The 72,089-nt window shown below is 38.9% G+C and overlaps 3 protein-coding genes across 3 annotated transcripts in view; 2 read left to right on the top strand and 1 right to left on the bottom strand.

The window, feature by feature from the left end:
* LOC139728776 (uncharacterized) overlaps positions 1–1,757 on the top strand; it is a 196,030-nt gene extending 194,273 nt beyond the window's left edge. The window contains exons 28-29 of the mRNA XM_071639716.1: positions 60–150; positions 1,014–1,757. Of these exons, the coding sequence (XP_071495817.1) occupies positions 60–150; positions 1,014–1,061 (139 nt within the window). The 3' untranslated portion in view covers positions 1,062–1,757. The remainder of the gene's footprint in view (positions 1–59; positions 151–1,013) is intronic.
* Positions 1,758–15,324: 13,567 nt separating this feature from the next.
* On the bottom strand, positions 15,325–32,958 carry LOC139728753 (microtubule nucleation factor SSNA1-like). The gene is made up of 3 exons (XM_071639695.1): positions 32,907–32,958; positions 16,694–16,893; positions 15,325–15,717 (listed from the first exon to the last, which is right to left on the bottom strand). Exons 1-3 carry the CDS (start codon positions 32,956–32,958, stop codon positions 15,613–15,615), a joined length of 357 nt encoding a protein of 118 aa, XP_071495796.1. The 3' UTR covers positions 15,325–15,612.
* A 1,503-nt stretch (positions 32,959–34,461) lies between these two features.
* Positions 34,462–65,841, top strand: LOC139728752 (pre-mRNA-splicing factor ATP-dependent RNA helicase DHX16-like). The gene is made up of 22 exons (XM_071639693.1): positions 34,462–34,547; positions 36,172–36,412; positions 36,851–36,979; positions 37,680–37,765; positions 39,332–39,494; positions 41,033–41,205; positions 42,957–43,080; positions 44,324–44,458; positions 45,260–45,343; positions 46,590–46,799; positions 48,195–48,305; positions 49,553–49,668; positions 50,364–50,505; positions 51,095–51,163; positions 57,701–57,832; positions 58,815–59,075; positions 59,808–59,921; positions 60,515–60,750; positions 61,630–61,792; positions 62,458–62,619; positions 63,308–63,484; positions 65,426–65,841. Exons 2-22 carry the CDS (start codon positions 36,215–36,217, stop codon positions 65,546–65,548), a joined length of 3,108 nt encoding a protein of 1,035 aa, XP_071495794.1. The 5' UTR covers positions 34,462–34,547; positions 36,172–36,214; the 3' UTR covers positions 65,549–65,841.
* The last annotated feature ends 6,248 nt before the right edge of the window (positions 65,842–72,089 follow it).

Here is a 72,089-nt window from a genome sequence, read left to right as displayed (position 1 = left end):
TGCCAGTTGGTTCTAATTTTAGCGTTTGTCATGGTATGTGTTCTACTTTCCCCCCACAGTCTGGAGGACAAGCAGCCATCTGTCGTCAGCTGTGCTGGTTACTATGGCGACGACGAGTCAATATTGAGATGGACGTGCCACACTAGAGAGGTAATGTCATTTGCCTGGGCTGTTTTCTACTTTATTGTCTGATGATCTGTCAGGAAAAACAGTGGCCTTCAGTGGGATTCATTACCCTTTATTTTTCTCCTCCTCTCCAGCATCTGCCACCATTTCTTCAATAATTGTGACTTGTCGTTAGTTGATGGGTGTGATTCATTGTCGAGGGATACTCATTGGCCTGACATACAATTGTAGCTGGCAGGGCTTCATTTAGCATCTTTGGAAGTAGTAATTGGAGAATGCATGTGATGTCAATCGTCGTTCCTTTTTGGGACAAGTAATCATCACAGATCAGGAGTTGAATGAAATATAACTGGATCTAATCCAAGTCATATCAAAATCAGTAAGATTGGAGCTAAGCAGCCAAAGTGTGAAATGAATCTCTTTATTCCTCAGTTTTTTACTGATAGTGAAGTGGCATCTATAGATATTGTGTTGATTAGATAACAACCTAGTGGTTACTTTAATATTCAGTGCACTCCATTGTAACTACAATGAAATTCTTGTTACTATGAAGTAAAATATCCAGGTCCCCAAATTATTGTCTACATATATCTTTATATACTTCATTGTTCAGCTATAACCAAATTTTGATATAACAAAAGAAAACTGCTGGTCCCAGGAAATTCGTTATAACATGAGCTGCCTGTAGTTGTATTCACAGAGAACCTCTGATTAATACAAAGGATTTTCTGCAAGTAAAGGTATTCATTATCATGTCCTAGCTGTGTCAAATTTACTGTGAATGACAAGTACAAAATGAGACACGACCAGTCTTGTACAATTTTTATGCCTGTAGATTTGCCGTTACATGCTAGTAATTGGTATACATATGTTGTTTGTTCTTGTAGAATGTGTGGATGCAGGTTCCCATAGAGGACATCACAGAAGGGGCGTGACTACCTGGGCATCATGTGTGAAGAGGCGTGGCCACATCCATGAGGTGGGAGTGGCAAAAAGTAGGTGTGGCCAATCACCAAAGGTACTATAAACAGCTCAGGACACGTGGACGAGGTCAAATGCCAGCTGTGTGGATAGATAATGACATGATAATTTATGCGACAATTATAAGTGATAAAAAATAATGACTGATTACATTCTACGAATGAAATTGAAATCTAAAACAACTCCCTACTGTTCATGGGGGAAAATGTTGCAAGACATTGAGGAGAAATGTATGATTACTGTCATTACAAATACACTCTGTATGTTAACATGAGAAGGGCACATAGTTGCTAAAACATGTTATGATCAGTTTAGAAACTTGCAGTGGGCTGACACAGAAAGTATATGAAGAGTTTTATCACAAAATGACTTAACTCCGTTCTTGTCAGTTCATTTGCGATAAAACCTGCTAAAAACAAAGAAAACAATATGGAAGTGTGAGATATTTTTTATCATAACTTAAAGCGTATTCCTTGTTATGCAACAAGTGCGATATCTTTGGAAAGGTGTTATTTGACTCTGTCCGATGATGGACTAAATTTCGAATGTCTTAAAATGGTGCTTGATTCATGTTGCGATAAAACTCTTCACGTATAATGAGTATCTAAGTCTGTGACAAGGAGCCCAATTCATTCCTTTCTCTTCAAGATCAAAAGAGTAATGAAAGCAGCAACAACATTTTGCAGAGGAGTTAGCAGATGTTAAAAGAAGAAAAACTATTAAAATAAGCAGAAATAATGAAGTTGACAATAATCTTGTTGCTTTAAAGTTATACAAAGTACATTGGAAATTTGCTTTTTAAGAGAGAAATATAGGCTGATTTTTTTTACTTGTGCAGTTGTGTAAACTTTGAACAAGCATCTTAACCACGCATGATGTTCAAACATATTTCAATTTTTTTTACAAATTTCAAATATTACCAAACTTTTAAAGATTTCACGTATACATAACTAATAAAGAATTCAAATATTCCTAACTATTAAAAGGAAGGACATGACTCCAGAGTCGTTAGTATTTATGGAAAGCGTTTGCGGTGCCCCTTACATTGTAGCTTGTAAGGACATTATTGATCAGCTTGCCAAATGGGTAATTTTCCCAAATTGGTATATTCCTTTTCTCTTATTTTCCACTTTTAGGATGATTGTTTGTCGATGAAATGACAGGATGCGTGGAAGCAAGACTAAAGTACAAGCCATATTGGCAGTCACGCTATTAATTGATTGCTCCGTGTTTTTGAGGTCATTGAAAAAAAGAGCCAAATATGTGAATTTAAATCTCGCATCTGTATTTTGCTGCTCCTTGTGTATTGTAAAGATGTTGTGTAAGACAAATGATGTGATATTTTTGTAAACTCTCAGCAGTACTTCGTGAAATGTAAGTACAAACTCTCTCCGCGATGTTCCATTTCTGATGCACTGTAAGGATATGAAAGTTGTTGCTGTTAAAAGGGTAACCAACAAAAGCCAAGAACAATTAAATTGCATATCTATACTTGTAAATATGTCATGTCCGCGGAAGATACAAGTTTCTTGTTGTGAATATATTCTTTGCAGGTCCATGGTGATTATGGTAATTGGTCATAAGTTGGAGTAGAGCATGATATACGACAGAAATAGCTTAGCCAGTCTTAAGATATCAACTCTAAGTTAGGATAATTCCAGCTGCACCACTCGTAGGGTGCAATTTTGCACCTTGCTCAAGTAGTAAAACAGTATAGTGTGTAAAGATCAATTTATTTCAATGTGTCTCGCATGTTTTACAAATATAAATTGTAAATACCTTCAATTCACCAGACAGAGAATGATCTATTTATTTTTCTGTACATTCATTGCTGGTCAGAACAGCCCCATCGCTGTCAAGTAAGATTTCTTGCCATGAGGGTAGCGTCGTATCTTGTTGTGACATTTGTTTGAATGAGTTGTTACGAAACCAGCCGAAGTTTTTGTTTCCATTTCTGTAATGTGATATTAATGATTCTGTGTAGACAGCGTCAAATGCTTGTCTTCTTCAGTCTAAAAAAAACAAAACCTCTCTGTCTCACTGACATTGTTCTGGTACCAGTGATGATTACGTCACAATAGCCCTTGTAAAATCAAAATGCAATTAGCGTGGAATGTGTGTGAGTGTGTGGGTGAGTGTATGTGTGTGTGTGTCTTGAAGAGAACAAGAGAGAACCGAAGATTTCGGGAATTGTTAGCCAGAGAAGATCAAGTTTACATGTACGTGTTTCATACACCCAAACTACACATAACCCCTGAGCAACTCAGATTTGTCCACATTGCAGTAGTTCTTGTATCATCATGTATGCCTGTCTGCATGCAATAGAAGGCCAAATACATGCAGCAATAGGTTTAATACTCCTTTAGTGCGATTAGCATTGACTATTCAGTTTTTATAGTTTAATACCCTTGTGTGTTCTCCTTTGGCTGATGTCTGTGCATGCCTTTGCTGTTGGTTCCCGTTTCAGTCACAAAACAGACCCGAACCTACATGTAGCAAAACAAGACATATATGATATGAACAGAAATGGTGATTAAAAAAGAACTCTTCATTCATCCTTTCAAAACACTGGCATAGTTTTGTTACCAAGAAAGTTGTTTTGGAAGAAACGGTCCAATTTTGTATTCCTGGAAATCCTCACAAGGTATAGTAGTACACCTTTATGGCATACAATTTTGTGTATCAACCATACAGGAGTTTGACTTTTTGGAAGATCACAATCTGTTTCAGACTGTTTACAAGGAGTTGGGTATATGTATGTGTGGCTATGGTATGGGTGATTGCAGTCACATTTGTTTTTGCTGAATATGCACTCATGATATTTATCTCCCTTCACACTGCAGTGAAACAGAGAGAAACTTATAATCCCCTTTTGCGATGGTTTCACTCTAAACGACTTGGCCGTTTGTCTACAATAACTTTGCAGTGTATCTGACCTTAGATCTTTCTTCCAGATTGTGATAAAAGAAGAGAGGCCACATAATGCTTTAACAAGCAGGCATGCATAGAAAATATTAGTATGTTAGTCCCATTGTAGTTGATAAAGTGTTGCTATTTTGTAGTGGACAATATTACAGTGTGGATGGATGTCTCTGTGGCGCCAGTATGAATATCTGTGTATATCTTCGTATAACATTTGCCGTTGCATACATGTATGCAAACAGAAATTCGATGTGATTACCAATTGTCATCTTCTTGCTGTTGCCATGGAAACTTGTTGAAAAAAACACTAATAACAAGCTTTGCAATAATCCTGATATTTTGTGCAAGTGGAGTTTCCATCGTGTCACCTTTTTTCCCCAAGAAAATGTTGCATTCCATAAGGCATGAATAAATTACATATTTTCAATACGGTGATAAAATCAAAACTGATTTGTATGAAATGTAAGTTGGTGTACATAATTCTTGACATTTTTTGTAGAAAAAAAGAAAGAAAATGAAAAGAAATGACTAAATCCTTGAAAATCATGTAGCAGATAGATTATTGACACAAATATGTAGACTTGACAGCTGTTATTTCAATATTTATGATTCAATCGCGTAGTGTGTAAATAGATTGAGCACATAATCAAGGTACGATTACTGGTAACAAGTTAGTTGAGCTGGTGGTGATTGTACAATAAGTGTATTTAATTAAGGACTGTGCTCAGTGATTGGTGTGTATCTAGACTATATACGACAAACCTTGATTCCGAGATGTCACTGCAAATACATGTAGCAAGAACAGACTGTGATGTGCAAGTACACCTGACCTACGACAACTTTTACTCAGACTTGTCTTATTTTTCTCATTTTTTACAACGGTGAAAGATGCATTATGAAAGAAAACCCCTTTCTACTGCACTCTGCTCATTTACCAGTAGTTCAACACTAGGATTTGTCCATCAGACCATGTTTATAATCATTTGTAGATATTGGAACTCTTCATTAAATACAAGCAAAAGGTGAAAAAACAAATTCTAGGAGGGCATTTTTATTTGTTGACCATTACAGGGCCCCGTTTTATCAAAAGATAAAATCGATTTTAAATGTCCTTACCATACAGGTTGCCATAGACTTAGAGTTGAAATCAACTTTATAATCAATCTTAACTCTTCATAAAACAGGGCCCTGGTCTGATAATGGGTGCATCGCTATTTTATATCGTAATTTCGTGAGAGATTACGTCATATATGAGATCCCGCTAGTGCGCGCGCCACTCAATTCGTTAGTCGCCGCCATCTTGCTAACACGCGAATTTCTGTGCTCGGAAAATTCGCCGGAATTGCACTTGAATATTCAAGTTTTCGTTCGAGTTGGATCGACGTATTAGCGAAAGTTACCTCAACGGGAGGTTTTGCCAGGTTTTTTTCTGGTTTTAACGATCATTCTTCAGCTGAACAGCAACGGAATTTATGTCTTCGACCAACGTTCCAAACGTGGGCGGCGCAGCCGCACCACCGCTGCTGACAGCAGTCGCGTCCCCGGCAGCCACCGGCGGGGGTCGCGGAGACCAGCACGCACAAGAGTGCAAGCAGAAAACTGCGACAGCCAAAGGTAAAACGCCTACTAGAGCCGGCAAGGCAGGTACTAGTAATAGTACTACTACAACAAGCAGTGCTAACCCTAGCGGTAGTACCGGTGCAAACAAAACAGTGAAACCACCTGCCAAACTGGCCTCTAAAGTTTCAACTTTGGAAGATAGACTCGGCAAGCTTGAAGGCCAATTAGCTGTGGTTGTTCAATTTGTGGAGGCACAGTCGGCAAAGCAGACACCAGCCCGTGAAGGCGGTGGCAATGGAAAGAGTATCAGGACTCGTTCTGAATACTCCCCTTCAGACTCGGCAGATACTGACTGCCATTATGATGATGAATATGCGGCACCATTTCTGGGCCGAGATATGGATGAAAACTCTGTGATTATCCAACCAGGTCAAGGGGATAGTCGTGATGACAAATTTGATATTGAAGAAGGCGAAGTTCCCCCTTCTGTAGTGGAGAAAGTGCCAAACATTGCAGCCAAATTTGCTGTGGCTGAGGAAGTTGGTCCCCCCATTGACCCAGAAATTGCTAAGTCTACAGCCTACCTTCTGACCCACCAGCTCGAGCCCAAAGTGGTAGATGAAACGATCACTAAATACCCCATTCCCAGCAACTGTGAGCTGGTGGATGTGCCGAAAGTCAACCAAAGAATCTGGAATGGGCTACCTGCCTTTTCAAAGACACGAGACCTCAAATTTCAGAGACTCCAAAAGAATCTCACGAGAGGCATCAATGCCTACATACATACAGTGTCGGCACAGGATATCACTGAACAGCAACAAGATGCACTAGCACTTCTGTGCAGTGCGAATTTCGAGCTAAATTCCTTGCGTAAGGAATTCATGAAACCAGACATTGGTTATCAATTCCAGCATCTCTGCAAGCCCTCTACCCCGGTCTCCAAATTCCTTTTTGGTGACGACCTGGGAAGGCAAATGAAAGACATAAGAGATGAACAAAAAGCAACTGAGGGTGTCCTCAGGAGTGAGCATAGCAGACAATACAAAAAGCAGCGTTTCAGCCCATATGACTATGGCAGGAGTGCATATGGCAAGGGCAGGAGCAAGATTACATCAGGAAGCTCAAATTTGCCCCAACAGTACCGCGACGCGGGCTGGACTACTTCTCGTGCAAGTACAAGTGATGTCACTAGGCCTACAGGTGCAAAAGGACCGTGGACTGGAGCTACCAGCCATGCTTTTTTAGGCCAGCGCCCCAAGGGGAGGGGGAAGCCGTAGGCTCCCCACACCTTCACACATCCCAGCCAGCACCAACCGCACTGCGGCAGCAAGCAGGGCTCAGGGATGAAGAGAGCACGATAACCTCCAGTTCAACTGACGAGGTAAACATGACATCTGATTCTAGTGATTATGCAAAGCTATGTCATAATAATGTAGAACCTATGGTAGGAGGTCGACTGAAGCAATTCCTCCCAAAGTGGTGCAAAATTACTTCAGACCCACATGTGCTAAATGCTGTAAGTGGTTACAGGCTTGAATTCAGTAAAGAGATGGGTGCACCATCTAGAACTAAACCCCCTTACCTTTTTCGGTGTGATAAAGCCGAAGAGGCTGATATTGATCTTGAAATTTCTAAACTCCATGACAAGGGAGTAATCGAACCGTGCCAGATGGAAACTGGAGAATTCGTGTCTAATATTTTTACACGGCCTAAAAAAGACGGGGGTACACGCGTTATCCTAGACCTGTCTGATCTCAACAAATATCTCCAGTACCAGCATTTTAAGATGGAAAATATCCATACTGCTATTGAACTCATTTCAGAAAATAGCTTCTTAGCTTCAGTCGACCTTCGGGACGCGTACTATACAGTACCTGTGCACCCAACACACAGGAAGTTCTTAAAGTTCTCCTGGAAAAATCAACTTTGGCAATTCAAAGTACTGCCTAATGGCCTGAGCACGGCGCCAAGGTTATTCACTAAACTACTGAAACCTGTATTCACATTACTGAGAGAGCAAGGGCATGTAGTAATTGGATACCTTGACGATGTACTCATTATTGGAGAAAGTGAGAATCAAACATTGCAAACGGTTTTTGAAACCACTAGCATCCTTGCACAACTTGGGTTCTTGGTACACCCAGAAAAATCAGTACTATGCCCCACTCAAGAAATACAATTTCTTGGTTTCATTCTCAATACTCAGGCCATGACAATTCGACTGCCTGATAACAAATCAGAGGAAATACAGTCCTTGTGCACTGAACTTATGCAAATGGCAAACCCCAGTATCAGGCAGGTGGCTAGAATTATCGGGAAAATGGTAGCATCATTTCCCGCAGTCCAGTATGGACAGCTCTATTACAGGGCTTTAGAAAGGGACAAAATCAAAGCACTCAAAATGAATAAGGGGCATTTTGACAGAAAAATGAGCCTATCTTTGGAAGCAAAACAAGAGCTGCAATGGTGGACAGACAATGTGCAGTCTACTTTCTCACCCTTACGACACCCTAAACCTATGCTCGAATTGTGCACGGATGCCAGTGGCAAAGGCTGGGGGGCATCTGATCATACCACCCATACAGGGGGTAGATGGAATGAAGACGAGCTGCAAAAAGCCAGGGAGAATAAGATTAATTATCTGGAGACCCTGGCTGCTGGCATGGGACTCAAGTCCTTCTGTTCTAATTCACAAAACATTCATGTTTTGTTACGGCTAGATAACAGTACTGCTGTTGCGTACATTAACAACATGGGAGGCATTAAATCCTTTGACTGTGATCGGGCAGCCCGAGAGATTTGGCAGTGGTGCGAAACTCGTAAAATTTGGGTCACTGCAGCACACTTGCCAGGAAAGCTGAATGTGGAGGCAGACCGCATGTCTAGAATTTTCAATGACCGCACAGAATGGATGCTTGACCGCACAGTTTTCCAAGAAATAACTATACGTTTTGGGACACCAGAAATAGACCTATTTGCCTCCAGACTTAACAAGCAGGTAGAGAACTATGTCACATGGTTGCCCGACCCACATGCCAAGGCTGTTGATGCCTTTACTCTCGATTGGGGAAAGTGGTACTTTTACGCATTTCCTCCTTTCTGCTTAGTTGCTAAGTGCATTCAAAAAATCAAATCTGATAATGCAACTGGGATACTAGTAGTCCCAAAATGGCCAAGCCAGCCATGGTTTCCTCTCCTAAACAGGATGATGAATGAGGAACCACTTGTTATTCATAGGAGTGAATCCTTACTAACATTGCCAGTTTCTAACACTCCTCACCCACTAAACACTCAGATTGATCTTCTTGCTTGCAGGTTCTGTGCAAGCCCTTCAGAGATGCGGGATTGAATGCACGGATAACTGCTGTAATGGCCTCCTCTTGGAGAAAAGGGACTAAAAAACAGTATGCAGTGTACATAAACAAATGGAAAGCATTTTGTGACAAAAAATGCAGCAACTACTTGTACTCGGATGTTCAAGCTATCCTGGAATTCCTGAGTGACATTTTCTTCGATAAAGGGGCAGGTTACAGTGTCATAAACTTAGCACGGAGTGCTCTATCTTCATTTGTGATTCTTCGAGATACTATGTTTACAGTTGGAAACCATCCCTTTATCCAGAGGTTTATGAAGGGAGTCTTTCAGCTACGCCCACCCAAGCCTAGATACATGGAAATGTGGGACGTTAACCTTGTTTTCAATTTTCTTCGTTCTTGGTCCCCAGCGCACATTTTGGACCTGAAAAAATTGACGCTTAAATTGTGTGTGATTATTGCATTAATCTCAGCACAAAGGATTCAATCATTACACTATCTAAGCTTGGATGGTATGGTGTTAAGAGATAATGCAGTCACCTTTCACCTTCATGATCTCCTAAAACAGAGCAAGCCTGGAAATTACTCACACAGTGTCAAGCTCCAGGCATACCCGCCAGACAGGAGACTTTGTGTAGTCAGGTACTTGCAGGAATACATCAGCAGGACCCGCAGAATCAGAGCTAGTGAACGGTACCTTTTTGTTAGCTACAAGAAACCGTATCACAGGGTATCATCTCAAACAATCGCTCGCTGGATTAAGGAGGTTTTGGAGGCTGCGGGTATTGATACAGAGATCTACAAGGCGCACTCTACTCGGGCAGCGTCTACCTCCGCAGCCAATAAGGGAAATTTCCCAGTATCTAAAATACTTGCGCAAGCCGGTTGGGCCAACGAAAGAACCTTTCGCAAGTACTACAACAAGCCCTGTCCTGCTGAGAAAACCTTTGTAGAAACAATTATCAAAAAATAGACTGTGAAGCCCTAAGATTTGGGCAGACATGTCTTGAACTGCCTGAACTTGTGAACTCTTGGAGACACAATATCTCTGTAGCATTCAACCTGAATGAGATTTGCAATGGAACCTCTTGTAAGGTATGCTTCCTACCCCTTTTCGGGGGGGTTGCCTCGAGAATGTAACCACTGGCTTTGAAATCTCATATATGACGTAATCTCTCACGAAATTACGATATAAAATGGAAGATTAAATGAGAACTTACCGTTTGAAGTTTAATATTAATTTTATGAGTAATTGGAGGGTGAGATTACGTCCCACCTCACCCTCCCCCAAATTTCAAACGGTAACTTAATCTCTCGTTATCTTCCTACATCAGTGGTCACATTCTTGCTTCTAATATTGAGTGGCGCGCGCACTAGCGGGATCTCATATATGACGTAATCTCACCCTCCAATTACTCATAAAATTAATATTAAACTTCAAACGGTAAGTTCTCGTTTAATCTTCCATTATGTCATAAAAATACATCACATTGATGCAGCAACAACAGCAGCAAGAAATGAGCCACCACCCCCCACACCCAAGTTCATCTCTGGGGGATTAGGGGGGAGGTGGTGGTGATAGTGATAACAGTACATCATTCCCTGAAAAAATTTTTAAAGGCCCTTTTTCTTGGACAGAAGAAAGACACCCTGGATCTTTTTGGAGGAAGATAATGTTTGGATTTTTCTCATCATGTTTTGGCACAGGTTTGTTGCAAAGATAAACCACCCAATTTCAGACCAAAAAAAAAAAATTTTTGTGGATACTTATGGAAGAATTTCTAAAGAGGAGTTCTACCTTTAAAAAAAAAGAAAAGAAAAGCACATTACTGTCCAGGTTTGTCTGCGTGTGTCAAGTGATTGGCGTTATAATTCTTCAAGGGGTAATTGTGAGTCAGAATTGGACATTCATAGTTCAGGGCATTATATATTTTATCCACTTCCACACAGCTTTTATCACAAATGTATCCCTTTGTCTCTACAATGTCATGTGGTCAAACTTGCTGCAGAAAAGAATGAAATATATTTAGTCACTACGCAAAGCACCATGAAGTCTTGTAAACTGTTCTCATGCACTGCACTTTAATAATTAAAAAGATAATCAATATTTCAGTATGGATGATGTATCAAAATGGGGCAACTTCTATGTGGAAAAAGAAAGAAAAAATGCATCATATATGTATTGCAAAATATAGCTTTTAAGATGCATGATTAGGAGTCTAGGTCAAGATACTCATAACCATTTTTATGTGCTTTGAGTGCCAAAAGGTACCAAAACCCCACATTGTTGTACACACTGTCCAAAGTCCCTGGCACGTGAAGGGTTAACGGGCTAGCTTCATGTTCAGATTTATCCCTCTGCCTTAGGGATTTTACAGTGGCATTAACCGCATTATGGTCTTATAATAGCAAATGTGCACTGGTTGCTGTGGAAGTTTTGTAGTAGTCTTCATTCTTACACTGATAAATGTTTATGCAAAGAAGTTCCTATTTCAGAGGCACGTGTTACAGTTCCAGACTGTTTACAAGTTATGGTTTTGAGAAGTCGTACTTAATAGGCATAACACTAGAAATTAATGTATTTTCGTCTTTATGAGAAAAAAAAAGGTGTTGATTATATGTTTTATTTGTATCATAGGATATTTGAGTTTGTGTATTGTGTTTAATTTTATATCTGCAATCATCATTGAATTGGTGCTTATTAGATTTTTGTGAATATTACTGTGTGAAGGAGACAAAAAGAGAGAGTGACAGAGACCGTAGACTTTGTGTACAAATATGTACCATGTGCTTGGAAGTTAGTGGGAAGGGATAGATACTGAAATTTCACTTGTATGGTGCTGACTATGTGTGGATTGATGTTGGCCAAGACTTTGGATCCTTTCTTTCACTTATTCTTTTTCCCCCACATCTCTGTTTTCCAGATCTTTGGTATGCAATTAGTTTATGGATTGCTGACAAGACTGATACAGTCTAGATACGGTGGACTCCTATTATAACGAAGTCCTCGGCACCGGAATTTTGCTCTCGTCATATCAAAATTTCGTTATAACCGAACAAATAAACAATAAAAATACAGTGTGGATAATGTTGCGGCCTGAATTTTTACTTTGTTGTAACCGTAATTTCAGTATAACTGTGTTCAATATAACGGGAGTGCGCAGTACAGTATATACTCTAGTCGAGTTTCTGAAACCGTTCTGACAAGATTTGACTCCTAATACAAGGTTGTTATTTTTTTTTCCGTCTTCCTATTAGCAAGTATCTTCTGTCTTATCTATGTAATGCTCACTCAATCTTCTTTTCTGTGTTTCCATTACCTTGAGAGTACTGTGTATTCTGTTTTTATTCACACTTTCCACCTTTGTTCTTGTTGAGTAAATTATTTTTTTCCCTACATTTTTTTCTTTCATTTTAAAATTTTGAAAGCCAAATTATATATATGTGAGATTTCAATCCCTCAAAGATGTCCACTGTGCAAAAGATAAAGAACTGGTTAAGACTAGGTCAGCTCGACTATTAAAGACAGGACTGAGGATTTGCGTTACCATAGAGATAAGACATGTGGGCCACCGTGTCGACTGCATTCATGGCAGAGTGAAGAAAAGTGTACATGCTTGAACTCTTACAGTTCATCGCTTGACCTCGGTGTTCATTAGATTATATTATTCATTTCATGATTGTACATCTTTATGTAAAGGCATGCTTACGTGTGTGCAGAAATAAAACAACTACAAAATAAAGTGAAATAAAGATACTATATCTCGAGAGCTTTAACTGTAGTCTTTGTGATGTCATTATGTATGTCTCTTCCTGTTCTCCTTCAATAACTGGAGTGATAGTTCACAATTTTCTTTTGTGATGGTGCTTCAGAAATGTTTTGTATTCTCATTTCACTTTCATGTCATCTTATTTTACAATAGAATAATTATATATATATATATATATATATATAAAGAAACAAACTGGGAATGCATTTTTGGCCAATAAAGCACGAGTTTATTCGTCTCGACAAGACTCCTGAAGAAGGCGTAGGATGCCGAAAATTTGAGTAGAATAAACTCATGCTTTGTTGGCCAAAAATGCATTACCAGTTTGTTTCTTCATTTCTTTGTGGAGCCAATACATGAAATCTCAACATGTTTGGATATATATATTTATATACTAATTTATTTATTTATTTATTTATTTATTTATCTATATATATAGATGTATGTACATATACATGTATATATATATATATATATATATATATATATATGTATATATATATATATATATATATACACATGTATATATATATATATATATATATATATATATATATATATCCCTAGTTGGCACCTTAGGGAGACATATTGGGGGGAAGTGTCTTCATTAGGGAGACAACTGGTCATTAAGGAGACAATTTTCGTGTCTCCATTGCGTAAATTGCCTTTGAACATGTATTTTAAAATTTGCATATAAAACAAATGGAAATGTCTTCCAAATGACCCATCTAGGAGTATATATATATATATATGACACACAATCTGGTTATACAGTGAAAGTGGACATTTTCGTGGTGTGGAAATTTTAATGCATTTCGTGTAACCAGAACTAGCATGAAAATAAAAGCATTCAAATATTTTTGTGTGTGTTATACACACTATTTAGTATTTTGGTTACACAGAATTTAAAAGGTGCAAAATTCATTATACCTGGCCGAGTGTGAGAAATTACTCACACAAAGATATCCACTTCTACAGTTACAACGTAAATGTTAGTCTTTATCCATGTGGTACATGTATCACACATGTAGTTTTGTTGCATACAGCAAACATGGATAAACAGTGTACAGTATATCATCAAAATTTCATGCATTTATTTCACCAGAGATCAATACTTTTCATATGAGCATCTTTGTACAACAACAATAACAAGACAAACTTGATTTAAATATCAATTTTCAATACAAGTGCACACAGTGTTTGTTGGATTGAATTCACACCATTTAAAAATTTATCCAGTATTCTGCATTCCTGAATATGATTAAAAATTCTGACAGATGTCATGTACAGCTGTACTCTGGCGTGCAAACAGAGAAGCATTCAAGGTGCAAATGGATGAGAAATGTCACTTTGACAGCAATGCACAAGCATACCCCACAAGGACGACAAGATTGTAATGCAATACTGTGGTCCACAAGACAGTAGAACCTCAATAAAAGGAGGTCAGATATTGCAAGATGATTGACAAAACGAGGTACTTTTGCAGGTCCTATTTCTCCGACTCGTTGACGACGAGTCCCAGGAATACTCGGGCAGGTGTCTCTGGGAAATGCGTCTAATATAGCAAAATCAGCCCGTCCTCAATGGGTTAATATTGTTTTTGTTTTTATCCCTAATATAACGAATTACAAGACATAGCCAGGAAATTTCCATGGTTCCAAGCAGCTCCCTATAACAAGGTTCCCTGTAATTAATGCACAACTACTGGACAATCAAACGATATATATCACGCAAACACACTTGCAAGAAAACAACTGTGGTTGCATAAAGGCCTCGGACAATGGAAAGTAAGAATAAGGAGGGGGGGGGGGGAAGGTCACAAATGCCATACTCTAATCACCTGATTATTGGATAACCATATTAGAAATCTTGTGAATTAAGCCCTCAAATCACAACTACTGGCAACAAATTGAGAGAAATCAGCTCAGTATTACAAATTACAATTTGAAGGCCAGTAATGATCACAAAGAATGTCACATAGGAATGCAAAATAGTTGTAGCTGTCTTGTCACTGTAACATAGATTCACTTGCTTAGACACTTTCAGTAGCTGTATGAACAAAAGAAAATAAAAAGAAAAAAGAAAACAAAACTAAGAATATGGAGTTTATCTGTACTTCTTTGAAGAAGATTTGCACCCAAGAATGTTTTCTATAGAAAACAATTGTGGAGGATTATGCATGCAATATCAATCAGGTAATCATGACAAACACTGTACAGTGCTCTGGGGCTACTTTTCAGGTTGGATCCATTAATGAAGCATTTTCAATCATCGATTATCATTGATGATTGATCATACTGATAATACTGTATCATTGGTTGGATATCTATTGCCAATGTTTTGATACTCTTAACACCATGTAACATCCACCCAAGAGGTACATTATCCTTTTAAAATAATATTTGTGACCTGCTGTCAAAATCATCTCATCACTTTTTTTACAAACTGAAAAAAAAAAGTATTCATACTCTACAAAATTACTGGAGGAACCTTGTTGACATTGAAGTTTGATAATCTTTCAAGAGTTTTACCATTTTGTGAAAAAATGGTGGCTACTTTATTATTACAGGATATAAATTCCTTAACTGATGTTCTTTTTTTTTTTTTTTTTTTTTGGGGGGGGGGGTTCCCACTTTCCATAATTCTAATTTCCATACTCAAAAAAGTATCTCAACACTGGGCTTTAATGACAGAACACACTGTACGTCTTGCTGCTCATGATGAATTTTTCAATGCACTTTATCATAATATGGGACCAATGAAATCAAGGCACACATGAAGCTGCTTAGACAGACGATATCCCCACATTAATCGATAAAATTCTGTATAAAATGTACACTTTATTCAGTATCTACAACAAAGTATGAACAGCCTATATTCATATATACACAAGCACATACAGTAGAAAGATAGATGAGGTTTTGATGCAAAGGATCCAATCATGTTGTGGACGACACGTTGGTGAATCCGGGCACTCCTTTGTCCTTCAGGACTGCCGCCTCTTTCTGAAGGACGTTGAGGAGGGAATGGGAGCTCTCGATAATCTGAAACATGAACAATGATATATTACAGTTGATCATAAGTTTGATAACAATATCGGCAATCCTGATAACGATGATGACTGCAACAAAGATAATAATTCTCAAATGATATTCAAAATGATATAAATACTGATAACAAAAATATAATATGAACAGTAACAGAAATCAAAATCACAATTAGAGAACTGCCATATCATTTGTATGTACACCTTGTTAAATCCTGAATTTATGTTACTACCATGAACGTTACCACCATTTTCCTTGTTAAAGTTAGGCCTATATTGTTTGACTTCATACAGATGTTGTACATAGTCATTGCTTCATGACCTATCAGCATTAATTAGCAAAGAGTTGTACTCATAAATTTATGACCACAGAATTTATTTTATATCCAAACACAGTGATTTGGGTACTGTTGAGTGGCATACGGAGTTGGCAATACATGAATAGTAACATGAACACAGAGTTTGACAAGAAACATACAGTCAACCTTGACACAATCTTGATGATGACTACAACACTAGTGATGATATTTATTGTGATGTCAAAAATAATAACATGAACAACAATTACAGTAATCAAAATAACAACATCAGCAAAAGCATAAACAATGGTTCAAAGGGGTCTCTCTAGGATAGACACTGTGAAATTTAACAGCAAACCCTTTAAGTTGGTAACAATCATCACAAAGGTTAGAGCGAATATACAAAAACAAAACAGACAGTGGCTTATGTTGTAAAGGGGGCAGAAGAAGAAGTACAGTGTAGAAAAAGGAAGAAGAGGAGGAAACAAAGAAAATGAATAGAGTGAAGAAAAAGTTCAAGATAAAAGAGTGAAAAATTGGTAATGTTCAGCTCATAGATATGGCATATATACATGTATATTCTGTGCCACCCCTGCCTCGACAGTGTAAACTAAGACTGGATGAATCCAATGTCATGGTAACATTCAATAGAGAACCATGACAGCCATTACACACCTTCATGTAGGCAGCCTCGGTTTCGCTGATGGTCTTGTCGTACTCATTCCTCGTGGCGATCTTCTTGGCAAGGCTCTCGTTGACCTTGGCCAGCTTCTCGGTCAGGATGCGGACGTCATTCTGGATCTTGTTCTTCTCCTCCTCCTCTTGTTTGATCTGCTTGTGGAGGTCGTCCCTCTTCACACACAGCTCCTCAATACCTGAAGCATGGTGAGAGGGGAACGAATTGGTGTGGAACTGCATTTGGTGTCTAATGCCCAGAGGGATTTCTCAGGAAACCTGTCAAATCCAAGTCTCTGACTTTTCTTGGAAAGTAAACAATCTACTATGTAGTACTACTGGACCCATCAATAAAAAAAATCTTTTGAAAATTAGTGGCAGATTTCACAAGCTGCAATAACCAACTGCAGCGCCACAAGAAAAGTGCACTAGTAAGACTGAGAGAAAAGCAAAGGCAAGAGTTCCATGTGTACCCCCCCCCCCTCCACTAGTGATATGATTAAATTTAGGGGGCTTTAGGATAAGGAGAGTTTAGATTTAGGGTTAGGATGACATTGATCTCAGTGTCCTAGGTTACTGTGAACTTCACAGTAGGCCTACTCCGACAATGTAGGTTAACATAGCTGGGGTATGGAACTCTTTCCAAAGCAAATTTTTCCTACATTGTAAGAAATAGACCTAGAGTAAATACCCTGTTTGCGGCAGACTTTGTACAGGGTGCCTATTTTGCAGCAGGGGCTGCTTCATTCATTGATGACAAGGCCCAATAAGGTGCCACTTCCCATAACACTTGCGAGTATTAAACTCCTGCTTGTGTTCTGAAGTGGGACTAATAAGCACACATGATGTTTATTCGCTGTTTTGTTGATGAATGAAGGTGCCCAGCCAGAAATACAGTCGGCACCCTGCCGCAAACAGAGTTGTTTACTCTAACTGTTGGTCTGTCCCAAGACTTGGTGGGCATTTTCACATCTTAACTTTGTCATTTGCATAATCAGGACTCCATATGCTCTGTAATTTTCTAGTCCTGAATTTCAGATTACAGAAGCAAACAAGGGAAAAGTAGGATCTAATTAGAGTAAGACCCCCAGTTTTCGGCCGGCCTCCAGAATCCAGACACTTATCACTTATCACAAGCCAGCAAATTCTACTGTCACAACATACACATATCACACTGTTTCACATACTGGCACACTCACTCACCACAGGAAAGTGCCCCGAGTCACCTCCAAAAATCCATCTTAAAATCCCATATTTCGCCGTCAAAAACACAGAATCGGCGCAACTTTTCCAAAGCGCGCGAATCAGGTCCCATGTTAAGAATTAAGGTTGCTGAAAAAGCGCTAAAAATTGAAAAATTATGCCATTCTGTTGCAAGATTCTTAGCTTTATATCGCATCTCAGAGTGTGATGGTATCCTCAAAAGCACAAAAGAAAAACAAAATCTCTGTACATGCCAATGCAGTGAATGAATGCAGACCATCTACAGGGGCTGAATGCAAGCGCCGAGTCACCAGAATTCGGACACGAACGGGCGCCACAATGTCCCCGCTGCAACCTTGCGCCAGCAAGGTATGGTATGCGCTCATTTTTTAGCGGCCTTGTATGCGAATTGACATTGAACGCGCATAGCGCGTGTCCGAATTCTGGGGAATTATCAATGTGATAATATTTGGGGATTTTGTGAAATTTTATGACGTATTTAACAAAATCAATATTGAGAAAAAGTAGTTTGACATACATACATGTACCGGTACACTGTTACAGATATAATTTTGTATGTATGTATTATTTGAGTTGAACAAATATTGCAGAAAAGCTTAATAAGTGTCCGAAAACTGGTGGTTTTACTCTTCTATAGGTCTAACAGTTAGTTCTAAATCAAAATGTAAATTTAAATTTGACAACTCTCCTACTGCTTACTTTGAAAAATATCACCACCTATCAGCAATGTATTTTTGTATATCAGTGTGTCAACAAACTTATGCCTGACCATTTTGTTCAATTGTTTGATATCAATCAGAATGTGCATAATTACAATACACGCTCCTCGTCATAAATGCATTTGCCCAGACCCAGAACCATGTCTTACCAACATAATATTCGTTTTATGGCCCCCAAGAAATGGAACAATTTATCTAAAGACATAAGAAATGCACCATCTCAAAATTGTTTTAAGATAAGACTCAAGAAAAAGTTGTATTCATCCATATAAGGTAGTTTATAGTGAGGGCTGCTAAATTTCTCTTGATTATACTAAAATGAAATACATGTACATGTATGTACAATGTTGCCTTGTTTGTTTTAGTATTGGGCAAGTCCAAGATAATGTCCCCTCAGATGCTCAAAGTTCATCTTGATTTAATCAAAAAGTTATTGATATCATGTTGTAGCCAAAGAGTTAAATTATATATTTCCAGCAAAGAAAATATTTAATTATGCAAATTTATGCAAGAAATATGGCCTTAATTTGCATAAATTAAAAACAAACCTTACGTATGGGACAAATTAAAAATATTCATCTAAAATCAGTTGAATTTGTCCTTAACTTAGTTCCTTTATGGACATGACCCCTGTATGAGCTAGTATAATTTCCAATAGGTAAGACAAGGTCAGCACATTAATTATGCAAATTATGCTCTTTCCCAGAACGAAGTGTCCCATACGTAAGGATTTGAGTATGTTTTTTTTAGTTTTTTCTGAAAATTTCCAACATTGACCAATCATACTTTAGGAAGTTCTAATTTATTCATTTTAACTCCAGATTAGCAAAACTAAATGTGAAAATTTAATTAGTCCTTCATCTTATAACTAATTAAAGTTTGCTTACGTATGGGACAAATGCCTTACGTATGGGACATTACATGCAAAGTGAATGGGAAAACCGCCTTTTGACATGGATGCTATATATCCTTACATTTGTTTGGTTAATGGTTATCTTTGCACCTACTCTGAAGGATATGTCTATATATCTACCTCTCCTACTTAGTTGACCTCAGGGAGAGTGTAAGAATAGCATTATTGAGTCACTAGCAGCACCCGTGGAAATCCACGGGTCTGAGGGGTTTTATTTTTTTTCTCATAATACGATTTTGCACATTTTTATTGAAGAAATAAAAAGAAAAGTCTTCTCATTCTTTCGTTAATTGTGCTGTTTTCTAAATGACCACCCTTCCCAGAAATTTTATAATACATTTTTGTAGTATATGCCAGGCGATCCGGTCCATTGGTAGGGATCATTCCCGCCACTACTTGCTTTTATTATAGAACTTGAGTTTCGAGGGGTTATTTGCACCCGTTGAAGTCCAACAGTTGTCTTGTTGCCCCTCATCCCTCCCCCCCCCCTCACGCACACACACATTTCCACCTCCGCAGGGCAAAAAACAAAAACATTCAGGGAAAAATTACCAAAAACGCAAATGAGATTCACCGAAAGTTCTGCCCACAGGTTGTTCCCGTCGAAACGGGAAGATATTAACACTATGACTTTGATTACCCCCTGCTCTTGCATCCACGCGGGCACCCGCGGGAATCCACGGCTGGTCTCAAGGCCTCGGTTTGTTTTGTGTTTTTTTTTCATGTTTCTTTTCCCCACGTTATGAGAGAAAAATAAGATATTTTCGTCTTCATAATTTTGCTCCCTCCTTTTTGTTTTTAATCACCAAAACTTGGCTTGATATATCATATCAATATAGAACTACATCTGCTTCAGATTGTACATTATCATAATCAATATTTGGCCTACAATTATTGCTCCTATTATTGTTATTATTATATCATTATTATCATTATCCTTATCATTATTATTATTATTATTATTATTATTATTATTATCATCATCATTGTTATTATTTGGGGAGGGGGAGATCATAGTCATCAGGTTTAATAAGCACCCGTGGGAGTAGGTTCTCACGACCTCGTATTTTTTTTCTTTAATATTTTTCCCATGTTATGGAAGAAAGAAGAATATATACATCACTGCATTCGTCTTCATTTGCTCCCTCTTTTTTTGTCACCAAAACTTGGTTTGATAGACCATAGAACCACACATTCTATTTCCACTTGCAATTTTAAAAATAGGCGGTCGGCAAAGCGAGGTTTTCCTCTACGTCCGCTCATCTTATGAATATGTATGATTACAGCAGCTCTGCATTAAACGAATGGACACAGCTGCGCGTGTAATCTGATATGTAAGGGTACGATCGGCAAATATATTTAGCCGCGTTCTAAACAGTCTGCGTACAATGACACCGGACTTGAGAGCAAACGGCGAGCAAACTAAATGACGTACCTGAGCTGCATATAGTATTCTGCAGTTGTGCAAAATACAATTACATAACCAACGTTCGTTGTTTTCATTTTGGGGACGCCAATAATGGCGAACTGTACGTAAATGCCCTTGTAGTCCATATCACGCACACACAGATTCGTGTAACCATCGTCAATACATTCAGTACACGTAACAGGCGGAGGCAAAGGTACATCCAGGGAGGTGGTTCCACCTCCCTGGTACATCACAGAACTATATACACACAGTGTAGAGTGTGTATAGAGTTCTGCGAGGTACATTGTGTGTGTGCGTGCGCGTCCGTCGGAAGATGTCAGAGATTTCGCTGCACCATCATCTTTAGTATCCCCCAGTGTCTCTGCAAGCTAAAAGATGGAAGATCGAGAAAGCAGGAGGCCAGCGGAGGTTCCGTGAATATTGAAACGCTCGGCTCTTTCGTCACGCACAAAAATGCATTATGCATGTAGCTAATTAATTTTTCTTTTTCGTCCTCGACGTCGACACGGAGGCGGAGAGGGGACGAAACCCGCGCCATTCGATGCAGGATACTCTCCTGCGGCCGACGGCACCGGTCGCAACTGCCCGGAGCCGACGGCTCGGGAGGAGATAGAGAAACCAGCAACACCGAAATAAAACAGGAAATACATAAGGCCGCGACAACAACAACAACTTCGAGTATTATAGTATAGGACTAGCAGCACCCGTGGAAATCCACGGGTCTGAGGGGATTTATTTTTTTTCTCATAATACGATTTTGCACATTTTTATTGAAGAAATAAAAAGAAAAGTCTTCTCATTCTTTCGTTAATTGTGCTGTCTTCTAAATGACCACCCTTCCCAGAAATTTTATAATACATTTTTGTAGTATATGCCAGGCGATCCGGTCCATTGGTAGGGATCATTCCCGCCACTACTTGCTTTTATTATAGAACTTGAGTTTCGAGGGGTTATTTGCACCCGTTGAAGTCCAACAGTTGTCTTGTTGCCCCTCACCCCTCCCCCACCCTCACGCACACACACACTTCCACCTCCGCAGGGCAAAAAACAAAAACATTCAGGGAAAAATTACCAAAAACGCAAATGAGATTCCCCGAAAGTTCTGCCCACAGGTTGTTCCCGTCGAAACGGGAAGATATTAACACTATGACTTTGATTACCCCCTGCTCTTGCATCCACGCGGGCACCCGCGGGAATCCACGGCTGGTCTCAAGGCCTCGGTTTGTTTTGTGTTGTTTTTTTTCATGTTTCTTTTCCCCACGTTATGAGAGAAAAATAAGATATTTTCGTCTTCATAATTTTGCTCCCTCCTTTTTGTTTTTAATCACCAAAACTTGGCTTGATATATCATATTAATATAGAACTTCATCTGCTTCAGATTGTACATTATCATAATTAATATTAGGCCTACAATTATTGCTCCTATTATTGTTATTATTATATCATTACTATCATTATCCTTATCATTATTATCATTATTATTATTATTATCATCATTGTTATTATTTGGGGAGGGGGAGATCATAGTCATCAGGTTTAATAGGCACCCGTGGGAGTAGGTTCTCACGACCTCGTATTTTTTTTTCTTTAATATTTTTCCCATGTTATGGAAGAAAGAAGAATATATACATCACTGCATTCGTCCTCATTTGCTCCCTCTTTTTTTTTTTTGTCACCAAAACTTGGCTCTCACCTCCCTGGTTTGATAGACCATAGAACCACACATTCTATTTCCACTTGCAATTTTAAAAATAGGCGGTCGGCAAAGCGAGGTTTTCCTCTACGTCCGCTCATCTTATGAATATGTATGACTACAGCAGCTCTGCAGTAAACGAATGGACACAGCTGCGCGTGTAATCTGATATGTAAGGGTACGTCGGCAAATATATTTAGCCGCGTCCTAAACAGTCTGCGTACAATGACACCGGACTTGAGAGCAAACGGCGAGCAAACTAAATGACGTACCTGAGCTGCATAACATTATTCTGCAGTTGTGCAAAATACAATTACATAACCAACGTTCGTTGTTTTCATTTGGGGACGCCAATAATGGCGAACTGTACGTAAATGCCCTTGTAGTCCATATCACGCACACACAGATTCGTGTAACCATCGTCAATACATTCAGTACACGTAACAGGCGGAGGCAAAGGTACATCACAGAACTATACACACAGTGTAGAGTGTGTATAGAGTTCTGCGAGGTACATTGTGTGTGTGCGTGCGCGTCCGCCGGAAGATGTCAGAGATTTCGCTGCACCATCATCTTTAGTATCCCCCCCAGTGTCTCTGCAAGCTAAAAGATGGAAGATCGAGAAAGCAGGAGGCCAGCGCAGGTTCCGTGAATATTGAAACGCTCGGCTCTTTCGTCACGCACAAAAATGCATTATGCATGTAGCTAATTAATTTTTCTTTTTCGTCCTCGACGTCGACACGGAGGCGGAGAGGGGACGAAACCCGCGCCATTCGATGTAGGATACTCTCCTGCGGCCGACGGCACCGGTCGCAACTGCCCGGAGCCGACGGCTCGGGAGGAGATAGAGAAACCAGCAACGCCGAAATAAAACAGGAAATACATAAGGCCGCGACAACAACAACAACTTCGAGTATTATAGTATAGGACTAGCAGCACCCGTGGAAATCCACGGGTCTGAGGGGTTTTATTTTTTTTCTCTCATAATACGATTTTGCACATTTTTATTGAAGAAATAAAAAGAAAAGTCTTCTCATTCTTTCGTTAATTGTGCTGTCTTCTAAATGACCACCCAGAAATTTTATGATACATTTTTGTAGTATATGCCCGGCGATCCGGTCCATTGGTAGGGATCATTCCCGCCACTACTTGCTTTTATTATAGAACTTGAGTTTCGAGGGGTTATTTGCACCCGTTGAAGTCCAACAGTTGTCTTGTTGCCCCTCACCCCTCCCCCCTCACGCACACACACATTTCCACCTCCGCAGGGCAAAAAACAAAAACATTCAGGGAAAAATTACCAAAAACGCAAATGAGATTCCCCGAAAGTTCTGCCCACAGGTTGTTCCCGTCGAAACGGGAAGATATTAACACTATGACTTTGATTACCCCCTGCTCTTGCATCCACGCGGGCACCCGCGGGAATCCACGGCTGGTCTCAAGGCCTCGGTTTGTTTTGTGTGTTTTTTTTTTTCATGTTTCTTTTCCCCACGTTATGAGAGAAAAATAAGATATTTTCGTCTTCATAATTTTGCTCCCTCCTTTTTGTTTTTAATCACCAAAACTTGGCTTGATATATCACATAGAACTACATCTGCTTCAGACTGTACATTATCATAATCAATATTAGGCCTACAATTATTGCTCCTATTATAGTTATTATTATATTATTATTATCAGTATCCTTATTATTACTATTATTAGCCTATTATTATCATTATTATTATTATTATTATTATTATTATTATTATTATTATTATCATTGTTATTATTTGGGGAGGGGGAGATCATAGTCATCAGGTTTAATAGGCACCCGTGGGAGTAGGGTCTCACGACCTCGTATTTTTTTCTTTAATATTTTTCCCATGTTATGGAAGAAAGAAGAACATATACATCACTGCATTCGTCTTCATTTGCTCCCTCTTTTTTTTGTCACCAAAACTTGGTTTGATAGACCATAGAACCACACATTCTATTTCCACTTGCAATTTTAAAAATAGGCGGTCGGCAAAGCGAGGTTTTCCTCTACGTCCGCTCATCTTATGAATATGTATGATTACAGCAGCTCTGCAGTAAACGAATGGACACAGCTGCGCGTGTAATCTGATATGGAAGGGTACGATCGGCAAATATATTTAGCCGCGTCCTAAACTGTTAAACAGTCTGCGTACAATGACATCGGACTTGAGAGCAAACGGCGAGCAAACTAAATCACGTACCTGAGCTGCATATAGTATTCTGCAGTTGTGCAAAATACAATTACATAACCAACGTTCGTTGTTTTCATTTGGGGACGCCAATAATGGCGAACTGTACGTAAATGCCCTTGCAGTCCATATCATGACGCACACACAGATTCGTGTAACCATCGTCAATACATTCAGTACACGTAACAGGCGGAGGCAAAGGTACATCACAGAACTATACACACAGTGTAGAGTGTGTAGAGTTCTGCGAGGTACATTGTGTGTGTGCGTGCGCGTCCGCCGGAAGATGTCAGAGATTTCGCTGCACCATCATCTTTAGTATTTCCCAGTGTCTCTGCAAGCTAAAAGATGGAAGATCGAGAAAGCAGGAGGCCAGCGCAGGTGCCGTGAATATTGAAACGCTCGGCTCTTTCGTCACGCACAAAAATGCATTATGCATGTTGCTAATTAATTTTTCTTTTTCGTCCTCGACGTCGACACGGAGGCGGAGAGGGGACGAAACCCACGCCATTCGATGTAGGATACTCTCCTGCGGCCGACGGCACCGGTCGCAGCTGCCCGGAGCCGACGGCTCGGGAGGAGATAGACAAACCAGCAACGCCGAAATAAAACAGGAAATACATAAGGCCGCGACAACAACAACAACTTCGAGTATTATAGTATAGGATTCTATAACTAAGAAAGGAAAATAAAGAATATTCATTTATACTTGTATTTTCTTATTTTCATTACAGGCTGTGCAGCTGGTCTTCAATTAACATTCCTCCTTTTAACATTTTGATATTGGACATTTTCTTAATTCAGTTATCATTTTCAACTTTACCTCTCTACAAAATGACTTTGTCCTAGAGAATGGGATTCTCTAAGTGTCATTTTAGGTGCAGTACACTGTTCAGCATGTACTACAGGCTGTACAGCCTAAAAAGGGAAATCAAAACAATTGTGCTTGTGGTGCTCATCAATGACAACATTACAGGTCTTACTGAAAAGAAAAATCACTTGAGGTGACAGCAGGTAACTTTGTCATTACTTGAGTTGATAGCAAAGGAAAAACCCTACAAGAATACTTTTTATTTTGATATGATGTTTAATATTTCAACTGCACACCCTCAGAATATGTCATGACTTATCAAGGTCATGAACATGATTTCTGAAAATCCTGTAAAATGAAGACTATAGTTTACATTTGCCATGAACCACAATATCAATACTGGTTCTGTGGTTGGAGTGCTAATAACACAAATTACACAAACAAATAGGGAATTCAATTTTCTTTTCTATATTGTGTTTGAAGAGACAGATGTGCTCTGAGACACCTTAATCAACTCCTACTTACTTTGTACCCCACATCTACACAATTATCAACAAGCATTGCAAACTCGTAGTGTATGATCAAATTAGGTTATTAGAATTTATCAAACTTGTAAGTTTCAGATCAGTGAGTTACTTGAGTGTTTCAAATCTAGAATTACATTTTTCTCTTAAGATGTAAATGTACAAATGATAATCTTTCCTGTATCACTACACAAGCATGTATGTACAAAGTACAACCACAAATTTTGTTGTCTTTGGTTTCATAGACCTGAAGCCAAGCAATTTGAAAAAAAAAAAAGCCAGCGTTGGCACATACATTCTTCTATCTCCTTGTTCTACCACGGCTTTTAAACTCTAAAAGTTTCATTAAAATTGGATTGATTTTGCAGAAGCTAAAATTCACATGGCAAAACATGATGATTACAGAGCAAAATTAATTACTCTTGTTGTTGTTGTGTTTTGTGCTGCATTTCAAATAATTACAAAGCTCTATGAAAGCTTAGACAACTTGCAAGGTAAGCCTAAAACTACTGAAAGTACCCACTTCAAAATGTATTTGCAAATTACACTGTACATGACACTTGATTTTACAGTTGAAATTATCAAGACTACAAATTAGTCATGGTACATGTGCATGTATGCTACATCAAGGTCATAAGCTAGAATTCGCACATTTTTTTTTTTCATTTGATAAAAAATATTGACCAGAGTATTACAAATGGGCTAGAAATAGAGTGTCAGTATACTGTATCTGTATGTGTAGACATCATGAGGACAGTGTTAATGCATGACGGAATCCACACTAAGACATTTAATTGTAAATTAATAATTACTTTTATTTGTCTTATTTTAGCTTTTGTTAGGTATCTGAACCGGGAAAGTACCCACTTAGAAGTCTATTTCATTTGTTACATGTTGTAGTATGATTTGTGGAACTGAATATGACACTATGGGGAATTTAAAGTCATTCCCATGAATACACTTGTGCACTAAAGACAAATGTCCCATACGTAAGTTCAGCCATGTCCCATACGTAAGGTGTACTTTCGCTAATTAAACCAACTTCATGAAAATATGCGCCATTCTTTTGCAGTGAAACTTTGCTGAAAGATACTTCAGTATTGTACCTTTCTTCACTTCTAAACAGAACTTGATCAGTAAGGTACTTTCAGAGAATTTTCAATTCAAACTTTATTTTGAAAAATCCAGTTTTTCTCTGGTCCCATACGTAAGTTGCCATATTTTTCTTAATAAAATAATTAACCCAAGGTCAAATGACATCAAACTTAAACACAATATTCTTCTCAGGGCTGCCAGTCCTCCTGATGATAAACAGTAAAATCCAAGTGCTCCTTCATTACTTTTCAGAGGTTTGAAATCTCTGAATGTCCCATACGTAAGGTGCGCGATATCTTGGACTTGCCCTATTACAAGTGTGTGTTTTAGGTTCTCTTTACCTCTCCTTAATGTATTTTTTTCTTTTTTCTCTTTTCTTTTCTTTCTCTTTTTCCTTCTTCCTATCTGTTTTCCCTCCTGCATCCCTAGCTTTAGTCTCTTGTGTATCTGTACTTCGTCTTGTAAATATGTACAATATGTATATTTAAAAAAAAAAAATGTCTTTTTAGCTATGTTTCAATCAGATTCAACTACATTTTCAAATGTTAAAGGTGCACTCACTTCAAGCTGTGCTTACTGAGTTGCCACCTCCAGTTTGTCATTACTGAATTGTTACTGCTGTTACACAAATTGATCTGGAAATAAATGTTCTATTGAATTGAATTGAATTTGAATTTACACATAGAGTGAAATATCCCGTTTGCGGCAGTTTAAGCATTGTTAAGGGTTTTTCCAACTTGTAAACAAATCAGGCAAATTATTTTCAACCATTTCATATATCATAGACAAGATTATTCATTAACGCAATTGTTTTCATAAAAGAAATTTACCATTGACCAACGCAGTTTTCATGATTTACCAGGGCAAAACCTGGCACAATTTTCGCCGATAAGGGCGATATGCGACGTAGTATTTCTGCTTGCGGCACGATGTACAATCCCTATGCAATACGCGCGTGCTCCGCGATCTTTAGGTGAACGCCTTCACATGTCTCGCGAACATTGCGTAAGCGCCAATTCCCATTGCGAAAGCACGTGAAAATAGCGGGCGCACATGCATTGGCCGCAAACAAGATCGCAATTCTGGCGGTGTTGTTGATGTCTTTCTCATGTTTTTCTCATTTTCTTTCGATGGTTACATCCACTTTCCGAAAAAAATGGCGGCCCACATCGGCTCGCGAAAGTTCTATTTTACGTGAGGATATGTTTTCAAAATCCATGAACATCGAGAACACAATAAAAAATCAAGTTTCTTGGACCATTGTTTCTTAACTGTTATGTTAAGAAGTACCGAAAATTTCATTTTGGATGCGATATGTTGTCATTTAGGTGAGAAAATTTCACTTTCGTCAGAGATCGTGCCCATTTTATCGCTTGGTTTTTGTTGATTGCTAGTGTGTTAGTATATGTGTAGTGTGCATGTAACAGTGCAATGCAGTGTTTAGCGGTATATTACCGTGTATGTTGTACCTGCCGCGAACGGCTGCACGGCCGCTTACAGACGCAGTTACTCTATTTCTACATTTTACTAGATCCAAATTTTACACGAAATGCATTCTCAATTTAGCACTGTATCATCATATGGTGTAACTATGACTGCACAATGTAACATAAATTAGATGCGTGGTTCTGCCAGCTGCTGCCAGCATTGCGGCTGTTCAAGACCACAACAATAACATTCATAGTAAGACAAAGTCTAAGTCAAGCATCCCTGCTTTAAAAAGAGATGATGGTACGCTAGCGGAAGGTAATGAAGAAAAGTCACAAGTGTTAAATGACTACTTTAGTTCAGTTTTTACCAGGGAAGATATTCATGATGTTCCAGATTTTTGTGACAGACTCTTCACAGAACCTTTAGACGATATGGAAGTAGACGTCTCAGATGTACTGAAGGTTATCCGAAATCTGGATTACGACAAGTCTCCCGGACCAGATGAAGTTCACGTTAGGATACTGAAGGAATTACAAGAGGCCGTAGCGCCAGTATTGACAGATATTTTTAATACATCATTAAATGCAGGCCAGGTACCAGTAATGTGGAAATCTGCTAACGTGGTCCCAATTCATAAGAAAGGTCCAAAATGTGAAGCAGAGAATTATCGACCTGTGAGTCTTACCAGTGCTGTCTGTAAAATAATGGAAACACTCATAAGGGATGCAATAATGGCTCATCTTGAAAACGACGATTTGTTAACACTTCATCAACATGGATTCAGAAGAGGCAGATCCTGCGCCACACAACTACTTGAAGTAACAAATGACTGGAGTGCTGCTCTTGATGTTAAAGACATAGTCGACTGTATTTATTTAGACTATCGCAAGGCTTTTGACAGTGTACCACATACAAGACTACTCAAGAAAATTTATGGATATGGAATCAGAGGGAAAATTTGGAACTGGATCAAAGCATTTCTCCTTGAACGCACTCAACGAGTAGTAGTAGAAGGAGCCAGTTCACAAGAAAGTACAGTAACCAGTGGAATTCCCCAGGGAAGTGTTTTAGGCCCAATATTATTTATCATATTCATTAACGACCTACCTGAGATTATATCTACAAATTCCACAGTTAAATTGTTCGCCGATGACACCAAATTGTATGCTGCACGACATGAAGAGTCTGATAATAACAATCTGCAGGAGGATCTGTATAAACTCACAACATGGGCCAAAGACTGGCAGTTATCCTTCAATCAAAAGAAATGTAAAGTAATGTATTTTGGAAAGAGAAATCCTGGATTGAGTTATTACCTAAACCCTGACGATACATCTGAACTTTTGACAGTTATTCATGAGAACGACCTTGGAGTAATATTCGACAGCAGCCTGCAATTCTCTAACCATGTCAACAGAGTATGCGCCAAGGCAAATAGACTGTTGGGATTAATCAGGAGGTCCTTTTCTAATATGGATGCTAGAGGTTTAGTTCAATTATACAAGTCAATCATTCGACCATCCCTGGAATATTGCAGTAGTGTATGGCTTCCATGCCTAAAAAAGAGGGACATTGACAAACTGGAAAAAGTACAGAGAAGAGCAACAAAGCTGCTACCTGGTCTGAGAGATCTGAGCTACACAGAACGACTGAGGAGACTGGGTCTCCCAACATTGTCATATAGAAGACACAGAGCAGATATGATCCAGACATATAAGATCCTGAATGGCCTAGACGACCTGCATAGCTCAGATTTCTTCCAGCAGTATACACATTCCAGGACAAGAGGTCACTCACTCAAGCTCAGAAAACCGTACGCAAACTCAAATATAAGACAAAGGAATTTCTCACACCGAGTAGTTAACTTATGGAACAGCCTACCATCTGAAGTCATCAATAGCAGCAGCATCAATACCTTCAAATCAAATCTGGAAAAGTCATGGAAACATCAGTTCAACTGTTATGACCCGGATACTATATTCCCATGATGCCCCTGCCCTACGCATGCGAATAGTAGAGCAAATAACAATTGCAGCAAGTTTCCAGAGGATGCAGAGGGGCAAATAAGTCCAGTATACTTTATGCCCAACATCAAGGTAAATCAAGGTAAATAACAGGGTACGACCACCATGCACCATACCACCAGCGGCACCACTACCACAGTTCGGGAAACCCACTCACAAGGGGGGGGGGGGCCCCTCCTTATAAGTAACCCATCCCCCTTATGCACTTGTCAATGTAATGACTCACCCCACTACCCCCGGACATGGGTGCGTCATTTCCTCGTTTGGTCCGTCAAATTTGTGACCCAGGTGTTTGTCATTTTACCAGCTTTGTCCGTCAAATTTTTGACCGAGGGGTGCGTCATGGTACGTCACTTGACTATGGAAAATAACACGCATTATTTTGAATCGAGGGGTGCGTCATGGTACGTTACTTGGCTATGGAAAACTGCACGCATTTTTGCACGCTACCGCGAGTGAAATTACAGTGAGCGCTTTCCCGCGGCAAGTGAAAATCAAAGTCGGGAAGCGTTTTGGAATAAGAGGAAAAAATGCTTGCCAGAATTTAAAAGCCACCCTTTCTCCTTACATTTTCCCTCCAACAAACCCATGAAATCATGCATACTCAATCTCAAACCAGGGACTGTTCAGCGATGTAACAACTTAGTTCAATCTTTCCTGTCGAAACGGCAGCAGAAGAACTGCCTGCCGCATGCCATTTTCTGCTCGCGGGATCTAGTTATAGCCAGACCAGCCAGCTGGACAGACGCGCGCGCGACGCTGTTAGCTGTGCGAATCTCTACGTACCGCGACTAGGCTGTAGTTACGCAGTACTCGAGCGGGAATATGAATGCCGTGGCGTGGTGTGTACCTACCTGCTGCGCTGCAGCAGTATGCATCCACCGCACTAGCAATGGCCGCGCACACACAGCGCATTCTGCACACATTGTCATGTATGGATTGCATGCACAGAATACATACTACTGTACGGAATATCGTAGCAGCAGCGTGATGTACGGTGAATGACAATACGATGCTTACATGGTAAGGGAAACTTGCCGAAACTTTTACAAATTATGTGTACGAACCAAAAGAAAATGAAATTGCTTGAATAAAACGTATGCAAAAATCGTTTCAGTATTTACGGGGGTGCGTCAAATGTACCGAGGATGTCCGTCAAAAAAGTGACCGAGGTGTGCGTCACTTTCAACGTGTTGTCCGTCAAAAAAGTGACTGTGATGTTCGTCACTTGCAGCGTTATGTCCGTCAAAAAAGTGACTGTGGTGTCCGTCAAAAACCCCGTGTGGTCAGTCAAAAAATGACCATGACGCACCCATGTCCGGGGGTAGTGGGGTGCGTCATTACATTGACAAGTGCATTATAAGTAACCCCGTCCCCCTTATAAGTAACCCCCGGGGCACCCCTTATAAGGAGTCTTTACGCTTTTTTGCAATGCAACGCGAAAATGAAAGGACTGCGGCAATTCGCTTGATTATGTCCATAAAGCTTCACAAGTTTCCTAGTTACTCACGAAATTTGAGCAAAATCGGTTCGAGGCATCATATCTAAAATCATGGATTTAAATGCGATGTCAAACGACCCATGCGAATGCTGAAATGCGAGCGATTACTGGCGTGAGTGTCGCCAGGCGCGGCGGCGCGGCAATGCTTGAGTGCAGACGTGGCGACTGAGTACGTACTCATCGCATTTAAATCCATGATTTTAGATATGATGCCTCGAACCGATTTTGCTCAATTTCGTGAGTAACTAGGAAACTTGTGAAGCTTTATGGACATAATCAAGCGAATTGCCGCAGTCCTTTCATTTTCGCGTTGCATTGCAAAAAAGCGTGGAGACTCCTTATAAGGGGTGCCCCGGGGGTTACTTATAAGGGGGACGGGGTTACTTATAAGGGGGACGGGTTACTTATAAGGAGGGGCCCCCCTTGTGAGTGGGTTTCCCGAACTGACCAGCACCAGTGACAGTGACAGTGTGCTACCCCTGTCAACCAAACAGCACATACACAATTATCAATATATGGGACCACGAAATACACAGGGTAAACAGAGCTCGGCTCGGCTTACCACGGCCACGAACGCAAACGAAACAGCTACGATTCAAATGTGGCTTTAGATAGAGAATGTGTGCACATGGGCATACTCACACTTTACAAGTTCGTTATTATAACTCTGGAGAGCAGCTGCCTGATGGGTCATCTTTATCTAATCTCACTTCTCCTCTTGATACGTCCTTTTCCACTTTTCGGTTCGTTTGTTAGCGGATAGCGAATTTAGCGATAGCGCCGTTGCTGTGTTTTGGATACCGATCTAATTCGACCCTCATACAGGACAACCGTTGGTAGCAGTAGGCCACCTACCTTCGACACATCGACCCATTTAAGATTTAATAGTACATTACTGTAGTCAAATAGAAAGCTCAAGTAAATTCTGAATTCGGTGCAGTATATATACAGAGAGTTAAGTCGTAAAGCCCATCTATAATTCTGGAATAAAAGCAATTAATTTTTTTTTCCTTTTAAAGAACCTAATCACTCAACATGCACCAAAAGCTCTTTGATCAACGGACACGGTTACAGTTAAGGGCTTTCAGTGTTGGGGTTAATAGGGTTTTCAGAGTAGGACTTTACCCGCACTGTAGGCTCCTATAATGAATTCATTTTCGGGATTCATTTCTTCACACCAAATACTCGTGATGAAATTTTATGCACTATCTTTATTGTCATTCACAAGATTTTATAATAAAAGTTTGTTTGAATATTGTCTGTCCACATAAAAGATAGGCCTATGTGTGGAAGTACAGGCCAAGAGCGTCTAGTTACAGAAGGCATTTACAAATAAATATGGGGTACAGTTTGTTTCACAAATAAAAAGCAACTCCCAAATCATTATCCAGTCTCAGGTGTTTAGCGTAATATTTTTACACACTCATTAGTACAGTCTCGATTCCCTATTTCGGATGTTAGGATCAACAACGTAATGGTCAAACTCAGTGGACTACTACTTAAACTGAGGGACTCCAAGGATTATTATGCATTTTCAACTATTCCAGAATGTTGGTATGTCTGGCACTCAACAGTACTTAGGGCTACTATATATTCTGTAAAATGACATCACTTATTCAGTTTTTCAATGAGTACATGCTTGTGTGGTGATTAAATCGCTCAAGCAATTGTGACATTTTCGAGTCCTGATTCTTGGAGACCTAAAACAGTATGACTGTATTGATCCTCCCTCAACATTACATCCACTAAACGACTTCTTGCCTCATTTTTGCTTTCTCTTGTTTACATTTTTTAAAATCCAAAATACATGGGAAAAAAGCACTCTGCCTAATTTCGAGTTTCTGGTTAAAACTGTAAGTCTTCTTCTTCTTCTTCTTCTGATTAAGTCTGCCTCCTTCAATAGACTGAAGATTCTTGCAGATTCTTGTAGAAGTCTTGATCCCTCCGATTGTAAGCCCTACTGTTCACTTCGGGGCTACACTCTCATAGAATAAAACTATTTTGGAGTTTAAACCAAAACTCTCAAGGCAAAGTACATTTGCATACCACATTACCGGATTAAAGCAATACTGTTGTAAGGGATTTGGGATTTGGGTATTCGAGCCGAGCTGTTTAGGGTCTTCGAGCCGAGCTGTCTAGGGTCGGACTGTTCAGGGATCCGACAGTGACGTCACGGGAAGTTTTGTACACGAATGAACACACGTTCGACGTACGTTATTTGGCAAGATAGCCTACGAGTTCCTCTGCTCTGCACGCTACTTGTGTTATTATTTCGTAAGATTGGTAAGATGTCTTCGTTATATTCCCCATTCTTACGACTTTCCACTGCTGCTGTAAGCGCTTATTGTTTGTAATCGCAGGTTTTTGTTGTTCTTTTTTTTAAATCAAAATATCAACCATTGAGCTGAAGTACACTAGAGGATCTATAGCCCCACTCGGTACAATTCATGTATTGTTCTTAGCATTGCATCATCAGTGATTGATGTTGACCGAAAGATTGGTCTGTATCTTGTCGTCGGGGATACATTGTATGTTCCATGAAGACAGCGTATGGCTTCATAGAATCCCCTCCTATGCGGGGGAAAGCTCGAAAGCCGTAAAAAAAAAAAAAAAAAAATGATTAAAAATTCCTCCGGACAGACATCACCAGACAGATTTTTCTGTCTAACATACTACTTGTTACTAGGTCTAAGCTGAAATGAAGGCCTATGAATGTCACAACGACAAATGTTAAAATCGATGGTTTATGCTGCTCCAACTGGCAACACTGCAACAAACTTAATGATAGTTATAAGTACAATTTGAACTAGACCACTCACATAATACATACAATAATATTATATCTTCAATAATCAATGCCATGAATATATCAAACTACTAGATCTAAGTTTTATCTCGATTGACGATGTTGATTTTGTTAAATAAATACAATGTAGTATGTACATCATAAAATTTCACAAAATCTCCCAAAATTACCACCTCGATAATCCACCAGAATCCGGACGCGCACTCTGCGCATTCAATGACAATGTCAATGTGCGTGCAAGGCCGCTGAAAAATGTGCTGCGCCATACCTTGTTGGCGCAAGGTTGCATCGGGGATGTTGCAATGCCCGTTTGTGTCCGAATTTTGGCGAGTCGGCACTTGCATTCAACCCCTGTTTACAAATTTGTATTTAGTCACTGCATCGGAACGTACAGAGTTTTGTTGTTTTGTGTTTATAAGGATATCTACCATCACACTCTGAGCTTATGATATGCAAAAAATATGGCAACAGAACAGCCTATTTCTCAATTTTAAGCGCTTTTTCGGCGACCCCGATTCTTAACGCGGGACTTAATTCGCGCATGCTCTGGAAAAGTTGCACCAATCTTGCGTTTTTGACAGCAAAATTCAGGATTTTAGATGGATTTTTGGAAGTGACTAATGCACTTTCCTGTTGTGAACGACTGAGCAAGTATGTGAAATGATGTGATATGTGTGTGTTGTGACAGTAAAATTTGCTGGCTTGCGGTAAGTGATAAGTGTCCGGAGTCTGGAGGCCGGCTCTACAACTGTACTGCGAGTTGTGGTGGTGCACCGTTGTATTAAAATAATGTAAGTAAATGTCACAGCTCAGGAACAACTCACACTCCATAAGAGATTATTGGAAGTGTGATTATCTTTCACATTCATTGTTAAACTACAATGCAGTGCAAGTGCTCACTACACAAATACCAAACAGTAAATTTTAGAAATCTAGATTTTAGATTTCCTGATTCTACTGATGACATTATCAGTATCAGTGCTAAGTCTTATCAATGTTGTCAACAAACATTGTCTTGACATGGCAGTAGAAATCTAGATTTAAATTTATGAAGAAACTCAAATTGGTTCACTAATAAAACCCAATTTCTAATTATTTCAGAAAATTAGAGCACTTGACTCTCACTCATGACAGTGGAATCATCATGGCAAGCACTGAGCAGTGGGTCAAAGATGAACTCCATGATGTCCTTGGAATCAGTGATCGATACGTTGCTGACTTCCTCATCGGCTTGGCGAAGCGGTCAAGGAGTAGCTCTGACCTGGTGCAGAAGATCCAGGACACTGGGACAATTGACATCTCAGATGCAGTGGTCAAATTTGCAGATGACCTTTTCAACCGAGTAAGTTCCTTGGTAGGGTAACCATTTTCCTTCGTTGCTATAGAGACCCGAGTATGCTTTTTCTGGCTGATGTTAGTGGAATAAACTGATCTTTGATTAAAAGCTCTATTGGAGTTTAAAGTGTCTTGATGTTTGAAAGGAACGTATAACAAATACACCGTAAATAGATTCAAAGAAATAAATTTCTGTAAATACAATTGTATATCTGAAGAAAGCAGTTCGATAGTGTTCATTGGTTTATTTTTTATATAATAAATAAAGAAATATAGCTCTTTTCATATGTTTTTTTCAATCTTTAGGTAATGCCTCCATCTCATATTTGCTTCCGAAACTGATGTTAGTGAAGCTCTGCTGTATACATTCATGAGCATAAAAAGGCATCAGGTATTGTTTATTGAAAAGGAGCTCGTTTTGTGAATGTGTTTGAAACAAACTCAGATGCCACGCAAGCAGCAACAGGAGAACCCAAACAGAGTGAAAGAAAGGCTGGCCATAGAGCAGGAAAAGAAGAACAGATCCTACCAGCTAGTGGAAGATGATGAGGAAGAAGAACAGCTTATCAAGATGGTCAGAGAAAAGGTCTGAGTATTTTCACTGTTACTCTATTAAACATGCTACAGTTTAAAATATCTAGATGCTATTCCATGAACTGATCATTGCTGATCCTTTTTAGTAGTAGCTCCAGGGCACTTGCTAATTTTTCTGATAATAGACCTACCCGTGCTAATCTGTATAGTATGCAAACACAAACTTTGTTGGATGGGTGTCTACTTTTAGGTGAACTTGGGTGAAGTTCCTGGAGATGAAAGGGTTCATAGGAATTACCTCCCATTAAAAAAAGAAGACAATTATAATAAGAAATAAAGAGAAAAGCCTTTTTTTTTTTGGTTATGAGTTTCACAATGAAAAAAGAATATCTGCCATTCTTTCTGGAGACTAGTGCAATACAACCACCATTCTGAATACAGGATAACATTTGGTCTTGAATCTGATGTAGATCACACCTCATGTGTGTTGAGCCCAAAATATGCACATTGTTGGTTGGCGAGGTGTTCATTGATAGACAACAGCTGGTGACAGATGTTGATATAGCAAAAGAAAAATATATAGATGGTGAATTAATTGTTACTGGCTAGTGATTAGAGCTCCTAGTCTTTGAGTAATAAATCAATATAAACAGATTGAAGCATTCTGTACGCTGTAAGTCTCTTACTCTCCTTTATTCTATACCACCCCTCCCCCAACCCCTTTGTCTCCTGTGATAAAGCAGAACAAGAAATCTTCTAAACGACAACACATCCGAAAGCAGAAGCAGGAAAGCAGCGATGAAGACAGTGAACCAGAATTTAAAAGGTTAGTGTATGGAAAGTTAGCTCATAGACCGTGGATAGCTGTGATGTAACTTTTAATGCATGATTGATGTACATGTGAGATACCAGTACCTGTGGGAGAAATGCATTTGTTTCAGAAATGAGAACACCATAGATTCTGCGGTGCTGTATCTCACAGCTTGAAGTCTGTGACAGCTGTCAACGTGGGAATACACATCATGGTATAATCACAAATGATGATTGTTGGAACAAAATGTGTAACTTTCATTGTTTGAAATGTAACACTGAAGTGTTTCAGAGTTTTGTTTTGTTTTGTTTTTTTTATGGCTCAACTCAGTTGCATGCTTCAATTGATGGAGTTACCACAATGTGCACGTCATTGGCATGAGCATATTTTTCACCCTATATCCAAGCAATTATGACTACCATGTTTGTGTGTGTGTGTGTGTGTACACTATTTGTAATGAAATAGATTATGATTTCATGGCCAGCCATATCTCAACCACCAAAGACTGAATTTATTAGCTCCGAGCAGCCAGGCACATGGATTTCCTGTGCCTGTTGCTATACCAGTAATTCCTGCTACCGTGCATAATAAATTGAATTGGTCAAATCATATTAATTTTGTTAGTAATAAATTATCAAAAAATATTGGTGTAATGTATAAACTTAGTTTTCTCCCAAAATCTGTTTGAAAGTCAATTTATAATGCTATAATTTTACCTCATTTGTATTATGGAATAACTGTTTGGGGCAATGCTCACGAATGTTACATTCAAAGACTTTTAGTGCTTCAAAAACGTGCAATACGAATCATTTCCCATGCCACTTTTCTTGCCCATACCCAGCCACATTTTTTATCCCTGAAGATATTGCAGTTGAATGATATGTACAAATATCAAGCTGGCATTTTTATGTATTTGTGTAAAAATTGTTTATTACCAAAGACTCTCTTAGATTTGTTCACTTTTAATAATCAAATTCATAATTATAGCACGCGATCCGCGAATGATTTTCACCTATCTCTATCCCGTACTTCTTTTTATCAAAGATCTATCATTTACTTTGGTCCTACCCTGTGGAATTCTCTCCCCTGTGCAATTCGTAATGCGAACTCTTTGAATACATTTGAATCTGGTTACAAAAAACTCTCTTTTATAATTATAGCCAAACTCATTGAGGTCAAGAGTATAATCTTTTATTCTCTATGATTCAAGACATCCCGTATTTTGTTATTGTCATTGTGTGTTTTGTTTTGTCTTGTCTTGTCTTGTCTTTTCCTGTTCTTACGTTTTACTTCAAGTTGAACACACTATAGATAATTGAAATTGAACGAATGATTTTAGGTCAGCTAAAAATAAGGGACATTTCCTTTCTGGCTGCTACCTACCATAGCATATCTGTTAAACCTATGTATGTGTAATTGTCAATCTATTTCTGTTGTATTTTTTCCTTTTCACTGTATTATTGATATGTTTGTAATCGTATCCGAATATTGATGTATGTATTGTTTTTTAATATGTTCCTTGCTTTGGTGAAATAAAGAAACTGGAAACATTCTTGTTCCCCTCTGTTCTCAACCTAATAGGCCAGCAAAGGTCAAGAGGGAGCTGAGCTCAGAGTCGGACGATACGGACGATGAAGAGAGGGAGAGAAGGAGGGACATGGAGGAAAGAGATGCCTTTGCAGCAAGACTTCGAAACAAGGACAAAGAACGGACAAAGAAGATCACCGACAAAGGAAGCAAAAAGGTGAGAGCGATAGTGCATCCTCCCTTTTACTAGCCTTTTGTCAAGGCCCTCTCGCTGTAATGGGCGAGCGAAGCGAGCCCAGCCGAGCGCGACAGCGCAAGGGCCTTTTGAGATCTGCTTCAGACATTATTATTCATGACACATGAACGCTACTGAATATTCATATTTACGGGTTCTGGCCGACCAATGGAATGGCGCGCTCCCCACATCCTCACATATGCTCAGTCTTGGTGTTGTCACGCCTGTTCGCATGCATCACTGACCATCCGCGGAGGGCTGTGCACAGAGAACTGTACATACTCCCTCTCCTCCTCTCTCTGTGTAGAGTTCTGTGGGTCTGTGGCATGCATTCGCATCGGGTTCGAGCAGACAGACACGCTGATTGGTCGACTTTTGCTCCTGAAATCGGGGAGCAAAAGTCGGTAATTCAAAGAGCTAACAAAAGAATGCAAAGCAGATCTCAAAAGGCCCTCGCGCAACCCCACTCAGTTGGGCTCTCTTCACCATACAGCGAGAGGGCCTTGACAAAAGGCTACCCTTTTACCTGATCCTTACATATCACATCCATTGTGCTGCAGACATGACAGGTGATTTAATCGTATGTAGGAGTTATGTTGAGATGATTTTCTTCGTATAACTTCAAACCATGTGACGTCACGACTGGCCTTTTGAAACCAGTAGTTTGCAAGCATTCTGTATTAAGAGAGTGGTTTTAACTGTAGATGCTGGGTTGGTAATCATTGCTTGATGCTATGGTTTCTTCAGTGTGAAATGTGGTGTCACAAGATCGTCTTGTGTGAGCTCACCCTCAAGGAGTAGAATCTATGGCTGGGAAAGTTGCATCTTCTTCTTTATTATGTATCTCTTTTGTATTCACTTCTCACATATTGATCAGTTTGCATCTTGCATAAAAACTATGATAACTTCCTAACCTGTTAATGTAGCATCACTGTTATTGAGGAGAAACAGCAGGAAGAAAATAGGAAATAATTGTAATCATACACAAAGTTTGCATTTTTGTCAACATGACTCCATTGTAGGGCATCAAGTACAGACACAGGTGAACTAATTTAGTATACAGGGACCTATGGACAAGAAAGTTATTATATCTACGTATATCCTTTGTGCTTTCCGCATTCCATCTAAACACTCCTCCATTCATCCATTTATCCGTCTACCGATCCATCTATTCTCCATCCGTCCACCCATCCATCCATCTCCCCCTCCATCCATCCATCCATCCATCTATCCATCCATCTATTCATCCATCCATCCATCCATCTCCCCCTCCATCCATCCATCCATCCATCTATCCATCTATTCACCCGTCCATCCATCCATCCATCCATCCATCTATCCATCTATCTCCCCCTCCATCCATCCATCCATCCATCTCCCCATCCATCCATCCATCCATCCATCCGTCCATTCACCCATCCATTCATCTGTCATCCATCCATCCATCCATCCATCCATCCATCCATCCATCCATCCATCCATCCATCCATCTATCCATCCATGCACCCCTCCATTTCCAGGCCATGGAGGAGGCTAAAAGGAGGTTGGAGCAAGCTGAGGAGGACCGGCGTAAGCTGGTCCCCGACCTGAGGAAGGGCTCCAGGCAGCGGTACCTCAAGGAGCGTCGGGAGGGCAAACTCAAAGAACTGGAAGATGACATACAAGATGAGGAGTACCTCTTTGCCCAGGAAAAGTGAGTGAAATTTGAGCAGTTCGTACACACGCAGACCCATGCTGAACCATTCTTCTGAACCTTGATATGCTTTTACATGTCAGAAGCATATTTACATGTTGGTTGCATGAAGAATGTATTCTCCATTGGTCAAAGAGTTTTTGTGTTGTGTATATCAAGAGGATATTTTTGCAAAATTAGTGGTCATTTGACAAAAATCAATTAAAATTGATTAAGCTAGTTCGGAGATAACTCATGTGCACATGGGTACAAATGACCTTTCATTTTCTCAGTTGGTTAGGCACTTCACTCAATTCAAAGCGACATAATGCAGCAGCTTGCCCAACATAGCAATTTTTGGAACTCATATTCTAACGAAGAATGAACCAGTGTAGATGAAGTGGCCCAGAATGGTTCATCAATCAACACTTTGGGAAGCATCTATTTCATTGTGCTGTTTTGAATACATTAACAAACTTTTTCTGTTAGCATTGCCAAATACCAGGCTTGCTGTCAGGTGGATGTACTGGCAGGCACTCATTTATAAGGATTCCGTGAATAATCATAGCATTACAGATGCTTATCTCAGTGAAATTAACAACCAACCTGTCTCTCGGTACAAATGACCTTGACCCCGTTTACAGTTCGAGGCTCGGCCGCGGCTCAGCCCAGCCCCGCTTCAGTGTAAACGCGCAAAAGGCCAAATGCGAGGCCAAAATTGGCCTCGCATTTGGCCTCGCTCTTGAGGTGGTCTCGGCCGCGGCCGAGCCCGGCCTTTTCTCAGTGTAAACGTAAACTGGGCCAAATGCACGGCCAATTTTAGTCTGGCTTCCAAACCCTTTGCCTGTACTATTTCGTTGTTGAGGATATTAACCCCCTCAACGTCGAAAACTAGTATAGTTTAAGGTGGTTTTGTCCTGCAAAGGATTTTTTCCTTCGGCAAAGGCCTTTGCCCGAACGGCGACTTCATTTCCACGGAATTCATTGGGCAAAGGGTCTGAAAACCAGACAATACCAAATTGCATTTGTTTACAAGCAGAGCGCCACTACGACAACATATCGAAAGGTTTGAATCAAAAGCGCCGCCGAGCCCGGCAGTGTAAACGGACAAAATTGCGGGGCCCGGCCTCGCAATTGAGGCTGGGCTCGGCCGCGGCTTGGCCCAGCCCCACACTGTAAACGGGGTCCTTTTTCTGCTCGTGCTCAAACAGAAACCCCGAACTGGCTTATTATAAGCTCCAAGAACAGCATACCTTTGGCATATTGTTGTCATTGCTTCTTATTTAAGATGGTCATCTTTAGTTAAGTAACGTAGACAAATGCTCAGCCAAATGAAAGTGTAGTAAAACTCTCAAAACAGTAATAAAAAAGGTCTATGATGCTTGTAAAAATGTCTGTCTATTACCACATAATGCAAAGGTGCTTCTCTGATCAAATTCTGTGTTTTGTTAGTGATTTGCTATACTTGTACATATTAAAAAGGGTTATGGGGGTTGTTATTTTCTACTGAAATTCACCATGTTTCAGATACAAAGCATACATGTAAGCTAGACCTATGAGAGAGACAAGATCTGCTTTGACCTTCAAGAATTCTGCAACCTTGTTTCCATGGTAACAAATTAAGTTAGACCATCTACACATGGTTTACGTAGTAATTTCTCATAACAAAAGAGTCAAACCTTGTTAAAGGCTATAGTTTCAACAAGCAATACTTTTAATGTCTGGTGGATGGATTGATGTTTTATCAATCCATCCTTCATTCCCTCTCACAGCTTGACAGACCGAGAGAGAAAGGAACTGAAGTACAAAAGGACTGTCTTGGAATTGGCCAAAGAGCACAGGAAAGCTGGTGACAAAGAACGAGAAGGAAGGTACTACATGCCACGGGATGACGAGGTAAGAAATCACTGTTCGTGTCTTCATTTTACCTTCATTTTAAAACTTTTTCTATGCCACGTTCTCATGCCCAACTCGGGTCAATGTACGTCATCTTCGCATAGTTCACTCACGCGCACAACCACGCACAAACTGATCAATAAATCGCAATATACCACAGTACACTGAAAGCGTTGTAGCCATAGCTTTGTCATGAAATCTACATCACAGCGAAGCTTGCAATTTTGTCTACAACTTTGCATCACTGCATTTCTGGCATAAACACATCTATAAACAGTTAAACGACTTTGGAAGAACACAATGTTTTCCAAAAGCATTCATGTTATGCAGTCCCAGAACAGGGTGGCAAACAGGGAGATTAAAGGCATAATTTACCATTTGCAGAAGAAACAAAAACCCAGCATTATTGCTTTAAAATAGTTCTAAAATGTGAGCTAGGGATAGAAACGACCACTCTAAAAATTTGAATCCGTATAATCGATGATGAGTATTGTTAAATACACAAAATGTGAACAATGGTTACGATAAAAATGTTTCCAGACTAAACCGTCTACAGTTATGGATTAATGAGAAAAATACTGATATCTCCTAATATTTCAGCCTTTATTGCAAAAACTTTTATATGGTAGGATGCTTTGTGATACAACAGACCTACGCACATGCACCAAATGTAAAATATGGAACCTTTTTTTAATCATTGTCCCCAAAGGTAAACAGGACTTTTAAACGGAGGCACACAAAGAGTCGAAAGATGGTTCTTTCTTTTGAGAAGACAGAGGAGAAAATGACACCCTTTCAAAAGAGAGTGCTTTTAGAAGCAGCATAATGCTTTAACCAAAGAAAAAATGATTAATATTGATATCCAAATCTGCTCTATGGTCAAACACAATTTCTTACAGTGCACTGAGATCTTCTGTATTGAGAACTTTATGGAATGTTATCAAATCTGCATTTGTATTCTCAATCCCTCTTATTGACATTTTAGAATTATTATGGAATGACGTTTCTAGAAGTAAGGAATAATGAATGAATGGATGAGAGTTACAGCATATTTTATCTATATTTTGATATCGTTTTCATATCAGTCCAACAACCTTGACTTCCACAGCTCTGAATTGGTTCCTGTTTTTGGAAATTGCCAGTGATTTTTATGCTAAAGAGACTTGAAGGCCATAAACATGTCACTGCTGTCCAGATGCCATCATCTTTGCTTTAAAAGCCCAATACTCTCTCACTGAAACAGAAACCCGCAGACAAGTACGTGGAGCCAGTCGGGGAGGAGATGGCACCGAACTACGAGCAGAAGAAGTGGGAGGAGGCGCACGTGAGACAGGGAGAGATGCACTTTGGAGCCAAAGATGCCAAACAGAAACATAAGGTAAGCTTTGAAGCGAAAGATGCCAAACAGAAACATATGGCAAGCTCTGGTTACCAAGGAAACCAGAGAAACTTTGTTTTATGAGACAGGGAGAGATGCACTTTGGAGCCAAAGATGCCAAACAGAAACATAAGGTAAACACCGGTTGCCAAGGACACCAGGAAGGCTTGTGTTTTTAGAGGTATATCCCAAGCATATATTTTTGCTACAACATTTCATAACTTTCTGCCAAGCAGAAAAATATGGTAAGCACTGGTTTCCTTAGGAAACCAGAGAAACTTTTGTTTTCAAGATTTCCCTCTACCATATATTTTTGCTACAATGTTTCATCATTCGCTCATTGTGATTGTAACCTTTTATTCAGTTTCAACATGATGCCTCTTTAGACTAAATTAAAGAATTAATGCAAAACAAAAACAGAGACCAAAGAGTGATGCTGACATTCTATGAGAAATCTTGCATCGAATAAAATACCATGGAGAAGTGGGAGCATTAAAAGAGTTCTAAATTACTGACTGAACTTATTAGGGATTATGGTTGTTCATAGTGCAGATCATACATTCGATTTAGGTAATCTGTGAAATTGTTGTGCAATGCAGAAATATGGATAGACAGAAGAAAACAAGTTTAAACAGATGAAAGTCTTGTAATGAAGAAATACTTATTATTCTCAGATATGTGCATTCTGATTCTTGTCAATAATTATCTGAACATAATATGTAGCAGTTTTCTTACGTTACAAATAACATTAGTTGTTTGCAAGCCCACAATATATTTTTGTCTCTTCTCTCGACTTTGCAGCAAAAGGAGTATGACCTCATTGTTGATGATTTTGAAGAGATTGAGTTTGTGGCAGCCTTCACTACCCCCGGAACTATGGGGGAGGTATGTATGTAAATGTGTGTGCCTTTAGTTGATGGTGAAAGTCAATTTTGAGCATAGCTTTATGAACCTTGCCATTCTGTTTCCTGCTGTTGTGCTCTTTTCCTTTCTTTCTCCTCTGGTCCCATTTCTTTTCATCCAGTGAAGATTTTGTGAATTGTTACCTCCGCCAAGGGAGGAGGTTGTGTTTTCATTACCGTTGGTTTATTTGTTTGTTTGTCCGTGTGCAAAATAACTCAAAAAGTTGTACACGGATTGTAACGAAACTTGCAGGAAAGGTAGAGAATGACACAAGGAACATATGATTAAATTTTGGTAGTGATCCGGAAATTTTAATGGATTTTATGAAGGATTTTTGATATTTTGGCAGGTAGGGTCAATGAACTTAGGAGTTCAAGCTGCGCATTTTTTAGGTTTTCATGCGCGCACTAAAATGCGTGCTGTAGTTTCTGCTAGGGCAAGGCGCGCCGTGCAGCTGAGGGTTTATGACGTAACAAAGGTTTCTATATTGGGATATCGGGCGACTTTTCAGTGGGTGGAAGTCACTGATCTCTATGGAAGAGCAAGATCATCGGTGGAAAGTAGCTGCTTGGCGGAGGTCTGCGCTCTCAGAGTGCTTTTCTAGTTTGGAATTGTGTTGCATTCCTCTGGCCCACACAGCATACAAGGGAAAAGGTAGTGACCCATTTGGAACATCCCTAACTTTTTAAAGCTTAGAGTTACATGTTTGTGTGAATACATATACCTCACTGACACACTATCAAGACCATGGTGTTGATTCACACAATTCATGCTTATATTTTAGTCATCTTGACGTGTAGACAATCTATTGTTGGAGGTATCCTTAATAGTGCGTTAAGGTATTCAAAACAAATGTGTAGCTCTGCAGGCGTTTATTGCAACTGATTGATAATCAAGAATTGACAGCCATTAATGTGAAATCTGCATTTGTTTGTATATATATACACCAGATTCTTGTTATAAAGAGGTCTGATTCAACAAAACCCTCTTATTGTAAACTGATCGTGAAGGTCCCGATTCTTCTGATTATATTTCATTGTTTTTGTACTTTGATATAGCAAATGACCCGATATAACAAGGTAATTGTTGAGGTTTTCAGGTCCCTGGTATGACAAGATTACCCTGTATTACTTTGTGAGCAGTACTCTTCTGTTGCTCTTGGCAACCAGGCATTTCAATGTGAAATATCTGCTGCATCTTTCCATATTTTTTCTTCTCCATCATGAAGAGCGATGATGATGATGATGAAGATGACACGCCCAAGATGTCTGCCGCCGACAGGAAGAAGCAATCCATCCAGGAGGTGCGGAAGAGTCTCCCCATCTACCCCTTCAGGGAGGACCTCATCGCTGCCATCGAGGAACACCAGGTCCTCATCATCGAGGGCGAGACGGGGTCGGGGAAGACCACCCAGATTACTCAGTACCTTCATGAATCGGTGAGCACAGAACAAGCTGGTATTTTAGCTTCAATTATTACTATTATATATATATATGTATATATACATATACTTTTTTTTTTGCGAGCATGAAATTTTTTACACAATAGATGTTTGACAAAATGCTCAAATGCAAAAGTGAAAAAGAAATTAAAAAATGAAGATCATTTGTGACCATGCATCACAAAACGAACAAAAGTCGTAGGCAGCGATTTTGAGTGAGGATTGAAAATAGGTGAAATGGGTCAACCTAGACAATTTTTAGTTTTTCGTATTTTCATAAAGAGCAAGACTTCTCCCACATTATTTTAAAGTTTGGGATCATAAAACAAACAGGAAACTGTGTTTTTAGCAGTTTTTCCTCAAACACTTTTTTTTTTGTAGAATAGTGTGATTAGATGTGTTTGATAGAGTCCCCTTTTCATTTCTTAAAAACCCTGTACACACTCTCTACTTTCAACTCTAATAAATTTAGAAGCAATGATGCTGCTGCTTTCAAAGTGAGCATTTATCATAAACAGAATGTGTTAATAAAGTATGCTTCATTACAGCTTAATGTTATAATCCCTTCAGTGTTATTATGTTATTACTCCAGTGGTTAACATCATGTTTTTTGTCCCATTCATCGCACAGCTAGGCAGCTTGGTAAAGATTAAGCGCTTGAATAGACCCGAATACTTCAAAGCCTCTTTTCTCAGTTCACACTTTCCGAGAGTGTGTGCTTTCTTTCCAATATTCAGATTCTAGGAGAGTCCATTTGGATTGAGTTATACATGTACATCATTTTAAATCTTAGAGTCTGCTCTTTTAGAATCTCCCCTTGACTAAAAATCTATATCTGGCGACTTTTTGTTGGTTTTGTGATGCAGGGTCATATTTGCTTAATTTTCTGTGAGTCTGTCTATTCTCCTGTATATGTATCAAACCCTAACTGCCATTCCATCCACGTAGCCAGCTACACTATTTACCCATCCAATTGTCAAGTTAGTATTTGTGTATATCTATCTTTCTGTCCTGAATGTCTCTGAATGCCTCTCTGTAGCTGTTGATGAGTTTTGGAACTGATTAACAAATTGCCCTACATCTACATTGACAGTGTCAACACTTGACACAAGAATTTCAGCAATTCAAGTAATAAGGTTGATGAGTTTGTTTAATCTTTGGTATGTTTCTATCCTTCTACCTTTTCATTCATCTATATAAATAGGGTACTGATGTTTTGCCTAGCATTAATAATGTGATAACTTTCTGTGGTAATGTTAGGTAATATTAGCATCAACTGCAGTATACACTGTAGATGTAGCTGACTGCTGGCGTGACTGCAAACATGTGCATTGGGCTCAATTTTATAATATGGAGTTACTCGATGATAAAGATAACCTGACATGATTGCAGGGTTTTACCAGGAAGGGGATGAAGATCGGTTGCACCCAGCCGAGGAGAGTGGCGGCCATGAGTGTGGCTGCCAGAGTGGCCGAAGAGATGGGGGTCAAGCTGGGAAACGAGGTGAGAATGCAGCTTTTTGTGTATTCTTTCACATCTTCGAATGCGTAATTTAAAAATTAGTTATATCCATTAAAGGGGGTGTACAGTTCTGGTTGAGGTGAGGATTTAGCTTTTAATGTTTTGCGAGATATTCAGAAACCACTCTATGACATGTCAAAGAACATGCAATTCTAAGGGGTATCAAAACTTTATTTGATGAAAATCGGTTTGGAAATGGTTGAGATATCCAAAAACAAGGTGAAACAAAGAGATCCTGATAAATGGCGTGGCCTGTCGCCTTTTATTATTATCACTTTTTTGAATATCTCAGCCCTTTGAAAACCAGTTTTCATCAAACAAACGTTGAATCCTTCTTGAGATTACATGCTCTTTCATATTTTATAAGAGGTTTCTCATTATCTCACTTACGAATGCTCAAAACATGAATCCCGCCTCAACCAGTACTGTATAGTCCCTTTAAGTATGGAAAGCTTTTAATCTCATGTTTCTATGCACTGTGTTACTTAACACTTCACATTAAAAAAAAAAATATTGTAGTTAAGAGAACCTGCTTCATGTGAATTGCTTAAAATTAGCATAAAATTAACTTGATACATAGCATGACAGTGTATGTACTTGGCAGATGCAGTGCAAATTTTATTGAAATGCACGGTGTGTTATTTGTAGTTTAGTTTCCTATTTAAAAAAATGTTATATAGTGTTAGGTAATTCTGTATTCTGAAGTGGGGAATCGCATTTTAATCTTCACCTTCAATTCTGGAATATGTCAATATGACGAATTGTGTATTGGTAGGTGTTTGTTTGTTTGTTTATTTACATTTTCTTCACCAGCAAGTAGTAAAGTGTTTGTTTATATGCACTCCGAAAGTTTCAAAACATGAATAGCATGTGTGGGCCATGACGAAGTGATATCTGGGGCACAACAACATGCTATGCTTGGGCAGTACCTCAAATGCAGAACGCATTTCTTGTTCTAATATGTACAGGGAATCACTGCATAAAAACATTCAGTACTAGTATTGTCTCCTATTGAGTCTACTCCTTCTTATTTATTTTGTGAAGGATGAAGTAACAAATTACTCCACCCTTGCCACTGGCAAATTAACAACACACAAAAATGTCAAGACAAGTACAGCGTAGTAATCCGTAAAGAGATTTTTGCCAAAATTTTAGCGTATGCAGTACAAAAGCATGTCTGTCAGTGTGACAGTAAAGTGAAATTGTGTCCCCGTGCTTTTTCTGTCCAGGTTGGATACAGCATCAGGTTTGAGGACTGCACATCAGACAGGACAGTGATCAAGTATATGACGGATGGAATGCTGCTGCGTGAGTTTCTCGGCGAGCCAGATCTTGCCAGTTACAAGTGAGCCCAATTCTCTCAGTTTTTCTAACTTGGTATTCAAAACTTGACATGGTTTCGCTGACATTTTGGCAAAAATATGTCCAAGACATCATGCACAATATGATCAAAGTAATGAAGCGTGGGAGCAGCATACATTTCTACTCTTGTTCAAAATAGGTTAGGTTTGAATTTGTCAATGAGATCACTCAATATTGTTGAAGGCACAAAGTCCACTGTAGCATTTCTTGCTTTGTGAATAAAGCTACTGTAAAAGTGGAAATGTTCTCGGTGTTGAAATTTTCGCGCATTTCACGCAACCAGATGCTTGCGCGAAAATAAAAGCATGCGAATATTTTTGCATGCCGTATGTTCCCGTAGGTAATGCCCTGATTCCGCGGAAATAAAGACACGCAAAATCCATCTTACCCGACCAATCACGAAAAATTACTCGCGCTAAAATATCTACTTTTACAGTATTGGGTTTTCTATGTCAATCAACACTGAGCACACAAGGAGTTAAGGTGCTGCTAAAGACAGATGAAATTTAGACTAGTTTGACCGTGCAGATGATATCTAGTTTGCTATTAGTTCCATGATGCTGCAGTGTGATGAAATGTCTGTAGCCACTTGTGCCACAATACACAAATGACAAGGTAAAATGCACATAGCTACCTCTCACAGGTGACAACAATCTATGGCCATTCATATTTGTCCAGAGTGCTGATAGTGGACGAGGCCCATGAGAGGACACTCCACACGGACATCCTGTTCGGACTGGTCAAGGACATCTCCAGATTCAGACCGGACCTGAAACTCCTCATATCCAGTGCCACGCTGGACACTGAGAAATTTGCCGAGGTGATTGAACATTCATGTGTTTGATATACCTCATATCCTGTAAATCACCATTTACATGTTTTATAACTTGCAGGAAGTATCCAGCATCTGTATTGAATAATGAAAACTTTAGAGTTGTAGATTGAATTCTCAAATTATTACAACAACAACAACAGCAAACAGATAAGTAAATTCTTGTTTTTAAGCCCTGTGTCACAATGTAGACATCAGAAACAAAAAACTACATTTAATTCAGAACAAGCCCATCCCAACACAAGCACACACACACACACACACACACACACACACCTAAGAATAAGGAAGCAGATCTGAACATCATTTGTTGACATAATTCATCCAATTGCCAACCCGTAAATGACCTGTTGAGCACTTTTGCAACAACCAAGTTTGACGGATACATGTATGTCCAGCATGTGATGATATTGAATAGCTTTGTCATCATCACACACCTTTTATTCACTAATCATGCTGAAGGTGTTTGCAGTAGAAGTTTATTAATAAGCATATAAGATCTGCTGGTCTTTGTAACTGAAAATATGTCCATTATTGGCATTGCTGAATTGACTGTATACCTGTTTTCTTTTAACAGTTTTTTGATGATGCGCCAATCTTCAGAATACCAGGCCGACGTTATCCTGTGGATATCATGTACACAAAGGTGAGGTGATGATTGCATTTTACATCTTCCTTTTTTTTAAATATAATTTCGAAGAAGGGGAATAACTATTTGTGTCTTGTACATATGAAATGGCTATGAATAGTTTTGTTATGAAATGAACCAAATGTGATGTGAAATATGCACTTTTTTGTCATTTCAAAGATGTGATGTTAAGTTTTGAAAGCAATGATGATCAATAGAGTACCAAAGTTATGATGTCACATTCTTTTATTATAAGCGTGAGTTGGAACCAGGTACATGCATAGATTCTTGTGACAAATTTGGTTGTTTAGAACCGGTTTCCATGGCGATGGATGGCTATGACATCACACTTTGGTGCTCTATTATCTTAAAGCAATAAACCGTTGTCACGGTCTACTTGGTGTACTGTAAAAGTTGCAAGTTTCTATCCCAATTCAAGTCCAAGGATTATATTGGAAGCTGATGAGTGAGCTGATTTGTAGCGTGCAATCCTTCGTCATCGAAATATGTTTGATGTTAAAGGGGTCATATAGTTTTGGCTGAGACCTAACTTCAGGTTTCTAACATTATTGGGTGAGATAATGAGAAACCACATATAAAATATGAAAGAGCATGTACTTCCAAGAGGAATTCAACGTTTATTCGATGAAAATTGGTTTTGAAATGGCCGAGATTCACAAAATAGAGCAATCCTAATAAAAGGTGGCACCCACCTCTTATTATAATCGCTTTATTAGGTGATACGCTATCAGCGTATCACCTATTGTGATTGCCAAAATTTCTCTTTTTTTTTATTCTTCTTTCTTTCTGCCACATTTTGTGTCGTCAATATCTCAACAATGACATTACGGAATAACATGACATTTTCAGTCAACATGTCTCATGACAAAATCTAGCCACAATAAGGTTTTCATGACAGTAACATATCTATGACGTCATCTAGGCGCCATTTTGTGATTTTCGGACCTTGTCACATGATCGATCATAACTTCATAACTGGATATCATTTCTCTATCATTTTCGGTGGACATAAAGTTCAGGTCACGCTCTATCTTACTTTTTAACGCTAGTTACCCAGGTGTTCATTACGCGCGTCAAAATTTTAAAAGGCTCAAAACGACTTCCCAATGGGAAATCTCGAAGTTTCAGACAATTTTAAGCGTTTCAAACATTTTCTCGCGTGCGCGTCCGTCCGCGCAATTTCGCGCGCAGAGGGCGTAAGCAACATGAAAATGCATTTTTTTTGACTGATTTGGATTCCTGATACTTTGAGTAACAATATCCATTGATTTCCGATCGATGTTGACCTATAACAAAGAAATGCACTGGCGTCAAAGTTGAAATTCCGCGCGCGCGTCTTTCTGCAAATATAGTGAAAAAACATGTCTTTGTTTATTTCGGCATAGCTCTTTAAATCGTCCATTGACCCTATATTTCTATTGCATATTACAAAAGCATATGAATTGGAAATAACGTTTCAAGTACCAATATTGCCAGGAAAACTCATGACGTCATCATATCATCATCTGAAATCAAAAAAGTGGAATTAATTTTTTTGAGGTACTGTTTCTGTCATTCATTTACTCGTATCTCTGTTGTTTAAGCTCAATATTATCCCAAATTCAGATATGTTGTACTTTGAACATTTGCCTTTTAAGTCCATATCATGCTTTTGATATTTGATGACGTCATCATACCTTAAATTGTGATTAAAGGTAAAGACGCAAAATCGGACAAGTTTACGTGTATTGTCTATGGGAGGTGAGTTTTTTTTAAACCATGCATTGACTTAACAACGTTTAAGCACCTTTATCTCAGCTGATTTTGTTTCATTTCCTCTGAAACTTAAGTATGTTGTAGCTGTGACAATAAGCTGCAGTAATCATGCATTTTATTCTTTGAAATCTCCTCATGAGGTTGACAATTTTGCAATTTAAAACTGAAAATGAGAATGGAATGTGGACGAAACGATTCCTGATTCATCTTTCACGTACATAAATCTACGTTCCTCTAATTTTCTCGTCGAGACGTATGGCCGAGTGGTTAGAGGCGTCGTCTCAGAAACGTGAGGTTGCACACGTACGGGTTCGAACCTCACAAGAGCACGAAAGAAAATAATTATTTTTTAAATTTGTTTTTTCTTCAATGGAGTACTACACCTTCGTCCATGTAGAAATCACGTTCGCATGTAAACACAACTATACGCACACACTCACATAGTATCCCTTTGTTTTGCGTTGGTGACTGCATTACCTCGACTGCTGCAAAATTTTGCAGGCTGGGCTTTTCAAACTGATTTGAAATATTGTAATAAAATGAAATTTGTTCATATCAATTCAGTAACACAATGTAGTCGTGGTTACTTTGTGCTGATTTATACATGGAACAAGCTATACATTGTAAAAAAGGTATTTGAATTGTTCCTTTAAGTCAGTCTTCTGTATTGATGATTATTTGTCAATTAGTGGTTTTTGTGGAGTTTCAGATAGTGATAAAAAGTATAGATGATAAGTACAGCGATAATTCCTACAGTTAGTTCAAAGTTGTGTTACAGAGGTTTGATACATACATTTAGCATTGTGTGTGTGTGTACGTGTGTATACAGGTTGGCCATATGACACATTCTAGACAATTAATCTTAATTAATTAGCAAACGTGATCAGCTATGGAACTGAATATGGTACTAATGTATGATGTTAATGATTCTAATTAAACTGTGATGAGTTTAAAGGGATAGCTTAACTGTGTGTAAAAATAAAGCAATTATAAGGAAATTTTAGGGGAATTTGATAACCATGCCTATAATAATTTCATACAGGTACTAATAGCTGCCTCATGTTCATGTGATCGATCGTCATGTCAATAGCAAACTGACAACGTACGATGAATATGTTATACATTGAACAACTTTCAAGTCCATATCGTTATTTTCTAATTTGATGACGTTATCATGCTAGAAGGTATGGTTAAAGGCGAGATATCGAAATCAGCGAAGATTGTATATTATGTCTATGAAAGGGGATTTTTGTTTTTTATCCATGCATTGACTCGATAACGCTCGAGCACCTTTACCTCACTTGATTTTGATTTCCTCTGAAACTTAAGTATGTTGTAGCTGAGACAATAAGCTGCAGTAATCATACATTTTATTAATTTTTTTTTATCTTCTCACCAGGTTGAGTATTTTGCAGCATAAAACTGAAAATGAGAATGGAAGATGGACGAAACGATTCCTGAGTCATCTTTCACATATAAGTTTACGTTCCTCATATTTTCTCGTCGAGACGTATGACTGAGAGGTTAAAGGCGACGTCTCAGAGACGTAAGGTTGCACACGTGCGTGATTAAAGGCAAGGTATCAAAAACCAGCCGATTATAGGTTTTATGTCTGCGGGACGTATTTTTCCCAAGTTGCCAGAAATGGCATAGCGACCTCAGTCGTTACAAGGCCGCTTTTCCGTCTAGCAATGCAATAGATGTTCACACGGCCACGTTTAATAGTTGAGTGGGCATTGACTTTCCCCCTGTTATATCTATACATTGTTGTGTGTATTTTTTTTTTTGTCTTACCATTTCCGTGGATGACCCGTGGCCGAGTGGTTACAGAAACGGTTTGGCATGCACGCTCAATATATTTTCAAGGTGCCTATATCACATTCTTTTCTTTGTCGATCGCACATGACCGTCATCTGATCACCACAAGCGTATCACCTAACTCGTCCTCAATGTGACGAGTTTTCATGTCTCGTTCTTCTTTCTTTCTGGCACATTTTGTGTCGTGAATATCTCAACATTGACATGACGGAATAACATGACATTTTCAGTCAACATGTCTCATGACAATATCTAGCCACAATAAGGTTTTCATGACAGTAACGTATCTATGACGTCATCTAGGCGCCATTTTGTGATTTTCGGACATGTTACATGATCGATCATAACTTCATAACTAAAGGACATTTCTGTATCATTTTCGGTGGACATAAAGTTCAGGTGACGCTCTATCTTACTTTGTAATGCTAATTACCAAGGACATCTTTACGCGCGCGTACGCGCGCGTCAAACTTTTTAAAGGCTCAAAACAACTTCCCAATGGGAAATCTCGAAGTTTCAGACAATTTTAAGCGTTCCGCGCGTTCGCGTCCGTCCGCGCATTTCCGCGCGCAGTGCGCGTAAGTAACATGAAAATGCACATTTTTTGACAGATTTGGATTCCTGATACATTAAGTAACAATATCCATTGATTTCCGATCAATTTCGACCTATAACAAGGGAATGCGCTGGCGTCAAAGTTGAAATTTCGTGTGCGCGTCTATGTGGAAATATAGCGAAAAACATGTCTTTGTTTATTTCGCCATAGCTCTTTAAAACGTCAGGTGACCCTATGTTTTTATTGCATATTACAAAAGCATATGAATTGAAAATAACGTTTCAAGTATCAATATTTCCCTAAATACATTATGACGTCATCATATCATCATCTGAAATCAAAAAAGTGGAATTAATTTTTTTGAGGTACTGTTTCTGACATTCATTTGCTCGTATCTCTGTTGTTTAAGCTCAATATTATCCCAAATTCAGATATGTTGTACTTTGAACATTTGTCTTTCAAGTCCATGTCATGGTTTTGAAATTTGATGACGTCATCATACCTTAAATTGTGATTAAAGCTAAAGATGCAAAATCGGACAAGTTTACGTGTTATGTCTATGGGAGGTGATTTTTTTTAAACCATGCATTGACTTGACAACGTTTAAGCACCTTTATCTCAGCTGATTTTGCTTCATTTCCTCTGAAACTTAAGTATGTTGTAGCTGAGACAATAAGCTTCAGTAATCATGCATTTTATTTTTTGAAATCTCATTATCAGGTTGACAATTTTGCAGTTTAAAACTGAAAATGAGAATGGAATGTGGACATAACGATTCCCGATTCATCTTTCACATACATAAGTTTACGCTCCTCATATTTTCTCGCCGAGACGTATGGCCGAGTGGATAAAGGCGACGTCTCAGAGACGTGAGGTTGCGGGTTCGAACCCCACAAGATCACGAAACAAAAATACTTAGCTATTTTACTTTTTTTCTTCAAGTTTGTATTACATATTCGTCCATGTAGAAATCACGTTCGTATATAAACGCACCTATACACACACACAGACACACAGACACACACCATATCCCTCTTTTCTGTGTTGGAGACCACATTGCTTCGACTGCTGCAAAATTTTGCAGGCTGACTTTGTCAAACCGATCATAGTATGTAATGACGACGACGGAGGTGTAGTACTTTGAACAATTGTCTTTCAAGACCATGTCATTGTTTTGTACTTTGATGACGTCATCACACTGAAAATTGTGATTAAAGGCAAGGTATCAAAACCAGCCGATTATAGGCTTTATGTCTACGGCGCGTATTTTCCCAAGTTGCAAGAAATGGCATAGCGACATCAGTCGTTACAAGGCCGCATTTCCGTCTAGCAATGCAATACATGTTCACGCGGCCACGATTGTTGAGTGGGCATTGACTTTTTCCCCCTGTAATATCTATACATTTCTTTTTTGCCTTACCATTTCCGGGGATGTCCCGTGGCCGAGTGGTTAGAGAAACGGTTTTGCATGCACGCTCAATATAACTTCAAGGTGCCTATATCACATTCTTTTCTTTGTCGATCACAGATGACCGACACCTGATGACCCCAAGCGTATCACCTAACTCGTCAGCGTGACGAGTTTCATATCTCGTTTTACTTTGTTTTTGGATGTCTCAGCCATTTCAAAACCGATTTTCATCAGTTAAACCTTGAAATAGTCTTAGAATAGTATGCTCTGCACTATTCTATAAGTGGTTTCTTGGTATCTCACAAAAAGTTAAAAGCCTAATCCTCACCTCCATCAATACTGTGCCATCCTTTAAAAGTTATTTGTTTGGTTTTGATGCTCTACACTGATACAGCGTACACAAATATACCCATTGTAGAGATGGCTTTCTGTCAAGATATATGAGTAATATACTGTGCGGAGGAAAATAGAGAAAGAAAGTAATAGAGATAGATAGATTGATAAATAGATTGGTAACTTGGTGAATAGATAGATACATAGATAAATAGATGATTGATAAATGAATAGATATACAATGTAAATAGATGGATAGGTAATTAGATAGCTGTATAGATAGATAGTAAATAGTAGATAAATAGATAGATGGAAAAATAGACAAATAGATGAATAGATTTAAAATGGGTAGATAGATATGCAGTGCAGATGGTAGTATAAATAGATAGATAGATCGATCAGATAGATAGATAAATTGATTGATAGATTAATAGATAGATAGATAGATAGATAGATAGATAGATAGATAGATAGATAGATAGATGGATGGATAATATAGGTAGGTAGGTAGATAGATAGATAGATAGATAGATAGATAGATAGATAGATGGATGGATAAGATACATGTAGGTAGATAGATATAAACTGTTATATGTTTGCATGTTTGTATGTATAGTGACAAGTTAGGCAATGTTTTGTTGTCTGTGCCTGATTCCTACAGGCCCCTGAAGCAGACTTCCTGGATGCGTGTGTGGTGTCTGTCCTCCAGATTCACCTCACCCAGCCCGACGGAGATTGCTTGGTCTTCCTTACTGGACAGGAGGAGATTGAGACTTGTATGGAGATGCTTCAGGTATGACGCAGATTTTCAGAACATCTGAAGACATTTTTTTGTTCTTCCCAATTTTAAAGGCATGATTTACCATTTGCAGATGAAACAAAAACCCAGCATTAGTGCTTTTATATAGCTCTAAAATGTGAGTTAGGGATAGAAACAACCACTGTAAAAGATTGAATCCGTGTTCTCGATGTTAAGTATTGTTAAATACACAAATGTGAACAGTAGTTGTAATAAAGATGTTTCCAGACTAAACCGTGTACAGTTATGGTTTATTACGAATAATACTGATATGTCCTTATATTTTAGGCTTTATTGCAAAAGTTTCAAATGGTAGTATGTTTTGGGATACAACAGACCTACACATATGCATCAAATGTGATATCTTACAAAAAATTTAGAATCACTGTTTCCAAAGGTAAACTGGGCCTTTAAGTAATTTCATGTGTCTTTCTAGTGTATATTGTCAGCTTATGCAAATTTTAATACATATGCAGAAATTGGAGATGTCATTTTGTTGTTGTTGCATGTTTATGCGAGTATGGATGACAAGCATTTGAGTTAATATGGTAGCTCTCCCTCATAGTATCCTATAAGTGACTTGTCAGGTAAATGTATGATGCATTTTGAACAGATATTGTTGAATTTTTCCAATGACTAAAGCAAAGCAAGATATGCTTTGCATTTTTTTTTTTGGGGGGGGGGGGGGACAACTGTACCACCTGTGATACGACAAAGAAAAGGCTTGATAGTTAGTAAATAATGCCTCTAACTTGTTATGTCAAGCTTTATGATGAAAGTTTCAGTATTTCTGAATGAAGTTGAACCAGTTATGAATATAGCTATTTACTGTCTTACCTTGATAATGCATGCAATTGTTAGCTGTCTCTTCATGTTTCCATATTCACTTTTATTTTAATCAGTTCTTGGTCTTTCCTTTATGACTGATGGTACTGATTAATGGCAATTATTTTTCACATTCACAATCCCTTTCCAGGAGAGAGCCAGAAAACTGGGCAACAAGATCAAGGAACTCCTCATCCTCCCCATCTACTCCACTCTGCCCTCCGACCTCCAGGCCCGCATCTTTGAGCCGACCCCGCCCGGCGCCAGGAAGGTCGTCCTGGCGACCAACATTGCCGAGACCTCGCTGACCATCGACGGCATCATCTACGTCATCGACCCGGGATTCTGCAAGCAGAAGAGCTACAACGCCCGGACGGGGATGGAGTCGCTGGTCGTCACGCCGATATCCAAGGTTTGCGCCCTCTATAGATGGATCGTGGTGTCGTCTGCTTTACTACTTCAACCCTCTTAAGACCATAAGCCTAAAATATTTTTGATATCTTGTATCAAAATGTTCTGGATGGGACTGAAAGAGTTAATGACAGACAGTTTAAAAGAGAGAGACTTCAGAATGCGCATGAATATTCCTTAGCTGTGTATTCCAAGCCTATAGAATGTTTATGTACTTTCAGGAGTAATTTTGCAATGAATATTAGGGATTCTAGTACTATTCCTACACAATATTTATGGAGGCGCTACAATTGCTCTTCAAATAATTGCTTGTGATTTCATTAAGGCCAGTAGAAGTCAGTTCTCTCACATAGATGAGCACTGCTGCTCGACCAAGCCATCATTGGATCTAGCAGTGTAAATCCTCGGTATTCTAACATTCTATGCGTATACATGAGTAGGCTATGTGGGGGAATGTGAAGTTTTCAAAATCTTCTTCAATGGCATCTACAGTTATTGCTCCATAGTGAAATGCAAAAATTGATCAAATAACATATTGATAAGAATGGGTATAAAGAAAAGCCCTTTGAAATGTTGACAGAGCTAATTGGAATTTTGCAGTGTTATCTGTTGTTTTTTTTAATTTTTTTTATTTGATCTTGTGATGGTCTGTGCAGGTGTATGTGCCCAAATGCGCTACTTATCTGTGAATTGAATTATTGCTGAAATTTGATTTTTGAAATGCTTAATTCAGGCCTCAGCCAATCAGAGGGCAGGCCGGGCTGGACGAGTGGCGGCTGGGAAGTGTTTCCGTCTCTACACGGCCTGGGCCTTCAAGAATGAGCTGGAAGAAAACACCATTCCTGAGGTAGGACCACATCTTGCTCTCAAGAATTTATGTTATGCATCGTTTATGTGTTTCCATGATGAAAATAAATGGTATTGTTGTTAGTAATTTAGAAATGTTGAATAAATAGAAATTTACAAATGTTGATCAGTTGCAGTATGTACTCTATGGACCTGAACATAAATGTATGTGTCAAATACAAAAGTTGCGGACATCCTTCATATTCAAAGAGTGATATTGTGATTCTTGTAATATTGTGATATTGTGCTATGATTACAATTAACAGCATTATCATTTCTAGTAGTAGTACTAGTAATAGTAGTAGAAGTAGAAGTAGCAATAGTAGCAGTAGTGGTGATAGTTTATTGTTGCTATCATATTATTATTATTATTATTGTTATTATTATTAGTAGTAGTAGTAGTAGAAGTAGTAGTAGTTGTATTATTATCATTATTATTATTATTATTATTATTATCATCATCATCATCATCATCATCATCATCATCATCATCATCATCATTATTATTGTCACAACTATTATTAATGTTATTGTCATCATAATCATCATTATTATTTTTATTACTTGAATCAATATTCATCACACCCTGTACAGATCCAGAGGACCAACCTTGGCAATGTGGTCCTACTCCTCAAGAGCCTGGGCATCAACGACCTGATCCACTTTGACTTCATGGACCCACCACCCCATGAGACCCTGGTCCTGGCCCTGGAACAGCTCTACGCCCTGGGGGCCCTCAACCACAAGGGTGAACTGACCAAGATGGGCCGCAGGATGGCCGAGTTTCCTGTCGACCCCATGCTTTCCAAGATGATCCTGGCGTCGGAGAAGTAAGCTCAGTGGATGAGATGAGAGTGACTCGCCAGTATTTGATGTGATTTTATTTTATTTCTGCATTCTTTAAGCGAACAAACAAACATGGAAACATACCTTCTTTTGATATATAATGAGAAAGGAATGATATAACGTATAATTTTATAGTAGAGTAGGCTGTGTTTTCCACAAAGATGTTGATATTGAGCATAGCTGCAGAGGTTTCTTTAGATTCATGACTCCTCTTGCAGTTTAAAGGTTTGAAATCTACCTTCATTTCAGTCTCTTTAAATAGTATTCCTGACATGGAAGATCAGTATCACAAACTGACTTCGTGTAGATCATGATTTGATGGTAATGAGCATTGACTCTTTGAATTATCAATGTTTCGTCTGTGATAAGGAACAGATGACCGTGAACTCAGAAACAGGTAACAATTCCATTGCATATTTGTCAAAATACCAATAAATGTCATTCCATCATTAATTTTGTGATAATTTTAATTGCAAATTGGTTTTCATTAAAAAAAAAGGTTGTTAGTTGTAAATCATAATCAGAAAATTGATAATAACAATGTAGATTCAGCTTTTTCTAATCTTCAAGTACCTTGAGCTAGTGATTGTGCAATCAAATTTGACAGGAGTCAAAAAAGCCTTGAGGAATGTGGAAAACTGTTGTGAGACTGAGATTAGAGAGAGGGTTACACCTATGATGTGAAAAATTCCTGGATTCTGCGAGAGACTCCCCGTGAACTTGAATACATGTATCTCTTTCTGTCCTGAACCTCTCTGTTTTCGATGAAGAAATGTTGGTAGTCCTGGTTGCCCTGGTAGCCCTGGAAATGCTGTAAATGAAAATCGTGTTTGCTATCGTATCCCATCTCCTCTGAACCCCAGGTACAAATGTTCGGAGGAGATCCTCAGCGTCACAGCCATGCTCTCCGTCAACAACGCCATCTTCTACCGTCCCAAGGACAAGATTGTCCACGCGGACAATGCCAGGGTCAACTTCTTCACCCCTGGGGGTGACCACCTCACCCTGCTCAACGTCTACAATCAGGTAGGGGGACCATCTGCCTGAAGTGGCCCATGGTATTCTGATGACCAGGGCCCTGTTTTATGAAGAGTTAAAATTGATTATAAAGTTGATTTCAACTGTAAGTCTATGACAGCCTGTGTGGTAAGGAAATTTAAGATCGATTTTATCTTTTGATAAAACGGGGCCCAGGGCTCATTTCAAACTTTATACTGGCTTCAATTTGATACATTGTACCCAACAGTGCTTGCATACTCTTGGCAGTGTTTTTCAAACTTACATAAATTTTGTATTACACATATAGATTTGAAAAATATTTCCCCAAAAGAACGAGAATGACTCTTACCCTTTTGCTTGGCTTATGCTAATAAGGATAGAATATGTTTTAAAAGAAATGTTTCAAAGCTAAGCCGTCATCTCATGTGAACTAAAGATATGTAATGATAGTTCTAATTTACTTTCCCTCTTCTTTATCTTGGAGTTGGTAGAGGTTCTGTTCTGTGTTCAGTGGAAATTACTTCACTTAGGTAAAGTTACTAAACTGATGTAAATATTTTGCAAGGTAGACGTACACATGTCTACTGTAATTATCAAGGTTTAGTCATAATTTCCCTTTACTACCCCCACATTTTTTAGCCTCTTTAGGTTTTCTCCATTTATTATTTTTCTGTTCATTTATTTTTTTCCAGTGGGTTGAGACTGGGTTCTCAACACAGTGGTGCTTTGAAAACTTCATCCAGCACCGGTCCATGAGGCGAGCCAGGGATGTGAGGGACCAGCTCGTCGGACTCTTGGAAAGGGTGGAGATTGAACCCACCAGCTGTGGCATGGACAATGTAGCCATCAGGAAAGTGAGTATGCGGGACTACAGTGGATGGTATAGTGAAAAATATATGCATAGCTGGGTCATTCACCATTACTCTACTGGCTGCACCAAGTATTCAACTAACAGAGAAGGAAAGAGAGGGGAAGTGGGGGGGGGGGGGGGTAAACTGAGACCCAATCCAGCTGACATTTGTTATTGTTGCTCTCACAATCAGTTCTGCGTGTGAAAACATACATGGTTATTGTAAAGAGAAATACCAAATATAGTTATGTTTGAACTTGCTTTATTTCTTTCAGTTTGCTGCTCAGAGTTCTTGCACTCCAGGTAAATGTTTATGGCAAGCTAAATCATTGGCATCATATCAAATGTGTGACATTTTTATTCCATGAGACTTTAGGCAATAGGTACAGTTTAGTACAAAGACATGCTCTAAAGGTGAAGATGACAGTAATTGCTTTCCTTTTAAAAAATGTATGGAAAGCTGAAAGTTGCATATTTCATCATTAACCCAAATTAGGTAGGATTACTTTTGAGTGGAGCGCTATCCATTCTGTCAGTCCAGATACCCATGAATAAAGAAGAATTATGCAAAGAAATCTCAAATCTACAGTATTTTTACATTTTGTGTAATTGATAAACGTGATCATTGCAATCCATGTTCATGAGTGAATTGCAAGAAGAAAATTTGTTATAATTTTCTCTTGCTTCCTCAGGCTGTCACTGCAGGCTTCTTCTACCACACAGCCCGCTTTGGGAAGGGTGGTCAGTACAAGACGGTCAAGCACCAACAGACAGTCATGGTCCACCCCAACAGCAGTCTGTTTGAAGAGCAGCCCAGGTGGCTCATATACCATGAGCTTGTCTTTACCACCAAGGAGTACATGCGACAAGTGAGAACGACATCTTCTTCCACCATTGGTTCTGTTAGAACTATTTTGGTTTGATAAGGCAAAGAATGATATCGGAAAATGGCATTGGTTACGTGTGTCAGTTGGGTAGATTTCTCTAGTTCATCATCAGTTTTAAAAATTTGCCATGACTCGCTCATTGGACTTGTTTGTCCCCGCCGAACGAGTTCGAGCAGGGGACTATGAAACGGGCTCCGTACGTGTGTGTGTCCGTGTGTCCGTCCGTCCGTCTGTCCGTCCGTCTGTCTGTCTGTGCGTCTGTGATCAAAATGTTCAATTTGCTACTTCTCTGTCATTTATGAGCCAATTTTGATTCTGTTTGCTTTATATGATAGCACTACATGGGAGCTTTGAAACTTCTACACAGAATTTCAGTTGTGACCTTTGACCTTGACCTTTGACCTATATTGTACATTTTGCTTCAAAATGCTACTCCTTCGCCATTTCTAACCCGATTTCGATTCCGTTTGCTTTATGTGATGGCACTAGGTGAGGGCTTCAAAACTTCTACACAGAATTTTGACCTTTGACTTCTTTGACCTTTGACCTTGATTTTTGACCTATATTGTACATTGGCTACAAAATGCTACTCCTTCGCCATTTCTAACCCGATTTCGATTCCGTTTGCTTTATGTGATGGCACTAGGTGAGGGCTTCAAAACTTCTACACAGAATTTTGACCTTTGACTTCTTTGACCTTTGACCTTGATTTTTGACCTGCATTGTACATTTTGCTACAAAATGCTACTCCTTCGCCATTTCTAACCCGATTTCGATTCCGTTTGCTTTATGTGATGGCACTACAGTCTGTAGGTGAGGGCTTCAAAACTTCTACACAGAATTTTGACCCTTGACTTCTTTGACCTTTGACCTTGATTTTTGACCTATATTGTACATTGGCTACAAAATGCTCCTCCTTTGCCATTTCTAACCCGATTTCGATTCCGTTTTCTTTATGTGATGGCACTAGGTGAGGGCTTCAAAACTTCTACACAGAATTTTGACCTTTGACCTTGATTTTTGACCTATATTGTACATTGGCTACAAAATGCTACTCCTTTGCCATTTCTAACCCGATTTCGATTCCGTTTGCTTTTTGTGATGGCACTAGGTGAGGGCTTCAAGACTTCTACACAGAATTTTGACCTTTGACTTCTTTGACCTTTGACCTTGATATTTTACCGATATTGTACATTTTGCTACTAAATGCTACTTCCGGCGGGGACATATTTTACGCACCGCGTAATTTCTACTTTTCCTTGTTTCATTGTTGACACAACATCATCAATCATTACAAGTTTGTCAGGTATATTTACAATCTCCTTGTTTTTTATCAGTCTCAATAGTCCGACCATTAGCATTTCTTTTAGTCAATTTCAGTTTTGATGACTTTTGAATTGTCCATAATCCATCACTGCATTTCAGAGAGTTTACCATGACTGAAATACCACACAACTTCAAAAGGATGATAAAGTTTCAGATGGGATGGGACTTCAGGTTTCGTACATTTTTTGATGATTATTTTTTGAGATGATAAGAAACCTTATATTAAAAAAAAAAATGAAGCATATAATTCTAAGAGGAATTCAAACTTTGATGAAAATTGGTTTTGAAATGGCTGAGATATCCAAAACAAAGTGATCCTCATAAAAGATAGGCCTGTAATTTATTAAAGAACACTTCGTATTACTTTGTTTTTTGAATATCTCAGCTATGTCAGAACCCATATTTCATCAAATAAAAATTCAATTCCTCCTAGAATTATATGCTGCTTTACATATTTACATTTCATAATGTAGTTTCTAAGTACATTGTATCTCATTAAACAATTTAAAAAAATTAAATCAAATTAAAAATTAAAAGCTAAATCCTCATCTCAACCAATACTATAATCATCCCTTTAATTCCATTTTCTATCTCCAGGTGATAGAGATTGAGAACAGCTGGTTGCTGGAGGTTGCACCTCACTACTACAAGGCCAAGGAGCTGGAGGATGCATCCAGCAGGAAGATGCCCAAAGTCATCAACAAGTCATCAGGCAGCTGATGCGTAACCATGGCAACAGCCTGAACAATGCAACATGTCAGCCTGAAGATGACAATGTCTGCTGTGTTTATTTTTTCTGGATAAATGCAGCTTTGCCATGTGTATATCTAGTGGTGTGCATAGACATCATCAATCTCTCTGACGAGGGTTGCCAATCTCATGATGCAGTTGCCATGGTAACAAACTGGGCATTAAGGTTCTCTGAAGATCAAGACAGTGTGGAACAACGTGCTGAGTTGTCCAGTTGTTAATAGGATGCCAACTCTTCCCGACAATGACCGGTGTACGAAACGCTGTCATCCCAGGCACCCTTGCAAGACTATGGAAGGTCAACATTAACATGCACATCATTGTACGTCCTCCAGGAACATTATCTGCTCTTGTTGATGGACCATCTTCTTTCTTAAATGGATACTGGTGTCCAGAGGCAGGTGTGTCCTCTTAGAGAACTATGAGGAGGACACGGGTTAGATAGACATGGATGTTGTGCAGTAACTACCAGTAGATGAGCAACCACAGAATACTGCAGGTGCTTATCACCCAGAACAAGAAAACTTTCAGCAATCAGTGTCACAAGTGGAGAAATTCTCCCGGAATGTTTTGAGAAAGAGAAACAGAGTGTCTTGCAGATTTTTTGCACAAAAGTGTTTTGTGTTAGCCAGCAAGTAATAATGGAAAACAGAAGGAGAAAAAAAAAAGACTAAAGCGAATATACATGTACATCATGGAGTTCATGCATTTTCCTGTTGGCAGTGACACTGGACATGATTAAATATTCTTCAGGGTTGACTGAGGCTTACACTCAAGTTTCAAATAAACTGCATTATATTCCAAGTGCAAAGGAGTGGAAATGCAGTACATTGTATATCAGTTGTGAAGTGTCATATCCAGTATTCCATCTTTTAGAGATAATGTTGACATTCTTCAGAGGGTGACAAAATCTGCTCAACATGATTCAAAAGCAAGTCCCACTCTCATCCACCCCCTCTAGTCGGAGATGACTCATGTTGGGATGTCAGAATTTGCAAATATAAACTTGCATTGTAAGATAGAGACATTTATATTTCACATTCCTTGATCAAACATGACTTGCTGAATAAAGTAAGAATGCAAAGTGCAATATTGAGTCCCTCGTCTTTGTTTGTTTTGTCTTTCTTGAACCAGGTTGTATTAAAAGACAACTCCATTTTCAGTGCACACTTACAGTAAGTGAACCCAGCCAATTCTTTCTTCAAGTGCTTTTTGTGTAAATGGGAGAAGAGTATTTTGTTATTTTTCCATTTATGTCACAATTTGCATACTTTTAAACAACATTTCAGGAAATGGCATATGACAGCATCAAAGTTTCTTGCTTTTTAGAAATCTGGTGTAGAGGAGGAATAACAAATACCTGGTACGGCTGCTGTATTGCTGCAGTTCTGAAGCCAGTGGCATGATTTTAAAGGTATAGATTAAAGGGACTGTACAGTACCGGTTGAGGTAGGGATTCATGTTTTGAACATTCCTAAGTGAGATAATGAAAAGCCTCTTATGAAATATGAAAGAGCATGTAATTTTTTAGAAGGATTCAATGTTTATTTGATGAAAATTGGTTTTCAAACGGCTGAGATATCCAAAAAAGTGCTAATAATAAAAGGCGACATGCCCCAACTTTATTAGGATCTCTTTGTTTCACCTTGTTTTTGGATATCTCCACCATTTCAAAACCGATTTTCATCGAATAAACTTTTGATACCCCTTAGAACTGCATGCTCTTTGACATCTCATAGAGTGGTTTCTGAATATCTCGCAAAATGTTAAAAGCTAAATCTACACCTCGACCAGAACTGTACACACCCTTTAAATGTTCAGCTGTAATACAGGACAAATGCAGAATGTACATTTGTTGTGATTAGAACACACAATCTACATATCTTTGCTTTGCAATAATCATCATCAAATAGCCTATCGTGATACACAGACGGTCAGACTGTGAAACATATTTTTCACAACTGTAACTGCACTTTTTATTCTTAAGACCAGGCGTCCACTAGGGCGCGGACAAGACGCGGACAAGCCCCGGAATGCAAATTTGGTATTCCGCACTCCTTCGGGAACCTGTCCGCACGTTCCTGAACGTGTCCGCTCACTGTCCTAAACATGTCCGGGCGTTTCCGCACCTTCGGGAGAGAGAAAAATTTCCGCGTCCAAATTTTGATCGAGACCAAAATTTGGACGTGGAAATGAACTTCCTGACACCTTCGGCGACTTGTCCTGACGTTGTCCTGAGGATGTCCCGCTTGTCCGGAACCCTTCCGCTCCTTCCGCACACGCTCCGGAAAGAATTCCGCGGTGTGGGGAAGCTTCCCGAATGAAAGCGGAAGACACCAGGAATGTTTTAGGACAGCGCGGAGCCGATGCGGATCTATTAATGCAAGTGTCCGGAACCGATGCGGAAATTTTGTGATCCTGACACGAAAATGTCGACACTTTCCGCGAGCGTCATGCCAATGAAACGCAAAATGAGCAAGAAGGGAGGCGAAGCCCCCATGCAAATATCCCCATCACAGGCACACCTTTCGTCTAGTGATGAAGAACAGGTAAATCTAAGGAATTTCCGGTCCCAGAAGGCAAAGAAGAAGGTAGTAGAGACTGTGCCAAAAGCAACCAGAAAGAAGTGAAATCAGCCCCCTAACTTCCTAGTAAGTTTGTTTTGATTTGATCTTTTCAGAACTTATTTTTCATCTGAGTGACTTTCCTGGTTCCTATTACTTACTGTAGTACATTTTTCCTTTATGTTGTTTTCGTATTTTATTTGCAAACAAACTAGGTTGTCCCATGTGACAGCCCAGCTGAAAAATCACAAAAGTAGGTGGAAGTACACTCAGAAAAAAAAACATAAAATTTTTGGCTAAATGTTAATGTATTATATAAACATGAACAAGTTGTTATTCATACGTAAATGCTTTCTACTGATACAACATATTAGAACAAAAGACAAATTCATCACACTACAAAGCATGAATTCAATTGCAAAGATATACCTGTGGTCTCATTACAATGTAATATCTTTGAAGCCCAAAATAACAATGAAAGGTAAAGATGATGGAGGAAAATGAAGAATTTTCTGTCACTTCAAAACTCAAGTGAAATGAGAGAAAAAGCAATAAATCATGAACTCAAAAAAGTGTTAAATTTTTGTCTTTCTTTTGCTTTGTTTTTTTTTTTGCTGAGTGTATAAATTTAAGTACACATTAAGCATCACAAATCATTTCAGAAATATTCTTTACCTGAATGATTTTCGTAGTTGTTATTACCTAATATTTTTTCTTCTTTTTGTTTTAGTTGCAAACAAACCCGATGGTCCAATTTGACAGCCCAGCTGAACCCCCCCCCCCCCCCAAAAAAAAGTAAAATAAAGTAGGTTACAAATATTTCCCCATTTTTACACTTCATTGGCAATAGGCTAGTAAGCTCTAAGCATGAAAAAAAAATTCTCGGACTTGAAAATGTTCAAAAGTGATGAAAATAAGAGAGGGTTAGAGATGCACAAGGGTAAAAATCAGAGAAAGAAAAACAAATTTAATGATTAGGATCATTTTGGCATGCTCTACAGAAGCATCAGACAAAACATGTATATACTTCACGATGGATAAAGCACATGTCTAAAAAAAGGGAATAAAGAATATATATATATATATATATGTGTGTATATAGTAACATAAGTAACAGTTAGTAATATAAGTAACAAAACTGCAACAAAGTTTATGCTGTATTCACCAACGGTTTATTTCTTGTGAAGAAATAAATCGTTGGTGAATACAGCATGAACTTTGTTGCAGTTTTGTTACTTATCTTTTTATCTTGCCCACTCTCTAAAAAAAATCGAGTGAAAATTTTCACTCTAAAAAGAGTGAATACAAAAAAGTGTGAATTTCGAGTGAAATTGGAGTGAATTTTGAGTGAAAAGGCTCATTTTCACTCATTTTGGAGTGACGTCAGGGATCACTCCAAAATCTTCGAGTGATCCCTGACATCACTCCAAAATGAGTGAAAATGATCATTTTCACTCAAAATTCACTCCAATTTCACTCTAAATTCACTCTTTTAGGTATTCACTCTTTTTAGAGTGAAAATTTTCACTCAATTTTTTTTAGAGAGCACACGTGGACTACCTTATCAACATGATTATATATACATATATATATATATGTATATACATTTACATTTTTATGCATGTTATATATATATATATATATATATATATATATATATATATACATGTATATATGTGTGTGTGTGTGTGTGTGTGTGTGTGGTTCAAAAAGTTTGCGAATATCATCCATGTGACTGTAGGCAGAGAAAAAATTGTTCTCCCAGATGAGACAAATCAGAAATATAAAAAAAAATGAGTCGGGAGAGATGGTGGCAGTTGGGGAAATACATTTAGAATGAGAAAAGAATGAGAAGGAGGATGGGATGGGGTGATGGTGATGGGAGAATCACCTAACATTTCACCTTCATGGATACGTTGGCAAAGGAATCAGGAGCAAGGTGAGGATGGGAGATATTATGAGATGAGAAATAGGTCAATGAAAGGCAAAACTTTATGCCGCAAGATGATGGGGTGGGTACATTTGATTAGGAGTAGGTTGTTGAGGGAGAAAGACATTGGCTGTACAAATATCGGGAAGAAGGGGGCAAGGCTTAGTTTAGGATTCTGGATATGGAAGTGGTCTATCTTGTATAGGAGAAAGGCTTTGTAAGAGTGTACAAGCGATGTAGCTGGGAGGGGGAGGGGGAGGGGGAGGGGAGATGGAGAGATGGGATAGACTACCGGTATCACGGTGATGAGGGGTAGAGGTGGTTTGCATACAGTTTGATTGATCGTTGGGGGATATATCTGAAGACTGCAAGGTTCAGTATGTAAATGAAGAGGGAGTTGGGATTAGGATGACAAGGGTTCTGGAGAAGGGTATTAAAAAAAATGGCTGTGAGTTGGGGGTGGCCATTAAGGTTTGGGATGGGGGGAAGTTGGGTTTAATAGGTAGAAATGGGTTGACTGTGGAAGAGGAACATGTAAACCACACATATCTAGATGATAAGGGTGTATATGGGGGCAAATTGCAAATTGCAATGGGTCGATACATGGGAAAAGGCTTTTTAGCCTACAATATTGTAGGGGATGGAATGAGGAGATGGAATGTGGATGTTAAGAAGACCTGCTGATTGTGAGACAAAGACCTGTAGAATACTTGTAGCCAGATGATAGAGAGTTGAGTGTTAGTGTTGAACATGAAAGTTTGATCCAGGGAGAAAAGCCTGCAGGCCACAAATATAGGAGGATGACTAATTGTTTGGTTGGTGTTGCACTTGAACAGCCTTAAGATGACTCATCTTTATGTTTTCTATCCCTTTTTTATCATATCATGATCTGTCTATTCAGGTTAAAAAAAAAAGAAAGACTGTCTGATGTACGTCTTGTTCTATCTAAGGCATCGCGTATGGCATTGTGACTCATCATTTTCATAGCTAGATCATGTCATTGTGTTCCTTTGTCAGGTGAAACCAAAATGTGTTGGGGCACATAACCTTGTAAAAAAAAAAAAAAAGAGGACAAAGGGGGTAAATTCACTCTGGAAAAGCTGAATGAGTAAGGGTTTCATAGTCTCATACATGTCTCTACTGTTTGATAGTACAATACAGTACAATGAAAACAATGAAATACAATGAAATGTGGTACAATACAGTATTAATAGTATTAAAAAAAGATAGAATATAGCAACACCTTGGAAGGCAAATGATTAACCCTTTGAAGTTTTGTTGAAGTAAAAACATTTTAAGTCTTATTCTATGCCATCATTTTGATAATTTATCATCAATACCTGCTTTTTTGACAGTGAATACTAAGTAGGACAGTGAGAAAGTAAATGGTAAGCACTTCTTGCTGACAACATCAAATATAGTACATCCTCTTTTAAAGAAACTTTTTTATGTGTTCCTATGGAATGTTTATTGGTCTATACCCCTAACAAAAAATTCCAAACTTTTGGACACTAGGCCTAATCTTATTTCATGCAATCAATTTTTTATGAACTGTCACTTCCCATGATTTCCACATCCATTCAAACATTGGACAATACTTTTTTTTCTGGATTCAGCCATATATTTCTCTTCTTACAAGCATGATTAAATACAGTTCAGTGCCAAATTCTTTATACAAGCAAACCTCCCCCTCCCCCCCCCAAAAAAAATGTATTTTCCTCCAGAAATGCAATTTCTATCTGAAGTTAATTTGAAGTTCATTTGCTTACCTCCATCCATGATATATCAGTAAATTGGTAATCACATGATAAAGTGTACCTGATCTGAACTTGGATTTTTGTTGTTGATAAACTGTACCACAGAAATGTTATACAGACCTTTTTATGATACAGTGTGTTGGTATAGTGTTCGTATGAATCATGATGCCTGATAAACGAAAGAAAAGATTTTGTTTTCCTCCATTGCATGTGTTGAGGGTGTCGTGCAAGGCTCAAACATTGTTTGACGTTCATTTGTG

This window comes from Diadema antillarum, unplaced genomic scaffold (genome assembly GCF_040938485.1).
Source record: "Diadema antillarum isolate AM-2024a unplaced genomic scaffold, OU_Dant_1.0 seq00000197_RagTag, whole genome shotgun sequence".
In the NCBI taxonomy this organism is placed as follows: domain Eukaryota; kingdom Metazoa; phylum Echinodermata; class Echinoidea; order Diadematoida; family Diadematidae; genus Diadema; species Diadema antillarum.
Note: the sequence above shows the minus strand (reverse complement) of the source record. Positions and strands in the feature narration are given on the sequence as shown.

What these genes read in the sequence shown, in the direction of transcription:
- LOC139728752 (XM_071639693.1), top strand. Translation starts at nt 36,215, where the DNA reads ATGGCAAGCACTGAGCAGTGGGTCAAAGATGAACTCCATGATGTCCTT. An exon ending in CAGATGACCTTTTCAACCGA is followed by an intron (nt 36,413 to 36,850) that starts GTAAGTTCCTTG and finishes AAACAAACTCAG; the next exon opens with ATGCCACGCAAGCAGCAACA. An exon ending in CTCAGTACCTTCATGAATCG is followed by an intron (nt 46,800 to 48,194) that starts GTGAGCACAGAA and finishes ACATGATTGCAG; the next exon opens with GGTTTTACCAGGAAGGGGAT.
- LOC139728753 (XM_071639695.1), bottom strand. Translation starts at nt 32,958, where the DNA reads ATGACCCATCAGGCAGCTGCTCTCCAGAGTTATAATAACGAACTTGTA. An exon ending in TAATAACGAACTTGTAAAGT is followed by an intron (nt 16,894 to 32,906) that starts GTGAGTATGCCC and finishes ACCATGCTTCAG; the next exon opens with GTATTGAGGAGCTGTGTGTG. An exon ending in CCGAGGCTGCCTACATGAAG is followed by an intron (nt 15,718 to 16,693) that starts GTGTGTAATGGC and finishes TTCATGTTTCAG; the next exon opens with ATTATCGAGAGCTCCCATTC.